The sequence below is a fragment of the Magnolia sinica genome, chromosome 6 (assembly GCF_029962835.1).
Source record: "Magnolia sinica isolate HGM2019 chromosome 6, MsV1, whole genome shotgun sequence".
Classification (NCBI taxonomy): Eukaryota; Viridiplantae; Streptophyta; class Magnoliopsida; order Magnoliales; family Magnoliaceae; genus Magnolia; species Magnolia sinica.
In genome coordinates this window covers 20023117-20095205 of record NC_080578.1, presented here as the reverse complement: position 1 = coordinate 20095205, position 72089 = coordinate 20023117, and the positions used below count along the sequence as shown (strand labels likewise).

Genomic DNA, 72089 nt, shown 5'->3' with positions numbered 1-72089 from the left:
AAATTAACCGTACATGTAAAATTTCAGCCATTAAATCTTTGTAGAAGTGGCCCAACAGACAGATCAGCCCATAAATCACTAATCTAGGGCCCACCTAATCTTTGGATATGCTTCAATTTTGGTCTTAACCCCTTGAATTAGATGAGGAAGCAGATGGTCAGAGTAGATTTCTCATGAACATCACGATGGGCCCCACCTTGGGGTGCGTACACACACAACGCATGTAATCGCGCAGTGCACTGGACTGGAAGACCAGTCAAAGGTCGGTTGACCCCACCCCATCTTCGCTTCCGGACGCTGTGACATGTAGTGGGCCATCACCATCGTCCTAATGGACGATCTGAATTGTCCATTCAATCCAGGGGGCGACGACCACTGCCATGAAGTCCAAATGCTCCCATGCACGTGTACACATGCAGATCACCGTCAAACACAGGATTAACGGAAGGAAGATTTGATCCCTTAGGCCACACCAAACTCGATCAAAACCAACCATTCCTGACTGAAATTTTGCCATAAATCCAATGGACGGGGTGAATTTCTCTGATAACAATGATCATGGGCCCCACTGACGCCGAAAAATCCAAATTTCACATTCCTTACGCATTACGACGTCTGGACGCTATCCCGTTTTGATGATCATTGTGTGACCCAGATCACAGTTTGAACTTCAATCTGGACCGTCCAAAACACTCCCGTGGGGCGACCAACCACCACTAAGAAGGTTGAATGGGTCAGATCCCAGCAACGAATCAGCTATCCGCGCCAAAAGCAAGCCAAACGCAAGACAATTTGCATTTTTCACTGCGTAACACTTACGCACGACCTTGCGCAACCGACTTCTCTCCAGGCCCGACCAACCTACTTTGTGTTATAAAAGAGAGAAAGAGAGGAAGCCGTGGGATATCTTTGGACGTGTGAAGTTGTGGAGGAAGAGAGAGAAAGAGAGAGAGAAGTGGATGGCCAGGAGTTCTCCCTATCCTTCCTCTTTAGTTTTTTCTTCTTTCCTTTATGTTTTTAAGAGCCTTTAGTGTCATCATGTCTATGATGAGCTAAACCTCTTAGCTAGGGCTAAGAGGTGAAGCTTGTAGCGTGATGGGGTGTTTTCCACGGCTTGATTCATGTTTACATTGAACTGACTTCAATTATAGTTTGATTATAAGGAATGTTTTTAGTTTTTAATGGTTTATTGTGACTTAAATTAAAATGGATCTGCGATAGCTCTAAGCATGTTCTTTTCATTATTAGGATTGTGAACTTGGGAATCCTGTTGTTCACCATCATCTCATGGATATGGTTAGATGATGGAACCCTTCCTAACGTTCATAATTCCCTTAAATTGGTTATGGATTGGTTAAATTCTATTGTTTGTTTTGTCTCATGGGCATGTTATTGTAATGGAATCAATTCTAATTCTCATACCTATCATTCTGTTGAAAACTAGATCAAAGGAAGTTCATTTGGAGTTTTAATGAAATATCTTCCAACTGGATAGAGATAGACTCTAATCTAGTTGAGTTCGTGAATCAAGCATAGATCTCTCTGATCTCTACAAGTGGATCCTTAGAAACCCTAGTTTCTCACCTTTGAATTTTACAAGTTTTAGTTAAAGTTATTCACCATTATTCTCTTAAATTTTCCTGGTTCAGTTTACATCTTCTTTTACTAGTTCTGGTTACTTTCATATTACATACAAGGTTCAGTCCCTGTGAATTCAACCTCGGTCTTACTGAAATTATTACTACATCGTAACCCTATACTTGGGGTGGTGAACAGATACTATTTTAGGGATGGAATTTCCATTCGCCTCCTTATCAATTGTAGCAAACATCCCTAGCCCATCAACCAATGCACATATTCATGATCATAATGTGTGAAATTCTCTAACTGTGACAAATTTTTCCTCATTTATAGTGGGGAGAGTTCACTGCTGATCCTAAACTGCAACAATATGTATGTAATCTTATATGCATTGAGCATGGTAATATACCACGAACAAACTAATAACTAATATTCCAACTTACCCACACATTCGCAAAGACTCTTGATATATACTGCTATATTTCACTTCCTTGTTTGTAGTCTAATTCAGAAATCATGGAATTCTAATAGAATTACTTTGTCTGGTGTCCCAAGCTTTCGGGCCCCATACGTCACAAAAAACCTCATATGCCCAAACTTGTTAAATGTGAAAAACAAGAATTGAAGAATAATAGTTTATGAAACCTTATAGTAAAACACACACACACACACACACACACACACACACACACACACACACACACACAGAGAGTAAATGAGCATCCATAGAAGTTGTACAAGTCTGGATAGTTCTTCTTAATTAAATATTGGCTTCATCCTTCAATATCCAATACCCCCTACACTCCCCCACTAGTAACTATTGAAATTATTTATATTATTTACTAAATCAATACATTAATAAGGCCAACTTCATGGCATCCATATGTTTGTTAGTCACTCGGAGTGAAAGAAATGCCTTCAGCAAATCACTCTTTAAAGCTAGAGGCTTATCCTTGAAATATCAATCTATAATAGTGCTTTCTCATGAAGACTTCACACCATTCTGCTTTGATACATTGAGTGGTGAAATCCATCTCCCTAAATCTGATGATAGTGCCCTAAAAGTCAAACCAGAGGTTATCAAGGTGTCTCTACATCAAGCAATGGAGCAATGATCCATGACTAATCCATTCTTCTTTATCAAAATCCAACAGATAGTTGAAGCAAGTTTTTCTAAAAATATCCCTCTTGACATGGCACTTCTTGAAACCATCCTTCTCATAAGTTAGAAATTAATATCACTAAGCACTTCAGGAACACTTCTACATTGCCATAATCCAAGCAAAGACTAGGTTCTCGAGATTCACAAAAGGAATATCTAGTGTATGAAAAACAAAAGGTGTTAGCTTAAGTTAAGGGAACAGAGAGAGCATAGGTGCAATCCAGAGCACCCATCTACGATTTCACTGTCCATTGACGATCCATAGATCCCATCAACGGTCCCAACGCCCATCGACGATCCACAGACACACACACACACACACACACACACACACATCATTGATCCACATACCCCCATCAATGATCCCAATGCCCATCAATGATCCACATAACCACCTTGAGTGATCCACAGTGTCGCATTAGTGATCCTAGCTAGTAATCATCAGCAAACCTCAAAGAGTAGGGGATCGCCAATCTTCATTTGCATGTGCAATCCACACTACCTTGGTGTGTTGCCTGGGCTAACATAAAAAAAAAAAAACCATTTCACATTAAAAATGAAATCAAGCTTCTATAGAGGGGTACCACCACACTCCCCTCACTTCCATAAACACCCACCGTTAATACCCAACCAAAAAATAAAATAAAAGGAAAAAAAAACAACCATAGAGGGGGACCACCACACTCTCCTCCCTTTCAAAAATTCTCACCATTGATACCTCACCAAAACAAAAAACAAAAACAAAAGTAAAAAAGTTTCGATCATCCTTAGGTAAACCTATCTCTGGCCTCCATAGCTTGTACGTCAAAGAGTCAAAATGTCGTTGAGGAGTTAAAACATGGACACAAATCTTCAAAAAACACTTGTTTTCCACCAAAGAGTGTGGTGAGTATGCTAGAGCATCGCCAAAGAGTCACTAGAGAGTGAGGTGGTCCCCCACACAAACCTTCCAATTGTCATGGAAGCTCTAGCGAGTGCATGGTCCCCTCCTAGAAAAGAACGAAGAGAAAAGAAGAAAAGAGGGAAAATGGTCCATCTTGCGGCAAGGCCCCACAATAAGGCCCTTTCGAATAGCTTAAGTGGGACCCACTAGCTTGTCATGAAGTAAATCCACCCCATCCAAACAGCCCAAGTTGCGAGGGTAAAAATTATCACAAATGGACCACATCTATAAAAGAAATATCTCCATTTTGTGGCAAGAATCAATCCTTCAACCTTTCTCACAACCAAGTATGCCTCTACCATGTGGCCCGGTAGTTAGTTTATTTATTTACTACAAAATTAAATATTTAAATTTGTTTAAGTATCTAAGTGGGGGATGCATGTGTGTGCTGTTTATGTAAAATTTTGAAGTTGTTACATCTAAGGCTCAAGTGGATCGACCACACAGTGGGGATTAAACACCCACCATTAAAACCTTCTTGGAAGTTGCGCAAGTTTTAGATTAAGCTTATATTTGTTTTTTAATTACATTCATTGTCACGCCCCAAACTTAGAAACTGGGCTCACAAAATTTTCGATCACCGAATCCGGCGCCGACAGCCTTAATGAGCATAACCGAAGGCATAACCCACAAACAACAACCAAAAACTTCATCACATTTTCACTATGATTAAAAATTTATAAGTACAATGTACATAAAGGGAAATACAATGATGATAGATAAAAGCTCCAAGATGATCTACCACGTGCTCAAGCCTTAGCGCTGCTGCAATCCAACGTCACCTGCACATAACGGTTGCACATAAGCTTATAGAAAGCTTAGAGGGTGGTGAGACTGTGTGCGTGAGGTAGTAATATAATTATGCAACATCAGAGTAATACAGAATATACTGGTGAATCCATGAATACTATCAGCTGTACCGAGGCTATGTAATATAAGGCATGAATGATGTCGGTCATACCAAGGCCGTGCGATGCGAGATGCAACTCAAGCACACTAATCCTCATTTGAGTCCACATATCAATACAGCTCAACTCTAGAATATCACCGGAGTCTAATACACTCCAAACCAGGTTGTCACCCCATCGTGTGCAACAAGGTGAGTGAAAGAGACCTCACTGTCCTCCTGCCAATATCGGGCCCGGCTCGTCGGTAGTGGACTCATTCCTCGAGTTGGTCAAACTCAGCCTAACTTTGTCCCCTCCTCTCAGGCAGGTAAGGTTGCACCCCTTTCCAACTGACCACGACACAGTGAAAAGCGCGGCCTCCTGGTATTCGATACTCAGCGCTCATGCATCCACTTGGTCTAGACGTTAGAGCAACCTCCTGGTACCATAAGGGTTTAGGAAATTTCACTCAGGGACATCTATAGCACCCCATGTAGAACAAGATTTTCGGTGTCCAATCCTGCCAACCACGATACGCCTATGAAGGCTACGACCCTGATGTTATTAGGGCGTACAGTAATCATGTCACATAATGCGAAATGTATTAATCACACTGTCCAGTCATGCAACAATCTTGCGCGTATCACGTGCTTATGTGAGCAACTCCCCCTATCAGGGAGTACCATAATAATCTGGCCAAAGGCATGTGCTATATATGATCAATCACTCCTCATATCAAGCATACATATGATGCATATGGGCATGGATCGTGGATCTATACTAAGCATATTATATGATGATGATGTACTCTCCCTTATATTTGGTTAGGCCTAAGTGGCCTACCCATAAACCTAGGGATCCGGAAAGGGTTCCTTCACCATACTATTGCATAGCCCGCTAAATGCCCTAGGGGGCCCAAATGAGTCCTGGACGGACCCTAAAAATAAAAAAAGTAATCCCACTAACAACCAATGAGGGCCCAACGTCTTGGAATAGCCTAATGAGAATAGATAGAGCATGTAAATGGGGCCCAATAATTAGGGTCAGCCACTAAGAGAATGATGCAAATGGACCTAACAAAGCCTAAGGGAAGGTCACGATGAGGACATCTAACCATCATTGCCCATCAATGTGGACATCTAACCAACATTGCTCCCAAGGAGTGGCCCACATAAGGGATTCATACACAATGTAACGGCCACACATACATCACATTGGCCTCACTCATGGGCCTCACATACATCGCATTGGGCTTCATACAAGGGCCTCGAATGTATCACAATGGGCCATGCCCACGGACCTTGAATACATCACAATGGGCCTCGCCCATGGGCCTTGAATACATCATATTGGGCCTCGCCCATGGGCCTCGGATACATCTCAATGGGCCACGCCCATGGGCCTCAGATACATCACAGTAGGCCTCGTCCCATGGGCCTCCAACTTATGCAATGGGCCTTATCAAATGGGCTGCAAATGCATCACCATGGGCCTCATACATGGGCTTCATATACAACAAGTGGGCCGCACCGCTTGGGCCTCATATGCATCAAATGGGCCACGTATCTGGGCCTCGAATACATCAAATGGGCCACGCGACATGGGCCTAACAATATAAACAGTTGGGCCCTCACACGAGCCAAAAATACATCATAATGGGCCTCATGGGTGTGGGCCGCACCAATGGCCCTCAAGTGGGCTTGGACCACACCAAAAATTATTTCAATAGTTATAGGTGTAACATGTATACCACTGTACACTATCATTCCATGGGGCACCTGGCCCACTAATGATGATTAGCACTATCCAAACATTGCCTATGCAAATCAACACCATCCAAACATTTCCTAAGTAAATCAGCACCATCCAAACATTGCCTAAGTAAATCAGCACCATCCAAACATTTCCTAAGTAAATCAGCACCATCCAAACATTTCCTAAGTAAATCAGCACCATCTAAACATTGCCTAAGTAAATCAGCATCATCCAAACATTGCCCAGCACGTCCAAACATTGGACAGCACCGTCCAAACATTGTCCAGCACCGTCCAGCATAATCTAGACGGTGTGGATGAAATAATACATCATGGTGGTGTCCACGTGGTGGCCCACCAGAGATTTGAATCTGCCTCAGTTTAGTCTCAAGCCTTAAAACGGGCTTGCCAAATGGATGGACGGTTTGGATGGAACACATCCACACATGGGACCTACAAAACTTGCTGACGTCAGTCAGCAGATAGGTCACACCATCTGGATGGCTTGGATATCACGTGGGACCCACAGAACTTGCTGACGTCAGACCACAACGAGGTGGGGTCCACTTGCTGACTGCAATGCAGCAGCAGCTGCTGCGTGAGGCACTCCAGCCGATTCACATCCACCGTCCATGGGTTGGACGGTGTGAATGGAACACATCAGGTCAAGGTGGGCCCCACACGCTACCATGGTGGGGTCCACATCCTAATGATGGACGGACGGGATAAAATACATACATCATGATGGGGTCCACGCAGTGGACGATGTAGATAAAACCCATACAGCATGGTGGGCTTCCACAGCCATGAAATGGACAGTGAGGATGGGACACCTTGGTGGGCCCTATAAGTGTTGGACGGTGTCCAGCAGCGTCCTAGGCTGCTGGCCTAACCAATGGATAGTCTAGATATATATATATATATATATGTATGTATGTATGTATGTATGTATGTATGTATGTATGTATGTATGTATGTATGTTGGGTCCCACCGTCCCATAGTGCTGGACAGTGTGGACACCACACAAAATCAAGGTGCATCCAGCACGTCTGGACGGCCCGGATAATATACATCAGGTGGGCCATCAAAGAATCAAGAAGAGGAGAGAGAGAGAGAGAGATCGGAGTAGCGGAGGGACCCCGCCACTATAGGCCCCTCACAATGCATACATCAATATGGGTCCCACCATGTGGGCCCTCAAATCATAATAAAAACAACGGTGAAAATCATGAAATCACCCACCAATTGCTAATCTTCTTGCTCCCTTAGCTTCCTTGCCTTCTTCTTTAATGAGATGATGAAGTCTTGATGGTTGAGATGGGAGATGAGAGGGTAGGAAGTGGGCCACACTAGAGCTTCTCCATGAGAGCTTGGGAGGTTCATACGTAGGAGCTTGGGTTGCTTGGAAGAAAAGGGAGAAATAAGAGAGAGGAGATGGAATGGAGTGATGGATGAGAGAGAGAGATGGGTTATGTAAGAGTTTTGTTGACTTTTGGGGTAGCTTGTGTAAGAGAGGTATGGGTTGTGATGGGGTGAGTGATGTGTTGAGTAATGGGTTGAGTGATGTGTGTACTTGACTTATACTTCACCCTTGATGGGATTGATGGGATTGATATTCTCTTGGGTTTTGCAACGCGCGGCATTTTCCTCGAACCGAACGCTGTCCCACATCTCCTAACCTGGGTATCACCTCGGTGCGCGAGATGCGGCATCGAAACCGCGGCGATGGCGCGGTAGCTAGGGTACAAGTTTCGAGTTGAGTCGACTTGGGTTGATAATGTGCAACTTAGGGTCAGCGCAAACGCCGGTTACAGGTCGCGGGTCACCAGTATTCGACAGGAATGATCGCGAAAATCTACGGAACGGCACGCACTACGATATAGGCCTTACATTCATCATGGTGTATATGACCTTATGAACGAGTTGGATGGAAATAAACATCACGATGGACTTTTAAAAGATTTCAACAACAGACATCATTATCACTGCTGCTTCCTGTGGTATAGTCCACTTGAGCCTAGAATCTGCCTCAGTCTTGAGATAGCCTAAAATGATACGGAAAATGCATGGACGGTGTGGATTAACTCATAGGTTGGGGTCCCTTGGAGCCCCAGCATGTTCCAAACTCAGGACAGGTAGTACCTAATCCCTATCCTGTTTCACATTTGACAGCGACACAACCTCATCAAATCTTTATCATGTGGGACCCTCATTTGAAATGAATCCAAATCCTCTGTTTGCCACAATCAGGAATTCCCTACTTCCCTGCTTTGTGTGAGCACTGTTGCATTAAATGCAGTGTGTTAATGTGGTCCAATTAGATTGCAACAAGCAGAATTTTTCTGCTTGTGGTAAGCAGAGGATCTACAATCATTGAAAATATGCTTTCTTTCTCAAAGAGTTGAATTTGCCTATGCCATAGTTGGGCTTGTTATTTGAAGCTGCAGCCTTACCATGGAATTGGATTGCCAAAATACCATGGACTTTCCAGACATGCAACATCAATGGAAGAAACTTATAGGTTCTATATATCATCTTTACCATTTCTCTTTTGTTTCGATTGTGTTATGTTTTATTTGGATGCTTGTACAAATATTGAGAATAAAAGTATCTCTTGGACTTGTATTTTAATTGATGGGACATAATTATGATGACCATTTGTTTAGTTTTCAAGGCAAATGATATTCTTTACATTACCTTATTTCATTAGTAGCTGAGCTAATTTTGGCTATTATTATATATTTAGTTCAGTTTCTTATTAAGGCCTACAGAGCATCCAAACACAAATTGATATTTAGTTTGGTTTCATATTTAGCCAAAATTTTTGAATTTTGTGAATGGGATTCTTATTAAACAATTGTGTAAATTATTTTTTGAAGGACTATTAGGTGTAAGATTCAATAAAAATAAAAATAAAACTAACATATTTTTTTATTTGCAGAAATTTTAGTCCGTCGCTAATTTGATTTGAGGTCCGTCACTTTCTTCATATTAGCGACGTACCGTATCCGTCGCCAATATTTTTAATGATGAAAATCGGGTGGATTTATTCGAATGTGACAAATTTTTAATTTTTGCGGTGGATAAGATCCGTCAGAAATCTACAACGGATCTTTGCAAAAAAATTACGACCAGCAAACAGCCACAGACGAAGCGACGGACGAAATCCGTCGTTTATTCAGTTTTGCGACGGATCTAGTCCGTCGCAAAGTCACGATTTTGGCATAGTGCCTCGCCCAAAAAAATCAAAATTTTAAATAGACCCAGCTTGACCAGCTCAAAAAATCAAGACTTGCGCCCAACCATTGCCAGGCCTAAATAGAGCCAACACACATATGCCACTCAAATTAGTGGACCATCTTGGCATGCGGGCCCTAGTGGGTGGAGAGTGGCACCAGAGGTCAAATGACATCTTCTTCTAGTAAAAGAGGGCTAGATGAAGAGGGTGCATAGCATACTCGTGTTTTAGGTTTTGACAAGTTACTCCCACAGTTATATATATAATCTTTCCATGGAAGAACTACCTCACAATTTCTTGGCAGGGACGCTATTAACTTTTAGACCAATGGCCAAAAGAAATAGCAATACACATACAACTAAAAGGAATTCAAAACTTCTATTGCCCTTAGAAGTTTTCAATGTTTGGTGGTGTGTTGATGTGGCAAAGCTCTATTGGTCCTACCATAATGTATGTGTTATATTCACATTGTCTGTCCATTCTTCTAGATCATTTTAGGACATATGGGTCCAAAAATGAAGTAAATCTAAAACTCAAGTGAACAACACCACAGGAAATAGTGAGGATTGAACACCTACCACTCATTATACCAAAATTGCAGATCTGGAACGTCCAGGATTTTGGTTTAGAAACAGCTCTAAGCCGTTTCTGATTCGAAATGGTTATGAACCGTATCACAGTTCGTTGCTGTTTTAGCGGCTACGTTGTTGTTTCCACTGTTTTGTTGATTGTTGATGTGTCCCAATTGAGTGATGGATCTTCTTGTTTTTCATTATTTGGATCTATTGTTTTATTGTAAAACATATGGACGAAATGGATTCGATTAGAACCTTCTTAGTGGACCCTACAAGCCCAAGTGTCACATTACTTTAGATCTGCCACAGTGATCGACTACCGAACCATTTTCACCCTTACATCATGCCAAAACCCTAGCCTCATTTCTCATTTGTCTTCCTCACCCTCTCTCAATCTCCTTCTCCCTCTCTGTCTCTCAATCTCCCTATCCCGATCTCAACCCTCTCTCTCGATCTCCCTCTCCCGATCTCAACCCTCTCACTCTCCCTCCTCTCTCGATTTCCATCTCCCTCGATCGGCCCCTCCACCCTTTGTCATTTCTTTCTCTCTCAGACCCCACTCTCGATTCCCTTCCCTCTCTCCGTGTGTCTGTGCTAGAAGCTGTCTTCCCCATTTCTCCTTCCTGTAATAAAGGTTTGCTCTGCTCTTCGATATTTCATTTTCTCATTTTCAGATTTTCTTCATGGATTTTCTTTTCCTGGAACACTCAGGGCGAGTTTTCTACTTTTCTTTGCTATCTGATGCTATAAGATCTAGTCTAGGGATATGATTTTGATCTTTCAGTGGGATATGCAGATGTAAGGGTTGCAACCCATGGCTTAGTGGTAGGCAGAGTGTGTTTCAACACTCTCGTCATGGGTTCAACTGCCCATATGGTGTGTTAAAAAAGGATCTGCTTATGTAAATGCTGGTTTCTCATGTTCTTTTATTCTTTAATTCGTTGATTTTTTATTTTTTATTTTTTTTTTTGCATTTCTGTAATTTTTGGGAAGATCCTGTTCTTACTTGAAATCTGAAAGTAATCTTTGCTATGGATTCGTTTTGTGTTTGTGATTTTTAGGAAGATCCTGCTTGAAATTTGAAAGTAATGTTTGCTATGGATTCGTTTTTCTGTGATTCTTTGGATTTTTTCTTCATCATTTCCAGTGTCTTTTGGAAACTCTCAATCCAAAAATTGGTCGAAAGAGAGATGGCGAACCAGCTAGAGAACCTAGTGCAATCTATAAAATCGAAGGTCAGATCTATAAAGAAATCGAAGAAGAAGCCGTGGTGAAAATGAACAAGAGCTTGAGTGTCAAGGTTTTGTATTGCAAAAACCCTATTTCCAAATTCCATTTCTCCGCCATTGGCCATCGTGATTTTTTTTAACATATTGATCTGCTGCTCTAGATCTGCCAGCCATCTAGAGCAGTAGATCAATATGTTAAAGCTGTGGCCCACATCTTCTGTTGTTGATCAAATCACACTGCTGTTGTTCCTGGTGGTCATTAACACTATATCAGATTTGTTTTTCATCTAACCCATTGTTGCTGATCGTGTGGGCCCTGTACATCGTTTTAATGAATTCACTGCTCATCGGTTTGCTACCCTTCGGAAAAGACGCAAAAGGCGCAGGTATGCGGGATCTCTTTCTGCAATTGAGATTTTTCAGCTTCTAGTTCGCATTCAGAAGGTCATGAATTTTTTTACAACTATACAATCATTTCCTAGGAAATCTGGATAATCAGTCAACAATTTTTTTCCCTGAAGTTGGGTGGGTCCACTGTAGCTTCCCTTGCACAGATTCAGGCCATCTGCTCATCAAATGTGCCATACATATATGTTAAACGCTGACTGTCCGTTTTGTTCATGTATGATTGGCTCACCTGATTTTCATCCAACCTGATTCTTAGATAATTTATATGCCTTGACATGCATGATGCCTGCATGCATGTCAATTAGCTTGGCCTTGTCAAATTTAGTTTCCCGGTCCACTGGGACTGTTCGAACTTCAAATACTCTAAAAGGATGTATATTTAATACTCAATTCTACAGTTAACTCCAATAGCTACACTGTCAATCCACTATTGCAGGTGGGGCTATCTTTGCTGCCATGTCTTTGGTTGGTTAACTGTTCATCTCATTCTTTATTTCACGTACGCATTTAATTTGTTCTTGTAACCTTTCTCTAGGTGGCACTAAGATTGAAGCAAAGTGGGTATTCAGCTTGCTGCTCTGCTAGTGATACGGTCCCTTGTATCATATGTTGTCAGCAGGTATTATCTGTCATTTGATGTTTACCTTGGTTACTAACTTATGCTACAAAAGTTGATCCAGTAGTATCTATTTCAATAATGTGCATTGCCCAATGGTCACAACTTAGCATGTTCATGTTGGAATCATTAGTAAATTGGTGGGCAGAAGCATGGGTACTGATTATCAACAAATTTTTTTAAAACTGTCTTTTATGTGACTATCACTCATGTCCATAATTGCTGAATATTTATACTGTTCTTTGAACCAACTTATGATCATTTGCTTCAAAAACTACTAAATTAAATGCTAATTGATTGTATATTATTGTTTTCAAAGAAAGGTGGATTAGGTGCCAACTCTTGAGAAGGTTTCAGATCTACATCTTCACACATTTTGTTTATATATTTCTCTATGTTCTTTGGTTATTTGGACCCTCGAGACATTTACGGCTGATGTTGTTGCTGTCAGGTCAAAGTTCTTTCAACTGTTGGAACTTACATCACATCGGCGATTCACAAAATCCATATGGGGAATGTGACTGTTCTCCAGCTCAAGCTAAAGTGAGGAAGACATTTTATACAAATGTTCCTGATGAATACATGCAAGCTGTCGAAGATCTGGTTGTCCCAAGGACTGAATTTGGTAATGCATCAGAGAAAGAGCATTACCATGTGAAGGTATTATTTTAGCCTCTATGGCTACTTTGTTACCAGTTTCCATTGAATAGATGAAGTTGTAATGCGCAAAAGTTTTTTTTTTTTTTTGTTATTTAATATAGGTGCTTGACAAACATGGAGTGACTCTTTCATGCAAATGTTCTGCAACAGAAGGTGGAAAACTGAGTACATGAATGAGAAAAGGCAGAGGATCATAGTCATGAGCCAGGCCCCAGATCATTAGACGGTCAGTAATTAGTCTCAACTGCTGTTTTTTCTTTCCATAAACATCTACACCATACGTTACGTGGACCTTTATGTGAAAACCTTATTTCTAATATGATGAGCTTGTCCAAATAAATATCAAACCAATGTATCGAACACAAAATATTAGAATTTGCTTGATAGATTAAGGCTGCATTTCAAAGTAACCCCAGATGACATTCTAAAGGACACACCCCAAAGGCAGTGTACAGTGGAAAATGTTTAAGGGTGTGTTTGGTTGCACGGAGTATCATGAAATTTTGTGATTAATCCGTCTAATTTGGTGCGGAAATTCATGATATTTCATGAAATTTTTGGTGCAGCCAAACACTCCTTGAAATATACGTTAGAATTTTGGAGACACTGCCCCTTAGGTAAAGGTTAGATGTGGCAAGACTAGATTAGGACTGTACAATCAGGGTCATTTAATGAATGCGGCCCATCCATGGCAGGGCCAGCCAAATGAGCAGCTTGTGACTTGCCACATGTACAGAGATATAATTAAGTGATTCAATTGATTTCTAAAATCTGAAATCTAGATGCGAGTCATCAAAATAAAATAAATAAACAATAGCTGATTGTAGGGTGTCCATTTATGACCTTTGTCAAGTTGATCATTCATATTCAATGGTTTGTTTTCACAACATGTGATATATCCTGTCCTTGCCTAGCTTTCAATGTAAGCATCTCCATCGTGTTTGTGTTTATTCAGCCACCTCCACCTGTTAACGATACCAATCTGTACAATGTATTCAGACCAAGGGAGAAAGCCCATCGGCTCCACACAAGAAGGGTAGGTATTGGAGGTTTGTTACATGTTGAAAGTAGAAACTACTTGAAACTAATATGAGCATTGTTTCTTTGAAAAACTTTGGCTGTTCTTCGTTTGTAGATGCAAAGGCAGGAGAACAATGTTCAGTCCTTTGAAAAGCTTCGCCAGGTCAACTCCTCTCTCCTTGTAGAGATGTAATGCTTGCCTTTTGCCTCTCAATAATTCAAAATCTTTGATGAAAACTGTTGCGAGTTGGGAAAAGTAGAAATTGCTTAATTTGGTTGTCCAGTGCCTGAGCTTGGTAGGGCCTTCTGACCTGTTAAAGCTCACAATTTCCTGGTGCTTGCCTTTGTATCTGTTTTCACGCAGCTAAGAGAAAAGCTAGGATCATCTTGCGAACCTCTGCTTGTTTAGTGCGTCTTATATGGAATTGTTTTTCACTTGTGGTTTGTCACATATGCTCACCTCCATGCACTTTCATACTTTGTGTGCCTATTTATGCACTTACATATTATCAGTCATTTTTGTAACTTCGCTTTTCTTGTGGCAGAAATTACTATGGAAAAAATGTTCCACTATTTTTTTCGTTTTATGCAAACAAGAGGCAGGCATTAGACAAAACTATAAGCAGAAATAAAGAAACAACTATTATTTATTTTTATTTTTTAATAAATAGCGAGTAACAACTATATAATATCTAGTGGTGTATAAAACCATTCATGTCTATTTATCTTTTCTTTTAATAAATAGCGAGTAACAACTATATAATATCTAATGGTGTATAAAACCATTCATGTCTATTTTTCTTTTCTTTTCTTTTTTCTTTATCTTTTTTTATTTTATTTTATGTGACAGCTATACAAATAAGGCCGAATGCCGAGACATGCAGGAGAACTTACTTCTTTAGGGAAACTAGGAAAATGCTGCTCTCAGAGCTGCCATTTACTACCCATTACTTGAGAGCAATATACTCTTCAAAGTTGAGTATTTAAAACTAAAGCAAGATCTGCTGATGATGCTATCTCAAGAAGATGGAGATACAAACAGTGGTGCATGGTTGGTGAAGATGACAAAAATAGTGTTTACTTCTTTCTTTTCTTTCCTTTTTTCTTTTTTTGGTAGATTGACAACAACAAGAGGAGGGAACTCTTTCCTATAATTAAATTGGAAAAGCTATGGGACAGATAATTGCATGTTAAGGATCAGTTATTTCTTACCATTACTGGAAACCTTCTGGTTCGTTTCCCCATCTTTGACTTAATTCTTGCCCAGAATCTAATGAAATAGAGGATGTGCTAGCAACTATGAGGATTTAGATACTAGTAGCAGAAATATTTAGTCAAAGGTGGCCCTTCATTTCTGAATCTTGCCCTGCACTCACTTTGGAGTCTTCTCTTAGTCTGTCTGCCCTCCACTAGTAAGACTATTCAATGCCTCAACTCTACCAATTTGTTCCATTAGCATCTGTTGGAAAATCTGTGTTTCTATAAACACAATCACTAAATATGTTTATTTTTATACATTATTAAATATCAATATAATTTCAAATGCTTTTATTACTAACTTATATAGGTACTCATAAGCGCTCTTGGTTTTTGACATTTTTTATATCTCATGTTTCCCCAATGACTCCCATGTCTCCTCCTGCATCCATTCCCACTTTGTTAAACTAAGGATTAAATGGCTTTTTTAGATGGTAGGCCCTATATACTTTGATTGCCAAGTTTTCTGTTCACTTCATTTGACCTTGGTACTACCTATGGGGGGAAAAAGACTAGTTTGAAAATGGAAATACTGTTCTTGTATTTTTCTCTTAGAAACTGGTTAGTCTTTCTAATATGTTTTCTTTCTTTCATTTTTTTCCTTTTACTATTATACATCATATTGCAGCACTTCTCTCTTGAATGTGATTTTATTGGTCGAAATTGCATTGATTTTGCTTCAGGTCAGGCGCAACTTGGACCAAGCCAAAACAATAGTAGAGATTTTATTTAAGGTATTTGTTTCTTATGATGCATTTAAAGTTCTCATGAATAAAATATATATATCTTATGTTCTTATCGCTAGGAAATGTGTTCCTGTATCTGATCACACAATTTTTTTAGAGGGAAGAGGAGGCGAGAAGTCATGGAGAGTGAAGTTAACCTTCAACGGATTCAGGTCAAGTTTAAGGTATGGATCTAATATCGTGATCTGCTGCTTTAACTTCATTGGTATATCCAATGTTTTAAATATCATCAATATCGGCCGATATATCCTACGATATATCCATGCAATGAATTGTTCCCTAGACCTAATGCAATCAATGTGATTCTTATAGCAGTAAATATAATCAAATTCAAGATCTTTTAGGTAAAAATAGCAACAAAAATAAAATGCAATCAATGTGATTCTTTTCCCAGTAGTCCAAGAAGCTGATAGAAGATCTGATTTTCACATCATCATCTCCACCATCCTTGTAGAACACATCCTTTTTTATTATTGACGACATTGGCTTAACGACATCTTAGAATATAAATATAATACGCACTTTGCGTAGGATAAGGGTTTCTCCTCGTTCATGTGTCCATCCATTTTTCCTCACAGGCCCAACAAGACAGCAGATAATGTGATATTAAGAGCTGAAAATGATAACCTGAAAAACGAGAATTTCGGCTTCAAGCAGCGATCTGTAACGTAGTCTGTCCCAACTGCGGTGGGCTGGTAATCCTCGGAGAGATCTCATTTGATGAGCAGCATCTTCAACTCAAAAATGCTCAGCTCAAGGATGAGGTAGTATTCATTTTCTTCTTTGCATTCATGCCATTTTCTCCATGTTGCACCACACGTGCACATGCATTCGATTTATGTTGATTTCTTCCATTATACTGAAGAATTTAAGTTTGGAGCTGATGAAATTGTGATGTTTTTGCAGCTGGACCGCCTTTCTTGTCTCATGGAGCATGAGAAGCCAATGGCACTGGATCTTATGTTTTCTCTAGGAGTGGAGCACATGAGAATTTTTTATTTATTTTTAATGTATTTGTGCAATTGTAAACTTATTGTTGTAAATAAATATAATTTTTATTATAAAGTTATACCTTGTGTTCAATATTAATTTTTAATTGTATATAATATTCTTTGGTTGTTAAATATAAAAAATGTACAGCTTCTATTGGCCATTCGTAAATAATGAAAACTACCATTCCTAAAATTTAAATCTGACCATTGGCAACATCAAGAAGGGTTTAAAATCATTTCTAAAATTTCGAACTGACCATTTGAAACCGTTCCTAAGAGTTGTTCTTAAAATTTGAAAGGGTATCTGATACGGTTTTGAACCGTTCCAGTTTTTTCGCCTCTTTTAGGAACGGTTTAAAACCGTTCCTAAATGACGTTTTTGGTCATCTTCCTAAGGGCCATAAAAGTTGTATCAAGCTTATATTTGTGCTTTCCCTTTGTCCATGTATGTGCGACCATATGAAAAGTTTGAATGGTAAACAAACATCATGATGAGCCCTACAAAGGTTTCAACGGTTGACACCATTGTCCGAGTGCATCTATGGTGTGGTCCACTTGAGCAGTCGATTGCCTCATTTTTTTTTGCTCATGCATTAAAATGATATGCAAAAATGGATCGGTTGTGTGTATACCTACATCATGGTGGAACCACATAGCTTTGCCATGTCACTTAGTACTTACCTAAGGATGCAGATGGCTTCTACTCTACTCCTCACCTCGCTATTGGCAAGAGCTCTGTTGGACCCACCATAATTTATGTTTCTCATCCATGGAATCGGATTGGCTGGTGTACCACACACCAGCTATCTAGTTGGTGTGTTGACGTCAGTAAGTTCTGTGGGTCCCATCATTAGGTATGTGTTATATCCAAACCGTCCATCCATTTTGCGAGCTTGTCATAAGGCTTCAGATGAAAAATAGGACGTATAACGATCAAGTGGACCACACTGCAAAAAGCAGTGGGGGATTGAACGTATACCATTGAAACCCTTTTGGGGTTCACGGAAGTTTTGGATCAATATGAAATTTATTTTTCCTCTTCATCAACGTCTTTATGACCTAATGAACAGATTGGATGGAAAATAAACATTATGGTGGGCCCTACGAATTTTTAACGGTGAAAATAATTATCTCTGCTGTTATTTGTGGTGTGGTCCATTTTATCTTTTGGATATGATTTATTTCTTGGATAGTACTCTCAAATGATCTCAAAAAATGGATGAACTGCGTGGATATAATAAATACATCATCGTGGGGCCATATAACTTTGATCTCCTTCGAACCGTCCGTACAACTCGGAGCTCGAGGAGCGTCAGCGCTCGTCTTCGCAATACACGTACCTACACCAGCTATATAGCTGGTGTGTGGTATGTAACAACCCATTTTTTTGTGAGAACTAAGCCCACCGTCCGCTTCCGTGTGGCCCACCTGAGTCTTGGATAAGCCTCATTTTTGGCCTTATATCATCTCTTGGCCAGGCCGAGATGATGGACGGAGTAGATTTATGTCATCGTTAGTAGGACCCACCACATCAAAAAATTAAAAATTTTAAAATATAAATAAAAATATCTTCCGCACGCCGACTAAACCACTTTCTCCATTCTTCCTTCCTTTTTGTACGGTAATGGGCGTCGAAACCATCCCATAATCCCCACTCTTCCATTCCATTACGCACCTCTTTATAAAAAATATTTTTAAAAAAAAAGAAAAGAAACAAAGGAAACAATCAAATCAAAAATAGAGAGAGGGAGAGAGAGAGAACTCTGTAGATCAAGAGAGAGATTAAAGCGGAGCCGGATCATCAGACTTTTAATGAAGGTGATCTTATCCTGAAATTTATCATTTTCAGTTATTTATTATGCTTATTTAATTCTAAATTTTGATAGGAATATTATTGTTAGTTGAATTTTTATGTAGAGAATCCTACTCATTTATGAATTTCTATTTTATATATTTCTAATATTTAATGCTGAAATAATTTATATATTTATATATAAATAAAATAAATAATTTATTTAAGTTTATATTTTAATTTATTAATTTTTAAATTTTTGTTAAGATTAAAAATTAAATATGAATTATTTATAAAAAATTTTAAATTAATTAATATGAAAGTAAATTATTAAAAATAGATTAAATTCAAGTTAATTTATGAATTTATTTAAATTAGTAAATTTAAACTAATTTTAAAATTTTTTAATTAATGAGTATGTTAGTTATTAAATTTAATCATTTAATTAATCCGAATTTCATATATATATATATATATATATATATATTATATAATTAAAGTTAAAAAGTAAACCAAAAATTTTAATTCCAATAATTTATAATACTTAGAATTAATTTTTTTAAAAATAAATTTAAATGTAAATAATAATAATAATAATAATAATATCCAAAGTCCAAATTAATAACTTCCTTAAACTTATTAAATTTAGATATAAAAATAAATAATAATAAAATCCTAAATTTAGATTTAAAATAATTAGATAAAAATTTTTAAGATAAATTAACTTAAATTATTAAATAATAATTTAATTACATTATTAATGTTATATTATAAAAATCAGTGCAATATTTTTTGTTTCTGTAAAGATTAAAATTCAAATTTTAATTCTAAAATTTTAAAGAGTTAATTAAATTAAATTTAAATGAACTTAAGTTTAAGAAAATTTTCAAAATTTTGTAATTGAAACTAAAATTTTTTGTACATTATTTCACAGAAATTCCTAAATTAAATAATAGTAAAATAATATTTTATTTAAGTATTTAAATTATTAAAGTTTCAACAAAATTTAAATCTAGAATTATTAATTAGAATTACATTGTTGATATTTGATTGTGAAATAACTATTCATCTTACATGTATGTCTACCATTCATTGAGCATCAATTTTAATATGTTGGATGTAACGTAAGCAAGTAGGGTAATCGTGTCCCTTGGGTGAGAGACCCTAAAGCCAGCAAGTAGGACAATTGTGTCCCTTGGGTGAGAGACCCTAAAGCCAGCAAGTAGGACAATTGTGTCCCTTGGGTGAAATACCCTAGAACCCACTAGATCCTTTGGAGTCTCCTTTATGTATGGCGTATGAGTACAATTGTGTGCACGGACATACGTCAGAGGTACAACTAGAGCAGTAGTCTGATCAGCTAACGTATAAATGGGTCCATCACCATGAGGAACCAGTGCGTGGGCGTTAATGCAACGTGATCATCCACTTGGGTTCGGTGTTGTAAGAAATAATATAAATGTTATGAGTATTCATGGAAATATAATATGCATCGCATTTTCACAATTCTATTTTTAAATTTCATTATCTGTATTCTATTTTTCTTTATTGTTATAAAATTGATATTATCTGAACATGTTAAATTTTGGGTAAGAAATGAGCCTACTGAGCTGTTATGCTCATCCTACTAAAAAAAATGCACAGGTGCAGAGTTAGAATACTACGAGCAAGTGGGCCTCTACTCTTAGCTTTATTTTCTAGAAAATTAGGTTTAGTTTTAATTCAATTCAATTTTATTTTTTTTGTTATTTAGGTTTAGTTTATATTCAAATTTCAATGTAGAAAAGGAAAACTATCTAAAGAGTTGAATTTAATAAATATTTTAGCTATATTTTCTTTTAGATGACGTTGAATATTGATTGAATTTGATTGAATCAACTGGATTGTAATAAATGTCATTATATTATAACGCACGAACCTTAGGATTCGGGTCCCAAAGACCTTATTCAGGTACTCGAATTTCGGGGCATGACAAGTTGGTATCAGAGCCAGGTTTAGATTAAAACTGTGGACATAGGGTTGACCCAAACATAAATCCCTTTACTTTTATGATGGAAAAAAAAATAGAAATATAAACTTAGGGATCATTACATTATATTGACATCAGATATGATCTTATTTAAGCTTGACATTGAACTAATAATCCAAATCTAGACCCTAAGGAATTTTTAAGAATTTTTAGCATACTACGTTAAATTGGACAGCAATAGTAAGCAGAAAACACTTAACTTACAAAAGTCATAACTAATTAATTAAAACTCTTTTTAAGTTGATTCAAAATCCCAATTGTAGATTAATAAGTATAGTTTCAGTAAAAAATAATTCAAAAATGTAAATATAGGTTTATCCTTTACCAATATTAAGTTATGTGTATATTAGTTAGAAATCGTTTGTTTCAGACAGACCTAATTATCCGAATTTTAGAATTTTCTGTAGACTTTGTATTAGGCTGAAATTTTACAGAATTATAGTAAACTCATATATATATCCTTGTAAAAATTCTTAGATCAATCTGACACTTATAAGTATGGAAAACATTAGCAGGAATAGTATCCTAAGAATCTGAATTTTCTGCACTACAACCTTGATACATGTCACTGCCTGAATTCTCTTAATCTTCATGTGTTAGTCTTTTAGATCATCAAATCTTTCTTACAATCCAATAAAATTTTCATGCTCCTATAAACCTTAAATAGTAAGCACTCCATTAATGATACTTAGAATTCAATTTAGTCACTACAACTTACCTTGGTTGTCACACACTAAGCTTACATGTTTAATTAATCGTAGATTATTGCGGATCAAAACATTGATATCGGGGCCACATCAAGAGCTCCTGGTCCCGATACCACTGAAAACAGATCACTTATGGGTGGAATTATTAGGGCCATAGGTGATCTTACGACTCTTGTGGGCTATCAGATAAGACAAACTCAAGCGCAAGGTCAAACCCAAAACTATTCACGTAACTGACGAAGGGATAGGAACTTTATTAGAAATGTTTAAAAGACAGAGGCCGCATGTATTTAAGGGTAGGCCTGACCTATCTAAAGCCGAGGTGTGGAAGAAACAGATTGATAAAATATTCACGGTTATAAAGTATGATGAATACCAGAAAGCAGAATTAGCTATTTACATGCTAGAAGGGGAGGCAGATCATTGGTGGGACTTAGTCGTTAGGATGAACCCGAGAGTTGAAGCTTGGACCTGGGCCTAGTTTTGTAAGAAGTTTGATAATAAATACTTTCCTTTGTATATGAAAAATCAAAAGGCGGGAGAATTCATGAAATTGGAGCGGGATGATATGACAGTGCGCCAGTATGATGCTAAGTTCACGGAGCTATCGCGATTTGCAACTTTTCTGGTGTCCGATGAAACCCGTAAGGCATAAAAATTTGAGGAAGGTCTGAGAGCCTCTATTCGTAGCCAATTAGCCTCTTTCGTACAGAAGACCTATGCCGAAGTGTTGGAGCATGCCTTAGCTGTAGAGAAAAACATCAACGAATATTAAAAGAATCGTGATCAGAGGAAGGACGTAAAGAGTGGTGCTAGAACTGCTGCACATATATCTCCAGCCCAGCATGATGAAGCTAAGAGACAAAAAACAACATCAACATCGATGGTCAGACCAATGACAACACTTTCTGCACCACGATTTTTAGGATTTTGCTATAATTGTGGACTCGAGGACCACACTTCTCATTTTTATTCCAAACCACGACGCACTCAATATCCACAAAGGTCAGGACGTTCGCATCAGTCTTTCAGGCCTCCCTAGCAAAATGTGCCGCCGTTTATGTCACAACGACCTCCACTACATCCTTCCGCCTCACAGCCATCCTCAAGACCACCTCAGCCATATCTACAAAGGTCACTACAGTCGTACCTGAGACAACCACAGTAAGGACCTTCATCGGTATATCAGAGACCACCTCAATAGCTGCCACCACAAGTTAGACCTTAGCAGTACCAGCAGTCGAGGCAGGGAGTTCAGGCACCACGACCACAAGCTTAAGGCCGAGTCTACGCCCTAGTACAGTCAGGAGACGACACAGTGTAGTCGTACGAGAACTTGGCGCAACAATACGAGGGCTCAATTCAAAGTTATGATGTTCCAGCACAGTCTGAGGATGGAGCGACCCAAACTTATGATGATGCCGCACCCTTATATGAGGATCCAGCACCGCCAACAGATGATATTATTTAGCCTGACATCGAGGCTAGCAGCGATGTAGTTAAAAGTACCATCGTCATTTATTCATCCTTAACTAGAGCATTATTTGACTCTGGAGCATCGCATTCATTTATTTCTTACTGTCTTTTATGCTCGCTTGGGTTATCTCCTACTCCCTTAGATAAAAAGTTAACGGTAGCAAACCCCCTTGGTAATTCAATGGACCTAAGTCATATTTGTAAATATTGTCCGATCATGATCGAGAACGTAAATTTACTAGCTAATCTTATAGTTATGCCGATGCGAGAATACGATATTATATTGGGGATGGATTGATTATCCTTATATCGGGCAAAAATCGATTGTTTTAGGAAGATGGTCATATTAAATATCGATGGGCGAGCACCGTTACAATTCTATGGGATGCGAAGGAAGGGAGCACCGGTTAGTTTGTCAGTCATCTCAGAAGTTGAACCTCAAGGAGTAGAACAAATTTTGATTGTTAATAAATTTCTAGAAGTATTTCAAGATATCCCTAGATTACCGCCAAAGAGATGTGGATTTCACAATCGATCTAGTACCTGAGACTGCACCAATCTCCAGAGCATCATACCATATGGCACCTGTCGAATTGAGAGAATTAAGGGAGCAACTTCAGCAGCTCCAAGACCAAGGCTTCATTAGGGTTAGTACGTCGCCGTGGGGTGCACCGGTATTATTTGTAAGAAAGAAGTATGGGTCTTCGAAGCTATGCATCGATTACCATCAACTTAATAAGGCGACTATCAAGAAAAAGTACCCATTGCCGAGGATAAATGATTTATTCAATCAATTGAAGGGAACTAAATATTTTTCAAAGATAGACCTACGGTCTGGATATCATCAGTTGAGGATTAAAGATGAAAATGTACCCAAGACTGCCTTTATGACTCGGTACGGCTGTTATGAATTTTTAGTGATGCCCTTCGGACTAACGAATGCTCTAGCAGTATTTATGGACCTCATAAACAGGGTCTTCAAACAGTATTTTGATCGATTCGTAATAGTGTTCATAAATGATATTTTAATTTACTCCAAGATGCAAGAGGATTATGCTGAACACCTTCGAATAGCTCTTCAAACTCTAAAGGACAATCAGTTGTATGCAAAAGCTTCAAAATGTGACTTTTGGAAGAATGAAGTAAAGTTTTTGGGGCACATGTGTAACATCCCGAATTTTCACGACTAGAGTATGTACTCGCCCGAGGAAACCAGGTGTTAATATTGTAAAGTGAGAATGTCCTAAGGACTTGTTCTGAGATTTTCTCCTATCGACATCACATTCAAATACACTTTAGATGGAAACCAGCCATAAGAATGATATTAACTGTCTTCCTTATCTCAAAAGAAAATAATCAAATTGTCAAAGGCTCTCAAAATAGGAGCACAACATAGATTCCATGAATGGCAAAATCTCAAGTAAAACTAAATTCCTATCCTCTACTTTATTCATCGTGTTCTTCCTCAAGTTGGTGATCCTTAGGTTCTTCCATCTGTTCGTCACCTGCATCATTTATACGGTTGGGAGAGGGTCAATGCCCTACTCATAGTAATGATCATCCTTCAAGATTAACAATAATTCAAGAGATTCATAAAAATAAAGTAATGATTCTAATACTCCACTAATAGATGAGATATTAGCATGCGCAATCTGCCTACAAGAGGTGCAATGTGTGCGGCTCATCATACATAGTGATCATCACGATGTGAAGTATAATTCATAGGACACCCGGCTCGACCCGCATCCCATAACTACGGATATTCGCCGGCATGGTCAACACTAACGTAGATTTATGTGAACATCTCAAGGCAACACAACACGCGGTTGGGGGATTTACGTAACACGATATGTTCATGGAGTGACTATTTGCGACATCCAATCCCAAAAAGTTGATGTAACACATATACCGATTTACATACATCGATTTGTGTACCACGCAAGCCAACCCACGGAATTACGTACCGACTAAGAGGGCCGCTACTCGTAATGCATTACGTCCATGATAAGATAATCGAATCACTAGTCATGATACTTTACATCACTTGAACTTATAAAAATATATCATAAAGAATATAAACTGAATCATGGAGGTTCTGGAATGACAAGACACATGCCCATGCCATTAATAATAGACAGCACAAGGCCAAATATAAGAAGAGAAGAGTGACAATGGTCAACTTGACATAAAGAGATGAGTGGCAGAGCCAACTCAAATATAAAGACGAGTGGCAGGGCCAACTCAATAATGGACGAGGCAGGGGCAAGGCTTGTACCCATGGCCTCACATAGATTCAAAGAACTTCTCTTATATGTGACATCATGTCATAATCCCGAAAGGGCCAATAAATCAATTGATAGGAAAATTCCCAGAGGACATGTAAACATGAAATACATGATAATTCATATCGTAGGAGGCACGAAAAGAACCCCATAATTGATGTGAAACATATAATAGTATGAAAGATTTAAAGTGGTATGTAAAGACCAGATAAGCTACATGTAAAGACAAATTCAAATTCATGAAAGCAGGAGAAAGGCAGAATTCGATCATCAACTTAAATTAGAGTAAGCCTAAAAGATGAAAACCCTCACCTTTGGGTTGTCTGATTGTTTAGTTCAAGATTAAATGTCTAGTTACACACCTTGAGACTTGATTGTGTCCTAGTTCACATGATTAAGAAAAAGTCAGATTCGATCGGTTTGCTAAGAGTGATTGGTTCCGGGAAGAGATCTCGGTTAAGGTTAGATGCGTCATGCGACATGAAAGCTAGAAGTTCCTTAAAGTCCCTGTCTAGGAACTTCCACTCGTTTCTCTTACTGAGTTGACTCGGTTCAAATGGGTGAGCCACTTCATGTCTAACTGTGGAAGGAAGAAAGAAGAAGGTCTAGGAAAAGGGGTTTTGTCCTTACCAAGCTGTGGTCCAAAAATCCTCAACCAGAATCTCAAGCTGAGGAATCGTGTGTGCTGCCTCCTTTCTTCCTCTTTCTTTTTCCTTCTCTTCTTTCTTTCCTTTCTTTCTTTCTTCTTCTCTTCTTTCTTCCCTGCTGGATGGCAGAAGGCCTGCCTGACCGAACTGTTGCTCGGCTGCACGTCTTCTCTCTCACTCTCTCTTTCACGTTTTCTCCTTCCTCCGCTGGACAGCACGCCCCCTGTTATAGGTTGGGTGCTCAGTTTCTAGCAGAGTCTCGTTCGGAGACAATTTCCAATCCTGCGCAGCGGGAGGCTCGGACGCACGTTCTTGTGCGTAAGGAAGACTGCGGTGGGGTCTGTGGGGCCCGTACTCCCTGGTGTTTACGAAATCCATGCCTTCCACCGGCTGCGTGATGGAATTCCGGTCTGGGATAGGCCACTTCGTCTTGCATTTGGCGCGGCCTCACGGAATTAAACGTGTTGCGGTAGATTGAACGCAGCAGAACAGGCTGTTGATGCAGGCACGTGTGCGTACATAGGCGCACTTGGTCAGCATGATTCTGACGGTTCCGAGCTCATCTACAAGATGGACGGTCTGGATTAACCAAGTGGCCTATGATGGTGGCCCACAGCACCTCCCAAAACGGACAGGGCCCGTTCGTTGCGTGTGGCGACGAAAAACAGGGCATCCGGGTTTTGCGCCGGAGTCGGGTCAGCGTACGCTGACCGACCTCCCTGATTCGGTGCACGGTGATAGCACCGCTGTGGTGCACACGCATAAGCTCTGCGAGCCCACTGTGCTGCTCGAGTGACAAATCCACACCGTCCATTTGTTTACCTATCGAATTTAGGGAGTTGAGTCCGAATTTAAGGTATATCAAAGATCAGGTGGCCCTAGATTTTATTGTTAAAGGTTGATCTGTCTATTGAGTAAGTTTTACGATGAATCAAGGGTTTTAATTTTTATGTGTACGGTTACATTATGGTATAAAGGCATGGTATGACATTTTCATATCCAACTAGTTGTGGGAACCAAGTGATCACGGGTCTATATCAACAGTGTTATTGTACTTATTGCTAGTTTAAGGGTTTTATGAACGGGCGTCACTTCCGATGGTTAGATTCATGTCCCGATGTAGGTGTAAGGAACGAATGGTGAGATTTGTATTGTACACATGCATAGATCGTGCTACTCTTCTTGGTAACGCTCGAGGACTTTTCGACGCTCGAGCATCGAAAAGTTTGGGGCGTTACAACATGGTATCGGAAAAAGGAGTGTCGGTAGATCCATCGAAAGTCAAAGCAGTGTTAAATTGGGAGCAGCCCAACAATGTAATAGAAGTGCACAATTTTCTCAGATTAGCTGGTTATTTTAGAAGGTTCATTAAGGGATTCTCTAAGATAGCAAGGCCGTTGATTAACTTAACCAAGAAGGGCACTTCTTTTAAATAGAATGAAAATTGCGAGCAGTCTTTCTCTGAATTGAAGAAGCGATTAACGGAAGCCTCAGTACTTTCTTTACCAGTAGAAGGGGAAAGATTTGTGGTATATACTGATGCATCTTATCAATGGTTGGGATGCGTGCTGATGCAAAGTGGTAAAGCAATAGCATTCGCGTCAAGGCAGTTGAAACCTCATGAGCAGAATTATCCCACTCACGACTTAGAACTTGCAGCTGTAATGTTTGCCTTAAAATTTTAGAGGCATTATCTTTATGGTGAGCAATTTGAACTGTACTCGGACCACAAGAGTTTAAAGTATCTTTTTTATCAAAATGACCTAAATATGCGGCAGAGGAGATGGATGAAATTCTTGACAGATTATCATTTCGACATCTGCTATCATCCAGGTAAGGCACATGTCGTAGCTGACGCGTTAAATAGGAAGATGTGTAAGCTAGTGGCGAGTTTAATTATTAAATAATAAGAGATACTTGATATAGTTAAAGATTTTGAAGTCAGAGTTCGTATCGATGAACCTTGAGCTTATATCGGTAATTTAATAGTGCAACCCACTCTGGTTAGTAATTTCTTAATTATTCATTTACATTAGCCCTTTAATTCTTATATTAGGATGTAGTTATTCAGGATTTTCTTTTCTAGGTGCGACGAATAATAGAAGTGCAGAAGAATGATGCATGACTACAAGAGAAAATAACAAAAGAAGCGAGAAAGAACAACTCGGAGTGGCGAGTAGGCTCTGATGGTGGGGTCAGATTTCAAGGGAGGTTATATGTCCCGGGCATATTTGAATTAAAGCAAGAAGTCTTAGATGAGGCGCACCGTACAAAATTCACCATCCACCTAGGAGGAACCAAGATATACCGTGATGTACGACGTCAATATTGGTGGAGGAATATGAAGAGGGAGATAACCAACTATGTTGCAAGGTGTCTTACTTGTCAGCAGGTTAAAGTGGAGCATCAGAAGCCGTCGGAACTTTTACAACCGTTACAGGTCACAGAGTGGAAGTAGGAACACATATCGATGGATTTTATTATCGGACTACCGAAAATAAGTCGTCATCATGATGCGGTGATCGTATATAGGCTAACAAAGTCAGCACACTTTCTTCCTATACGTATTTCTTCATCCCTAAATGACTTAAGCAATCAGTATATCAAGGAGATTATTAGGCTTCACGGCATTTCTATGTCCATTGTATCCGATCGAGACCCCAGGTTTACATTATGCTTTTAGAAGAGTCTTCAAAAGGCCTTGGAAACGACGCTAGATTACGTATTTCTTCATCCCTAGATGACTTAAGCAAGCAGTATATTAAGGAGATTGTTAGGCTTCACGGCATTCCTATGTCCATTGTATCCGATCGAGACCCCAGGTTTACATTACGCTTTTATAAGAGTCTTCAGAAGGCCTTGGGAACGACGCTAGATTACGTATTTCTTCATCCCTAGATGACTTAAGCAAGCAGTATATTAAGGAGATTGTTAGGCTTCACGGCATTCCTATGTCCATTGTATCCGATCGAGACCCCAGGTTTACATTACACTTTTAGAAGAGTCTTCAGAAGGCCTTGGGAACGACGCTAGATTACGTATTTCTTCATCCCTAGATGACTTAAGCAAGCAGTATATTAAGGAGATTGTTAGGCTTCACGGCATTCCTATGTCCATTGTATCCGATCGAGACCCCAGGTTTACATCACGCTTTTGGAAGAGTCTTCAAAAGGCCTTGGGAACAACGCGAGATTACAACATGGCTTTTTATCCGCAGACTGATGGACAAACAAAGCGGGTAAATCAAATCCTCGAAAACATGTTCGCAGCTGCATTCTTGACTTCAAGGGAAATTGGGATGACCACCTCTATTTAGTAGAATTCGCCTACAACAATAGTTTCCAGTTCAGTATTGGCATGGCGCCATTCGAAGCTTTATACGGAAGACCTTGCAAATCACCAAGTTGTTGGACCGAAGTGGGTGAAAGAACATTGTTGGGACCGGAACTAGTGCAAGAGACATCCGAGAAGATTGCTGTCATCAGAGAACGTCTACGTACCACTCAGAATCGCCAGAAGAGCTACGCCAACAATCGTCGAAAGAACTTGGAGTTCACCGTAGGAGACCATGTTTTCCTAAAGGTATCCCCGATGAAAGGAGTTATGCGATTTGGGAAGAAAGGAAAATTGGCACCACGCTACATTGGACCATTCGAGATCTTGCAGAGAGTAAGCCTCGTAGCCTACAGACTAGCCTTACCTCCTCAACTTTTTGGCATCCACGACGTATTTTATATATATATGCTTCGGAAGTACGAGAGAAACGCATCGCATATCATTGACTGGGAGCCACTGGAAATCTAGGAAGACGTTTCATATATAGAACAACCGATTTGCATCCTCGACAGGAAGGAGTAAGTACTTCGATCAAGATCAATACCACTTGTGAAGGTTCAGTGGGGGCATCATGGCGTGGACGAAGCTTCGTGGGAGCGAGATGATGAAATCCGAGAGAAGTACCCTCATCTCTTCATATGATAGGTATGTTAAATTTCAGGGACGAAATTTTTAGGGGTAGAATGTAATAACCCATTTTTTTGTGGGAACTAACCCTACCGTCCGCTTCCGTGTGGCCCACCTAAGTCTTAGATAAGCCTCATTTTTTGCCTTATATCTTCTCCTGGGCAGGCCGATATGATGGATGGAGTAGATTTATGTCATCGTTAGTAGGACCCACCACATCTAAAAATTAAAAATTTTAAAATATAAATAAAAATATCCTTCGCACGCCAACTAAACTACTTTCTCCATTCTTCATTCTTTTTCATATGGTAATGGGCACCGAAACTATCCCATAATCCCCACTCTTCCATTCCATTACGCACCCCTCTATAAAAAAGAAAAAAGAAACGAAAGAAACAATCAAATCAAAAATAGAGAGAGGGAGGGAGAGAGAGAGAGAGAGAGAGAGAGAAAGAGAGAGAGAGAAAGAGTGCTCTGTAGATCAAGAGAGAGAGATTAAAGCGAGGCCAGATCCTCAGACTTTTAAGGTAGGTGATCTTTTCCTAAAATTTATCATTTTCAGTTATTTATTATGCTTATTTAATTCAAAATTTTGATAGAAATATTATTGTTAGTTGAATTTTTATATAAGGAATCCTACTCATTTATGAATTTCTATTTTATATATTTCTAATATTTAATGCTGAAATAATTTATATATTTATATATAAATAAATTCACAGAATAAAATAAATAATTTATCTAAGTTTATATTTTAATTTATTAATTCTTAAGTTTTTGTTAAGATTAAAAATTAAATATGACTTATTTATAAAAAAAATTTAATTCAAATTAATTTATGAATTTATTTAAATTAGTAAATTTGAATTAATTTTTAAATATTTTTAATTAATGAGTATGTTAGTTATTAAATTTAATCGTTTGATTAATCCAAATTATATATATATATATATATATATATATATATATATATATATATATATATATATATATATATATATATATATATATATATATATATAATTCAAGTTAAAAAGTAAACCAAAATTTTTAATTCCAATAATTCATAATACTTATAATTAATTAAAAAATTTGAATGTAAAAAATAAAAATAATAATAATAATAATAACAACATCCAAAGTCCAAATTAATAACTTCCTTAAACATATTAAATTTAGATATAAAAATAAATAATAATAAAATCCTAAATTTAGATTTAAAATAATTAAATAAAAATTTTTAAGATATATTAACTTAAATTATTAAATAATAAATTAATTACATTATTAATGTTATATTATAGAAATCAGTGGAATATTTTTGTTTCTGTAAAGATTAAAATTCAAATTTTAATTCTAAAATTTTAAAGAATTAATTAAATTAAATTTAAACGAACTTAAGTTTAAGTTCAAGAAAATTTTCAAAATTTTGGAATTTAAACTAAAATTTATTGTACATTATTTCACAGAAATTCCTAAATTAAATAATAGTAAAATAATACTTTATTTAAGTATTTAAATTATTAAAGTTTCAACAAAATTTAAATCTAAAATTATTAATTAAAATTATATTGTTGATATTTGATTGTGAAATAATTATTCATCTTACATGTATGTCTACCATTCATCGAGCATAAATTTTAATATGTTGGATGTAACGTAAGCAAGTAGGGCAATTATGTCCCTTGGGTGAAATACCCTAAATTAGTAAGTAGGGCAATCGTGTCCCTTAGGTGAGAGACCCTAAAGCTAGCAAGTAGGGCAATCATGTCCCTTGGGTAAAAGACCCTAAAACTCACTGGATCATTTGGAGTCTCCTTTGTGTACGGCGTATAAGTACAATTGTGTGCGCAGACATACGTCAGAGGTACAACTAAAGTAGTAGTCTGACCAGCTAACGTATAAATGGGTCCATCACCATAAGGTACCAGTACGTAGGCGTTAATGCAACGTGACCATCCACTTGGGTATGGTGTTGTAAGAAATGATATAAATGTTGTGAATATTCATGGAAATATCATATGCATCGCATTTTCACAATTTTGTTGTTAAATTTAATTATATGTATTCTATTTTCCTTCATTATCATAAAATTGATATTATTTGAACATATTAAATTTTGGGTAAGAAATGATCCTATTGGACTGTTATGCTCATCCTACTAAAAAAAAATGCATAGATACAGAGGTAGAATATTACGAGCAGGCGGGCCTCCGCTATTAGCTTTATTTTCTAGAAAATTAGGTTTAGTTTTAATTCAATTAAGTTTTTTTTTTTTTTTTGATTATTTAGGTTTAGTTTATGTTCAAATTTCGATGTAGAAAGAGAAAACTATCAAAAAAATTGAATTTAATAAACATTTCAGCTGTATTTTCTTTTAGATGACATTAAATATTGATTGAATTTGATTGAATCAACTGAATTGTAATAAATGTCATTATATTATAACTCACGAATCTTGGAATTCGGGTCCTGAAGACCTTATTTTGGTACTCTAATTTTGGGGCATGACATGGTACACGGAAGCGGATTAGCTGGTGTCCCACACACTAGCTATATAGCTAGTGTATTGACATCAACAAGTTCTGTGGGTCCCATCATGAGGTATGTGTTATATCCAAACCGTCCATCCATTTGATGAGCTCATCTTAAAGCTTGGTAGGAAATATAAGATAGATCTAAAGATCAATTGGACCACACTGCGAAAAGTAGTAGGGATTGAATGTCTACCATTGAAACCCTTTCGGGGGTCACAAAAGTTTTGGATCAATATGATATTTGTTTTTAATTTTCATCCATATCTTTGTGACCTTATGAACAGATTTGATGGAAAATAAATGTTATGGTGGACCCTATGAATGTGTTAACGGTGAAAATCATTATCCCACTGCTATTTGTGATGTGGTCCCGTTTACCTTTGGATATGATTCAATTTTTGGATCATGAACTAAAATGATCTCAAAAACTGGATGAACGGTTGGATATAATAAGTACATCATTTTGTGGCACATGCAACTTTGATCTCCTTTGAACCGTTCGTACAACTCGGAGCTCGGGGAGTGTCTGCGTTCATCTTCGCACGACACGTACATACATCAGCTATATAGCTGATGTGTGATTCACCAGCCAATCCGCGTCCGTGGTACGCCAGTTAATTTTATCCAGATGCTCTATCCGCAATGAGGGCCCACTGTCTGGATGGTCTGGATAGCCACCATCATTCTTTTAAAACGGTACAAAACTAACGTAGGAGTCCTGCTCTACATTTGTTTGTTCAGTTACAAGAGCAGGAAGCTATATAATTCGCTTGTGTTCTCATATGCGAGCGTGCGAACCTAAAACCCTACTAAAACCCCATCGAACTCGATCCCTATTACAAAGGTAAAGCATAGGGAAGGAAGGGACAATGGCGTCTCTGCTACCAGAGACCGCTCCAAAGGTCTTCACGGCAGAAACCCTTCGATCTGCCGCGAAGCAGTCCCAGCGCATCCACCTCATTCCTCTCCGCCTTCGCCGCGCCATCAAGAGATTCCTTCGAGGTGGGTTCCACCAACCACATGAAGTCCCATCCCTCCATTTCTCTTCTCCCCTTCTTCTTCTACCGCCTTTCTAACTTTTGGATCCCCGCCTTCGAATTCCAGACCAGGAGAAGGCTCACATGAACAGGAAAGTCCTAAGCCTATCCGAATCATTCAGCGAGATCAAGGACGTCAACCTCCAGCTCTGCTCCTCTACTTCCAAAGAGATCGTTGAGGACCCATTGAAATCCATGGAGCGTTCCCAGCGCTGGAAGATCAAATCCTCCTACGGTGACATTGGTCTCAAGTATAGAGACGATGAGACCGTTGCTTATGTTGCCGCTCGGATGCCTGCTGTGTATTCCGCATGCCACCGTGTCCTCAGAGAGGTGGGTAGGATCTCCTCTCTTTCATTTAATCGATTAGTTTTTTCAGTTGCTCGAAGTGGGCTGTGTTGAATTCGATCATGTTGGCATTTGAGTGAATTCAATTTCTTTTTTTCAGGTGCGGCGGAGACTTCCGGAATTTTCTCCTACTAAGGTGTTGGATTTCGGCTCTGGTCCGGGTACGGCACTGTGGTGAGTTTCTGATTTGATTCTCTTTGTAAAATTCTTTTAATATGGAGATTTTCTTTATTTCAATAATTTCCCCTTTTTTCTTTGAGTATATCATCTTGATATTTTCTTGAAAAATTGTGCGAAGTAGTACATCTATCGTTGCTGCACGTATTAAAGATTGCCAGCAATTCATTATTATATAAAATGTGTTCTTGGTAATCTTTTGTTAGAGAGCTCAAGAATGAGGAGAACACGTGATATTTTCAATATGTTGAAGATGGGTTTTTGTTCTAAATTCACTTGGTGAATGCATCGTAATCACTTGAGCATACGTAATGTTTCCAGTAATGCTGTTTTTTCATTGATATCAAATTCATGGTATCAAACCAATTTTACCTACATCTCTACCTCCTTTGTGGTTTCCTGTTTGGATCACTCTACTTTGTAATTCTTTTAAAAAATAAAATAAAATCAAATGATACCAAATTGATGGTATCAAACCAATATCCACTATACTTTTTTAAAAAAAATATTACTTTGGTAACTCTAATTTAGATTTTCACACTCCGATTTATTTGGTAGAGGACACGTAATTTAATATCACAAATGCAGTGACTATAGCAAAATAAATCATCCTTTTGTGTGTAGATTATGCGTATAACCATTATGCATGTACTTGGTAGTTTGAACCGGAGCGACCTGAATGATCTTATTGTTAGTGTTTTGTGTACTAGAGGTAGTTGTATACAGAGTGTCCATTCTAGCACCGTGCGCTAGTGTGATCCATGTTCTAGGTAACCTTGTGTTGAACAAAATCGTGTCCTAGCTTGGCAATGGCTCACGTAATATTAATGTTATCATTCTAGAAAAGGTTGAATATTTTCCTTCCGTTGCTCCCCATTCAAAATCCGTTTATGAATAATTCGACTGATTTCAGTTGATAAACCTCATGTTTAACCATTAAAGGGCTTCTTTCTATCATCCTAATGTGTATTTACTAGTTTGGGCTGGGGAATATTGAAATGATGGTGAGGAATCTTTCCTACTATTGGATGTACTCCACAAAAATGAAGTTATCCATACTTCATTTTCAAGACTATTGGTCCTTTTTGTTACTCATGTTTTTGCAACTTCTGGTTTCACTCCATATAGTGGTTTCTTCTCAAAGATGACTTTTGTTTCCCAAGACATCCTCTTGCTGTCTAGCTTTATGTTGATTGGGTACAAACTGGCATATATCAAGTTGGTTCCTGTACTTTTTGGTCTTTGATCCCAGCAACTGTGAATTCTATTTTGCATCTAGAAGTGGGGGATGCAGTTTGTTCTTGGTTTCATTCCCTTCAACAACATTGCTTATATGTGGAATGTTTTTTTAGTACAAACAAAGCAAGGCATTGTTCCATCTTTCTTTTATATACCTGTGTATCTCATGGTGTTTTCTTTCATACAAATCAATCACAATAGTTTCCTACACAACTCTTGTTTGGAGCCTTGCAGGGCTTTACGTGAGATTTGGCCTCGTTCTTTGGAAAGAGCTAATTTAATAGAGCCATCTAAAGCAATGCAACGTACTGGTCAAAGCCTTTTGCAAGGTAGTTAATCACCATGAGTAGGATCTTCTTGTCTTTTCATTTCTTCTTCATGTGTTTTAATCTTTTAATCAAATAGTAGTTTGAGCACGAGAACTTGTTATTTACCTAGATTATTTATTTCAAGTACTCTCATAACCTTAAAGAGTCTATCAATCTTTTAGTATCTTCATAAGTTGTGGCATCTACAGACATTGAGCAACAAAGGAATCACTCACAAACAATATAATGCAAGGGCGTTTTCACACCGGGCTCGAGTGGGGTTGCCTGTGGGATGCAGGGGCACACTCGGGGTGGGCAGCCTGTGTGAAGCGGGTGGCTCGTGTGAGGTGGTACCCATGTGATTTGGGGCCCACAAGGGGGGTTCGGCCGAGATCCTAACTCATGAGATGTGGGGCCTGGGCTATGAGATAAAATGATTAATTCGCCATGCTCTATCAGTTTAAGCTTTTAGAGCAAGTGGTTAATTGTCCCGCATCAAATTGGTATCAGAGCGGGAGGCCTCGTGTTCGAGACTCCTCTCCGAGGGTAATTAATGCAGGAACATTTTCATACTGGGCTCGAGTGGGGTTGCCTATGGGATGTAGGGGCACACGCGGTGTGGGCGGCCTGTGTGAGGCAGTACCCATGTGATTTGGGGCCCACGAGGGGGGTTTGGCCGAGATCCTAACCCATGAGATGTAGGGCTTGGGCTATGAGATAAAGGGATTAATTCGCCATGCTCTATCAGTTCGAGCTTTTAGAGCAAGTGGTTAATTGTCCTGCATCACAATAGGTCATAATTCAGATGAACCTGGATGATGTTTTACCTGATGGTTGAAATTGCATTGTAATAGAGAGTTGTTTCTTGAACACTTGATTGAGAAATAAATGATTTCTTCTAAAGCTTTTGTTATTCTAGAGATAATATGATGGGCCCAATCAGGATATTTTTGACATTTTTATGACAATGTAGCTTTAGCTTGTAGCAAGTTGTGCCATTAATCTACACACACATGCACATACAGACACATATTGATGTGAAACTTGTGAATTGTTAAGTAGAATTCTAACATTGTTGTGTTGGGTCTTGAGGAAGATTTGAAGGACTTGCCACTCATTCAAAGCTATGGTAGCATTCAAGCATTGACTCAAAATCTTGAAAAGGGTGAGAGGGATCATGACCTTGTAATTGCTGTAAGTGTTTTGAACTATCCCTTTTTTGTTTCTTTAACTTTTATTTTTGTCAGTATGGTAACAATGATGCATTTAAGTTTGGTTTCTTCCATTGTGTCTGCAATTTTGTATCATGCATAGAATAGCTCCTATGCAATTTCTGAAATATATGACCTGGCTTAGTCTTCGTGTTTATTATTAATGTGGAGCACTAAAGATGGAATTGACCTAGAAGCTACCAACATAGTTTTAAAAGTCAGTGGGTCAACTCAAAACTTGGCCGAGTCGACTTGACTCGCCCAGATTTCGAGCCAGCCTGAGTTTCATGGAAACTTGGTGACTAGCTTGACTTGATTGAGTCTCAACAAGACTCATTGAGTTGGCTCGAAAACTCGGCTGACTTGACGTGAATTGACCAAGTCACTTGCTGTCCAGGGTATCAGTTTTAATACAAAAAAAAAAAGAAAAGAAATGTGTAAGGACTCGGATCCAAACCCTCAGCTTCAAGCAAGAGTATCATGCAACACCACCACTGAACTGACCATTGCAAGTTATTATTCTACCATTTTAAATATTTATATCTGTCTTAAATGCTTACTGTTATCTTAAATATCACTTGGTTGATTTTATTAAATATCGAGTTGATTCAAACAAAGGCTAGATCGAGTCTTCAGGTCTACCTGACCTAGCTGGGGTGTCATGTTTAATAAAAAATGAAATTTGTAAGGATTGAGATTCAAACCCTCAGATTCAAGCAAGAGTATCATGCGAAGCCACCACTGAACCAGCCATTGCAAGTTGTTATTATTCTACCATTTTAAATACTTATTTATGTCTTAAATGCTTGTTGTTATCTTAAATATCACTTTGTTGATTTTATTAAATATTGAGTCAATTCAAATAAGGACTCGGTGGTATCATCGAGTCTACCCAACCTGGCTTGATATCAAGTCAAACTTTTTGAGTTTTAAACTATGACTATGAGATCCAAATATGTTCCACTTTTGATAAGCAATTGCTTTTTCTTTTTCTTTTTTTTATAAAGATGACAATAAGATAATTAACAAATGCCAAGAAGTCCCAACTCCTCCCCCCCCCTAAAAAAATAAAAAAAAAGAAGAAGAAGAAGAAGAGAGAAAGAGAGAGGCCCATTCAATAAACATGCCTCTTGTTCTCAAGACAACCCACTCTGAAGAGTGACTCAAATTACTAAAGCATCTCACGTTTCTTTCTTCCCAAACTGCCCAGAGACCCACCAAGTGACAAAAGGTGCCATGTATCTTTCAACTCCTTTCTAATCTCCACCTCATGCTAGGACATGATGAATAAATCAATAGAACTTGGAGGAGCTGGTTTGCCAATACAAAGAGGCAACTCAAGGTACGTGGATGGGAACTCACCTGCCTCACAACCAAACACCGAAGCAAGCTCCAAAAGCTCCTCCTTGGGCAAACAGACCCCCAACATGACACTCTTTGCAATACTTACTTTTAATCCCGATAATCAATTCCATCTCTAGATGTTGTCTCCAATCAATCCAATAATTTACAAAAGATGAAGAAATTTAAAAAAGCAATTAAAAAAGCAATGGTAACCACACAATTGCTCCACAAAAGGCCCCAAGGAGTGACACCAAAGGGTTTCACAAGCATCTCTCCTAGGTTTTTGAATCCCCACATGGGAAACAAAGAAAATATAGCTTTATTTATTAAAAATTATCATCATAATCCCTCTCTTAAATCCTGGTGTATATAGTTTTCATATACGAATACTTATAAACAAAAACAAATAAAGGCTTGAACCCTGTTGGTCCAAGATTCCTTTCCTAATTGCACAAATTGGTGTTTAAAAGAAAATAACCTATAGAAGCTCTCCAACCAATACTCAACCTATTTAGGATTCCTAATATTGCTAAAATACCAAAACTAAATACTTACACAGTTACACATAACTATATGAACTATAGAGCTGTATGGTTTGTGTGAAAATCTATTTCTTCTTAAATGTTTGTATAAAATCGCTAAAGAGCTCACAGTTGAACTTGTGGTCCCATAGTCCATCTGGTTACTGTTTTTGGTGATCTGTTTGATTCAATGGGTCAGTAGTCAATCAGACGTTGATCTTGTCTAAAACACTCATCAAGATCATTGGTAAGGTTCTGATCTTTTATCAACACAATAGAGCCCTGATATTGTCCGGATCTTCAATCTAGGCAGATGAGTGGAGGGATGGTATAGATCTTCAATAGATGGTTGGATATTTCATCGTGACCCTTGGATGGGCCTGATCGTGGTCTCCCATTGATTGACCGGACAGTTCTGTGTCACTTACATTTCCTATTAAAGAGATAACTAGCTTGCTTTTCTCTTTTGCTTCTTTTTCACTGTTATCTTTGTTAGTAAAGACACTGCCCTTTTTTATCTTCTCAGGGTATTAATTTTTTACTTGAAAATCTCCATATTGTCTACTGCAATTAATTCCTGAGATTTCACTTTCTCATGTGATATTAGATAAAGAATAACAGTGGTAGAAACCTTAGTTCCATTGACAAGGAGTTTTGGTTCCCTTCACAAGGTTTAGAATACCCACTTCATGGTGTCTATATCATGGGAGGTATCTTGATTTCGTGGAGTAGCATGAAGCAGAGGACTGTTGGAACTTCTAGGATTGTAAGTGAATTCTAGTATTACAGGGGATTCTACTGCTGAAATTGCTTTGTTGCAGTGGATCTTGAAAAACGACATGTACTTTGACAACAGTGCTGTGTTTCGGTAATAAGTTCTTGCTTTTATTTTCTGTTGTATTGTGATAATCAATTTTCATTTCCCAATACCCACATCTGTCCCATGCCATGAAAATGACTTTTCCTGCATCTGTTCTATTTATCTTGTCCTGCATTTGTTTCTCAGTCTGGTAACTATTGTTAGGTTTGAGCTGCACATGGGTATGTTTCGTGGTGACTTCGGATGTCCTCTGTTCGTTCCCGTTTTATCCTATTTCAATGCATTCCCATCAGATAATTGCTCAAATATTGTTTCTCATCTAAAAATATGATTTCTGTGATTAGCATTCTTTTTCCTTCAGCTTGTGTGAGCATGATTTTTTTTTTCCCAGCTATTTCTGCCGGCACTAACCTAATATGTCTTGTTTGAAACCACCAAATGAAGTCGTATGTACTTGGGGAGATTCCATCACTGAGTGACCGAATTACTATAGCTCGCCAACTTTGGGATCTTACGAGAGACATCCTGGTACACTCTTTCGTCTCAGTGCAAAAATATACAAGTTAGACATTCTAATCTTGCTTTTGGTCGATTCAAGTTGATTTTGGACCTATGATGAGCTTGGCTAGATTTCGGAATATTCAGAAGCTAATCTAATGTTGATAAAGGTGGATGGTAAGCAAGAAGATTGAATGAAAATGACAGTAGAAAATAGTTTGAAATCCACTGGAGAGTGGAAAATAAAAGGGTGTTCAGTGTACAATGCTTATGAAATTTGAAAGAAAATGAATGTTGAAAAACTGTGGGAAAGACCGCAGAGCAGTAGTCTGGCATGGGTATTCAATTCTAAAATTAAGTTTCTTAAGCGGTTTTATCAATAAAACAAATTTATTTGCAATTTCTTTATATTTTAAAGGGAATTTTACAAAATAGTGCCTCATTAATATGGTATTTACATCCTGGTGCCTTTTCTAATTAGGTTTTCATTAAGCTACCTCATTAATTAAGTTATTGTCAAACAAGTATCTTCCGTTAAGTTTCTCTAACATCCGCCAGGTTAAAGTATGATTTTCCTAAAATGACGAAAATGCCCACATCACGGGGCCTTTGACGTGGGGACGGATTCATACGATGCATTGTGGGCCCCACCATGATGTACATGTTCAATCCACACCATCCATCCAATTTGCCAAGTCATTCTAGGGCTCAAGCCTAAAAATAAGGCAGATCCAAATCTCAGGTGGGCCACACTGTGGTAAACAGTGGTGATGAGCGCCCACCATTAAAAACTGGAAACAGTGGCGATGAACGCTCACCATTAAAAACTTCTCGTGGGCTACAGAAGTTTTAGATCCAGCTGATATTTGCATTTTGCTTTCACCCAGACCTATCCTTATCAATGGCTTGGATGGCAAACAAACATTATTGTGGGCATTGCTGTGGGCCTATGCTCACAAGGAAGTTTTTAATGGTGAGCGTTCAATCAGCACCGTTTCCTATGGTATAATCCATCTGAGTTTAGGATCTGCTTAATTTTTGAGTTTATGGGCTAAAAGGGGCTGGCAAAATGGATGGAAGGCATGGATATACAATAAATACATGAAGGCAGGCCCCGCGATCAGGGCGCACTGCGTTGGCTGAAGCCGAGGCCGCACTTAGTCCCGAAACCTTTAACCTGCACAGACACAGATTGACTGTGCTCCCGAGACTTCCTGTAGTCCAAGGCTGCGTGGGGCCCACAGACTTTTCATAACAAAACCACACTGTTCATCAGACAGATCCAAAACTCATGTGAGCCACACTACATGAAACGGCGGGGATTGGATGCCCACCAATGGAAATTGTGGGGGCACAAAAGTTTTGTATCAAGATATCATATTTGTGCCTACACTTTATCTGAGTGGTTTGGATAGCCTATAAACATCATGGTCGGCTCTTGGAAAGTTTCAACAGTGAATGTTTGCTTTCCCACAGTTTAATTTGGTGTGGTCCACATGATTTTTCGATCTGCCTGAATCCTGTCCTATTGTGGTCTTGAAAAACTGATGGATGGAGTGGCTTTGTGATAGGAATCTCTATTGGCCCACATCGTTTTTGATTATATGAACCAGTGTTCGAATTATCTCTGATATTATTGAAATATCTCCGATATTTTCTTTATCTCCAGCTCAACGATACCGATAACACAGGTAGCAATACCGATAACATCGGTGGTATCAAAAATTTCAGGTATTAGCAATGTATCGCTAAGTATCGCCAACGTATCAATATCGCTAATGTAATCGCCAATATTTTCGACTACGTAAATTCTAGGTGTCGCTTGTATTGCCAATGCATCAATATCGCCAATGTATCGCTAATATTTTCAACTATGTAAATTCTAGGTAATGCTTGTATTATAAGTGTATTGACGATATTTCAATAAGATCGCCAACATATTGATATCATCAAAATTTTGTTTATTACAAAAAATTTCAATTTGTTTTTCATGGGCACGTGGTTGTATGTAATGTTCAATTTATCATTGATAATATTGATAATATCTCGATATTATCGATATCGCAACATACGCAATATTGAGACCACAATCTTTCGTTTCCTTTCTAATTGTTAATGATTTCCTAATGAAATATCATGTGTTGTTGATATTTTGCAATATCGATGTATTTTTGGATGGTTAAATAGGCCGGATGGGATGATTGGACTAATTTCTTACAACAGCACATGCTTTTAAGGCCCCATTAAATGGAAACTTGTTATATATGCATTCTTTTTGCAATTTTTTTTTTTTTTTTAAATACGCAAATGTGTACATTTTAACATCTTTTGAAGTTTCGCTGAAAATTCCAATGTTTTTCCCATGTTTCCCCGCATTTTCGGTTATCAACGATATTATCGGCGATATCGATATTGTTTCCGTATCCCTGGCCAGCGAAACTTGTAGTGATACCAACACTTTGAACATTGGTATGAATTTCCTCCACTAGGGCTATAGGCAATCTGTGTCGGGTAGAGACACCAAGGTGGTGCATTTAACCTGGATTGCATACGGTGCTCTGTGGGCCCCACCATAATGTATGTGTTTAATTCACACCGTCTATCCATTTTGCCAGATTATTTTAGAGTATGAGCCCAAAAATGAGGCAGATCCAAGTCTAAGGTGGACTACACATCATGAAACCGTGGTGATAACACTCACCATTAAAAACTTCTCGTAGGCTTGAAATTTTTTGGATTAAGCTGATATTTGTTTTCTTTCCCTTCTGTTTGACCTAATCAACAGGTTGGATGGAAAATAAAATTTATGGTGGGCATTAAGATGGGTCCTAGGAAGTTTTTAATGGTGGTCGTTCAATCACCACTATTTCCTATGATGATGTCCTAAGAGATTTGGATCGTCCTCATTTTTGAGCTCGTGCCTTAAAATGATCTGGAAAAATAGACGGACTGTGTTGATACATTATGGTGGGTCCCACAAAATACCGACTAGTAACATGCCCCTATTGCTATGCATTCAGCCTGTTTAGATTTTATTTTTATTTTATTTTTTGTTTTCAGATATTTTTAATAAGAACAAATATTTACATCTAGGTACCTATTTAATTCCTTATTAAGCAACCTCATGAATTGGTGAGCATTTTCGTCATTTTAAGAAAAATCAATCTTTAAACTAACGGACGTTAGAGAAAACTAATGGAAGGTACCCGTTTGACAACAGCTTGATTAATGAGGTAGCTTAATGAAAACTTAACCAAAAAGGTACCGGAATGTAAATATCATATTAATGAGGTACTATTTTGTAAAATTCCCTATTTTTAATGGGGATGTGTTAACAGCAGAATTCTTTCAGTTTTGTAATAATTTTGTGGGGTGAACACTTTTTTGTTGTATTTTCTGAATCTGGGGTAGGTTTTGGTTGAGCCTGGAACTCCACATGGATTTAGCATTATTTCTCAAATGCGGTCTCATCTCTTATGGATGGCGAAAAGGGTAAGCTTATTGTATCCTTCAATTCAGTACTGTGCTTAACAAGATGCTCACATGAATTTGTGCATTTGAAGCTTCCTTGTCTTTTGGATCTGCTAATTTATGCTATTAAATTGATATGTTTTTGTCCTCTGAGTATCCATTTCTCCATTTATTGATTCTATGTTTATGACTGTCAAGAAATGCCGCAAAGCTGATGATGCAGTTAACGCTTCTAGGGACATGTCAGATACTGCCAACAATGTGGTGGCTCATAAAAGTGGTGCATTTGTGGTTGCTCCTGTGGGTTTCATAATTTTTGTTGTACATTCCTTGCCTGTTTTGATATGTTGTTTGCTGCGATGTCTGACTAAGTGTTCTCATTGTAGTGTGCTCATGATGGAGCTTGCCCATTGGAGAAATCAGAAAAATATTGTCATTTTGTTCAGCGCTTGGAGAGGACGTCATCACAACGTGCATATAAGGTGGTCCTCTTTAAATTTTGTCTACTGTTATGCTCACAAGGTGTTTGTTGACTGTAGTTCTTGCTAGACTTTTCATTATATGATGCTCAATAGAGAGCAACATTTTTTTATCCCCCCCTCTTTTGTAACCTAAGCCGTTGATCTGGTGGGCCCCATGTGTCAGCCCATTCCCTAACATCCACTCTATCAGATAATCCCAACCACCTGAATGAAAATGGACAAATTACACCAGTGGCTCACATTTAGTGGAGGCCAAATCAAATCTTGATTCTTGAGGATCATTTTCTGGAACAGAGACTAAAAATTGTGCTGGTTAGGAGTGAGTTGGTACTTGGTACAAGTTGAAGGCTCTAAAAGGGCAAGGGGAAGGCCCAAAAAGACATGGGTGGAGGTAATACGAAAAGACTTGATGACCTATGGTCTAACTGAAGTTATGGCCCTTGATAGAGTGGAATGGCAGAAAAGGATTTATGTAGCCCACCCCTATTAGTTGGGATAAGGCTTAGATGATTATAATGATGATGATGACGACGACAACCTTCCATCCACCATGGTCCACATGATGCGCGATTTTGATTACCAAAGGGTGGATACAACATGTAAATTTTTTTAGGCCGAACAAAAGCTCGATCAAGCATTTTATAGTTCCTCTTTCTTGATATTATACGTTGTTGCTGTTCATCATGAGGTTTCTCTTTCTTATGCAATCTGGCACCTGATTCTGGCAATTTCTTTTGTTGCATATTGAACTGTACTTGGTTCACTGTGGAACGTTGAATCCTAAGACCTGCACTTTGGAGTAGGGGAAAGGTTCTGAATATTGGTATCAGAGGGGACATTGGTCAGGCCTCAAAACAGTACTCTATATGGAGTGTATCTGACTGTACAATTCTTTCTTTGACCAAGAAAATGTGGAGAAGTATTAGGAAGAGGAAAAAAAAAACATGAGAAACAAAAGTATCTATCATTTGTATGTGTTTTTGCCGTGTATTCTACAATTCATCTTTCCCTTCTTTTGTAAGAATACTATCTGTCAGCCTGACCTGCTGAAAGCTCAGTTTTTGAGTCCTGTTACCTCTAAATTTAAAGCTTATAGAAATTAGAAATTCTTTGGTTGACCACCAGTTTTTACGGGTTCCATTACATATTTGACTGAACATTATGGTAACCACCACACATGCCTTTGGAATTAAAACATCTGTGATTATAATGACAAATCAAGTATTGTGCTTTCACTTGTTGGCTCAGGGTGGGGATATAGGGTGGCACGTAAACGTAATATATAAATTTGAAGTTTATTTGTTTATTATACACCATTTTGATTGATGTATTGTCATTATAAATGTGATTATTTTCATTATGAACAACACTTCTTTTGAACTCATATTCGCCAAATCATGCTCATCTTATGTTTTTGTCTCCAAACTATGGCTAAATCTTGATGAAAAGTAGTTCCTAGCCTTCCTCTACACCTGCAATGAAAAAATATAAGAAAAATGTTAGGAAAGTGAAAAATGACCTCATATAGGCATCTTAGTTGCAATGGGATACACATGGGCATGTGGGTATCAATTTTGAAGCGGGCCATATCATCCTTGTATCGAGAATTAAGTACTGGACGATATGACTACAATGCGCTCATATTGGCTGATGCTATATGGTTATTTGGACCATGAGTAGAGGTGCAACTCGAGTCAAGATGGGGCAAACTTGAACCTGACCTGAGTTTAAAACAGGTTAGGAAAATCCTCGCCATGCTCAACCCCAGCTTGATCCGTACCCAACTCAATCATGTGTATTTCCAGTTGGATCAGGTCAGGTAATGGCTCAACCTGAGTCCAGCCCAAATTTAAATTCAGTTAGTAAAATTCAATCTGAACCAACGCATGTCACAATTGGGTTGGCCCAATTGAGTTGTGTTAAGCCCAGTCCAAGTTGCTGCCCCACTTTAGAGCCATGTCTTGAGCAAAACTTTCTGTTGTCTGCAGGTCTCACAAAAGTTGCTGCAGATCTAATCTTATGATATGAGGCGGGTATTAATCAAGATGAAAAAACCCAAGATTTGATGATGAGGGTCCAGTTGAGTCGTACTTTGTCTTGTCAATTATGTTTTTCAACTTTCCTTTTCTTCTTAAAAAAAGTTCAAAGAAATCGAATACTAGAAGATTAGTGTCTTGAGTGCACTGGAAGTCGATGATAACAACAAAACAACTTCTATGCATTCTATGATTTTCTCAGTTTTTAAATATGTTAAGTATCTCAACCAAGTTGGACAGTTCATGGAGATTTACAAGTGCAGTTAGTTTGACTGAGCTGAAGGTGCTTCTTTTGATGAATAACGGAAAAGATTTGGAGTAGGTGGGCTTTACTTCTTGGGAGAGGCTTAAAAATAGGAAAGTAATAGGTAGTGTCAGTCTTCCTTGTAGCTTTGGTGTCCTTTTTTGAGGGGCCTTTATCTTGCTATCTTCTTTTTCAATCAAATTTGCGATTTGCCCATAAAAAAGGACATGGTTTGGTTGGTGAACATAGGTTAGGTATTTCAATTAGCTTGACATCTATGTTAGGCCTCTAGAATCAGTCCATTTTCACCCACCCATCTTGATCATGGTACAGGTCCTGTCTGACCTTGCTTGACCTAAACAAAGTAACGTATTCTTTTATAAAGGTTTTTTTTTTTGGTCTTGAATTCTCAGTTTATGGCCTGTAAGCACACCAGTAATAAGACATTGGTTTTTATGCACGTATCTGCCTTATGTGTGCATCTATGTTCAGGGAGCTGATCCACTGCCTCTGTGAGATTGCAATTTCATGCCTCCAGATCATGTATGATACATGATCCAAACAGGCATCCAACAGACACCGCCATTGATTGGTTGAATTTTCTATGATTGTACTATTGTAATGATCTAATAAATTGGCCTGTCCTCACTGAATGCGAGATATTGCTGACTACTATCTTTTAGTGTACATTTGTGCTTCACCAATTAAAGGATTACAGCTGTCGAAACATCGTGATTCTTGGACTGAGGCCCATTCTCTATTTGCATCTAGGCCATGTTTGCCACATTGGCAGCAAGGGCATGGAGGCAGACTATGTCCAGTGCTCTAGATCATGTCCCGTATGTCTACCACTAAGAAACAATGTGTAACCGTGGGATAGTAGATGGTGAGAGAGAATGGTGAGGAGGTCGTTTCAGCTGGTAGAATGGTTTGTCAGGTTGTTAATATGCCTTAGAGATGAATTGTCAATTATCTATTACCTATATCTTTAACTCCAAGTGTTGTGATGGAGTTTTGTCTAATTATATTGTAGCTTCTTGGTAGTTGATTTGATATTTATTTAGGGTTACAAGAGGTAGGGGACCTTTTTCCTTCTTGAAAGATGGCGATTTTATTAATTTTATCATTTTCACACTTGTTTATTAGTTTATGTATTTATCCATCTTTACTCATGTTCATGATATTTTGCAGCGGTCCAAGGGTGAACCTTTACGTGGTTTTGAGGATGAGAAATTTTGCTTTGTTGCTTTAAGACGAGGAGAGCGGCCGAGGTACATATAACCTTCATTGAAAAGGTTGTTTTATTTTTATTTTATATTATGTTGCACTAATATGTTATTGAAAAAAAAAAAAAAAGGAAAATACTTCTACACTAGTGAGTAGTGACCGTAGAAAACATCGATTTCACCTATTATAGAAGTAGATGATGATAACTGTTTCTTAGCATGTGGGTAAAGAGGTGTTTTCCTTTCTTCATGTCACGCCCCAAAATCCGGGTACAAAGTGTGCACCCTCAGACCCGAGTTTTAGTTCGTAACTCGTACACACAGTGTACTAACTTAATTCCTTAATCAGTTTAATTAGAGGTGATAATTAGATTCAGTCTAAGTTCCACCCCAATTCCAATCACACATACATAACACGTAGCACCAATCAATCAGGCATATATAAATCTTGACAATCATTAAATAATATAACCTTAAAAATCATTCATTTATTATATCATCATACTATAAATATGTTTATTCCAGACCAACATGGTTTCAATGAGATAAATCTAAACAGTTTCTTAAAATCTCACAATCAATACCAATATGCATTATAAGCTAATCAAAATTATTCTAGCAAATAAATCACATAATTAGAAATGGTCTAATGCCGCCACTTCATCTTCAGACAAGTATGATCACGTTTCACATGGGTCGTGTTCAGGTGCGGTGGATCCTTCCGGTTCCTGCACCACATCATCTGCTAATGGCTCATCTGTATAGTTTTTCCATCGATAAAATGGTAAGCTGGCCAAGCTTAGTGAAATAACTCAGCATGGTTCGTAATCATAGCAATTAAAATAATACAAAGTACTAAATGTAAAAATGTATGCGCAATGATATGGATACAAATGGTGTATGAATGCATCAGATGATCTTCCATCTGCTTGGGTTGGAGATCGTCAACCCGCATCTGGTAATGCTCTACCAGGATCGACATTTCTTCCAGGGAGGGCCCCTAGGATCGACCATGCATTATGTAAATGTAATGGAAGATGAATGATATATGAATGTATCATTTTTATAACTACCATAGATACTTGTCTTGGTAAGTAAATTCAACGTATAATTATAATTTCATGCAATTTGGCATAGATTAGCATATAATTTACCCCCCTTTATCAATCGTCGCAGGGTGCCCTTTTTTTAGAGGGATAAAAGGGGGGTTTATGGATATATATATATATAAGGGAGAGATAGGATAGAGATAAAATAGGGATAAGATAGAGATAAGATTTTTTTTAAAAATAAAATCTTTTATTTATTTTTTATTATTATCATTAAGTTTTCACGGGCGTTACATTCTACCCCCCTAAAAGAAAATTTCCGTCCTCGAAATTTACTTGAAATTACTCAAAGAGATGAGGATATTTCTTGCGAATTTCTCTTTCCTGCTCCCAAGATGCTCCGTTTACTTCATGATGACTCCATAAAACCTTGACTAAATGAAATGTCTTAGTGCGCAACACGTGCTCCTTACGATCCAATATTCGAACCAGTTTCTCCATGTAAGATGTGTCTTCCTGCAAATCGAGAACTTGCCAATCAATCACATGAGAATCATCCCTCTTATACTTAGCATCGATACATGAAAAACATTATGGACATTGGTCAAATGAGGAGGTAATGCAAGCTGATATGTCACTGCCCCAATTCGCTCTAATATTTCAAATGGTCCAATAAAACGTGGTGCGAGTTTTCCCTTGGGACCAAACCACATCAATTCTTCATGGGAGAAACCTTCAAAAACACGTGGTCTCCTACTGTGAACTCTAGATCTCATCTTTGATTGTCGGCGTGGCTCTTTTGACAACTTTGAGCGGCTTATAGTCGCTTTCAAATGATTTCAATTTTTTCAATAGCTTCTTGGACAACATCTGGCCCAATTAAACATTTCTCTCTTACTTCGGCCCAACAGTTAGGTGCTCGACAAGGACGTCCATATAAGACTTCGTACGGAGCCATACCAATACTTGCTTGGTAACCATTGTTGTAGGCGAATTCAACATAATGTACGTTGTCATCCCAGCTTCCCTTGAAATCTAGAGCGCATGCGCGTAACAGGTCTTCTAATATTTGATTCACACGTTCTGTTTGCCTGTTAGACTATGGATGATATGTTGTGCTGTAGTCCATAGTCATACCCATAGCTTCCTGTAGACTTATCCAGAATCGCAAAGTAAAACGTGGGCCTCAATCTAATACAATAGAACCAGGGACACCACGAAGTATCATTATTTCTTTGATGTATAGTTTGGCGAGTTCCTCCATTGAATAATTGATATGGATAGGAATAAAGTGCGCTAGCTTAGTCAGTCGATCGATAATTACCCAAATCGAATCATGCTTCTTCTGCATCTTAGAAAGACCAACTATAAAGTTCATAGAGATGCAATACCACTTCCACTCAGGTACAAGGTCTTCAGTATCGATATTGGTGGGCATAACGGTGTCCACCGTTATCGATACGGATACGCCCCGTATCTGCCGATACAAGGGCGTAACGGCCTGTAACGGTGTAATTTTTATTTTTGTTTTTGCCAAAAAAATATGGATTAAATCTGGAATATTCTAAATATTCCAAATATACATTCATTTATAATTTGGAAGATGATTATGATGGTGTAACAGTCCACTCTTTGATGAGAAGTTGTATTGGACAGTCTGATGAATTTATGCACCAAACAACCTGGATTTGATTGCAAAACTCGTGTATTTAATTTTCTAACTATCTACTATCAATGATAAATATATTAGAATGAATGTAATATCTTACGTGTGTAAGTGTTTGCAATTATTTTTCATAATTTATTCTATATTTAAGTTATTAACAATTTAACATACCCGAGGAGGAGTGAGGTCTCTACTCTAGAGTCTAGACTAGAGTAAGTTCAGATTTGCATAAATTACAATGTTCATTCTATTTTAAAGTCTTCATTCTTCAACATGTCAGAGACTTGTCCTCTTATCCTGTTCCTGTGGTTATGATTCCTGTCCTGTCCTATGACCTGACAGTCATCCTTAAGTCAAGAATATAAATAAATAAAAAATTAGTAGTGTCTGATATACTCTCCTGCAACTTGATTAAGGATTACTTGATTGGTTGTCAGGGGAATTATTTTAAATACAAGTTAGGCAATGTGTGTGCTTGCAATAGTACTGCTGCAAATACTTACTTTAATACAAATATATACTCACAATTAACCATAATAAAATTCACAAGTCACCACCAAAATGAAATTTTGCTTTTTTGTGGTTGCTCGACCTCCACATCATTGTCATCATCATCATCAGGCTGAGGCTGTCCAATAGGTGGAGGTGTTGCATATCCATAATATCCAGTGCCAGAAGGAAATACTAGGTCAATGAAACCAAAGGATGATTGATCCTGACTAGGCAATGACCTTGACTCCGAATAAGGATATCCACCAGTGCCCGTCGAATAGCCATACTAATGCTCGTACTTAGGTTGTTGAGAATCTTGAGATTGAGAGTGTGTTTGTGATGTGTAACTTGGATTTGGATTTGCATATCTATAATCATATGGATATGGATCAGGAGGACTACTCCAACATGGATGTAATAAAATAGGCTCAGTATAACCATAATCCAATTGGCCACAAGAATATCCATCATAATGCCCTGGACCATGGGCTTGCTGATGTTTCGGACCTCCCAGACCCGGTGCACCATTAGACCTACCCTCCTCCTGCTGGTTGTATCGTGACTCAGTACACTCATAAATCCGACCTCGTGTACTACCTCGTCGATGTTCATCGGCCTCGCGATCTGTAGACTGTTGTATGGTGTGTGAGCAACACCGGAAGTGTCAGCACCAGGGGCAAGAGCATCATCATCACCATCATCCGACACGGTCACGCTACCGCTGCTCATACTCTTCTGTTGATCTTGAGCCGTACTTGGCATAAAAGCCGCCCCTCTTTCTGGGTCTAACACAGCTGCACGACTCTCTTGTTGCGGTATGCGTATTAGTGGGTCATCAATTTTCAATTCTTCATTATCCTCTTCAATTTGCTTTTCCCATGTTTCCAACCAAGGTAGAAGCGAGTCGTCCTCATCATAAATATTGTCCAAGTTTATTAGACAGTAGTCTGTGCCTTTGGCGGCTGTAATGCTCCTATGATGTCGTCGCATTCTTAACTTCATGTTGTAATGCATGAAAACAAGTTTATCTAACGTCCTAGTTTGCAATTTTTTCCTATTCTTTGAATGAATAAATGCAAAACAACTCCAATTCCTTTCGCGGCTAGAAGAATATGTTGTCTGGCTCAAGACTTTTATTGTAATTTTTTGGAGAGCCTTCATACTCTCTTCGAAATTCATCCACCATTCAACCGGTTGCAACCTAGATACTGCATGTTGTGCAAGAGCATCTCTAAAGCTATCCAGGCGATTTCCAAATATATCTATTTCATTCAACGCCTTTATTTGCATATCTAAGTCAAGCTCTAATCTCTTTATCATATTCTCTAGCCCGACACAAACTTTATTATCCGCAACAAATGATTGGGCATATCTATACTTGAGATTTAGGTAGTAACCTGCTGCATGAAGATCGTGATAGAGTTGTTTTGTCCATCTCTTGTCGATCATCCTCCAATAAGACTCCCAGCTTCTACAATCACATTGAATTGCCAACTTTGATTTATCCATGGCATCGTATAGGAAGCTCATGGTAGGTGCGTCGGTTTCAACAAGATGGAGTACCCTCATTAGTGGCTCCATCAGCTTTAAGATCGACTTGACCCTCTTCTAATATTTATTGTCTCGTATGGTGTTCGCAATTTCAACCGGTGTTCCTAATGTCTTTTGCCCATGTTTTGTGTTGAGCCAATCTCGGGAAGCGAATATCTCACTCAACTCTCCCCTATGCTGGTATAAACTCTCTAATGCTATAAAGTTTGTTGCAAATCTAGTCACCGCAGGCCTCGGCAACTCTCATCCTTTTGTGAACTTCCTCATTATTACGACTACTTGATTATGGCTGTAAATAAACGTTATCACTTCTCTTGCCCTTTTGACCATTTCCTTAACATTCTTCTTCTTCTTAATATCTTCCAATATAAGATCAATACAATGGGCAACACATGGTGACCAAAAAATATGTGGTCTCTTTCTCATTAAATTATGTCCTGCAAGCTTATATAATGCTTCATTATCCGTCACAATCTCTACCACATTCTCTTCTCAAATTTCATCCATTAGTCCATTAATATAATTAGAATTTTTTATTACGGCTGAGGCATCAATTGACTTGTAGTATATAGTTCCCAAGCAACAGTACACCATGAAGTTGATCATGCTGCGTCTGGGTGGGCCAGTCCAACCTTGCACATGATCGTGCATCCTCTGACCTGTCATACAGATTTAAAGGTAGCCACATATGCTTTCACATCCGCATACTCTACATCTGTCAATTTCCTCCTAATATCCCTAGCTGTAGGAGCTTTAATTCCTTCACCTGCTTCTGTTGTTGCATTAATTACCACCTGTCAATTTGGAGAATTGGCCGCGTTAAGAGGTACGTTGGTATATATAAATAACTTTGTTGCTGTCCTACCTAGCTTCTCAATGGAAGTTCTACTCCACATTTGTTTCATCTTCTTTTGTTTAGTTAATTCTTTCCTAAACAGGATTGGATCAATAGAGGGTCTCTTACGCTCATTTACTTCTTCATCCAAATGTATATGGGCATCATGTGAAGAAGCCTCTCGTCGGCTCCCAAACTTATGTCGTAACCCACCAAACCTACCCCACCCCCACCTGCAAAAGCAGTCGCACTCGCACTACCCCCCCCCCCCCCCCCCCCCCAATGTATCACGTAGTGACCCACTCACACTAAACATGCGACGACATTCTTCCTCTTCACGAGCAAAACGCAAACTCTCTCTCCTAGTTATAGTTAATTCCTGATCTGAATCTTCGTCAGAATCAATAATATCTTCATCACGAACATTCATATGTTAAGGAGCAAACACCTCATGTCGAGCTGCATGCAAAATCTCATCTTTCTTCGTCCAACAGCATGTTTACCCTTCGACTCATTCAGACTGGCTTGCATTAAAATCATTATCTCTTTTGATACTCGAGTACATCCCGCAATTTGACCCTTTCGATGTGTCAAATGTTGTTTGAGACGCGTAATTCCACCAGTTACTAGTCTATCCCATTAGTTGCACTTCATTTGGTGCCTAGTACCACCAACCCTCTGACAATGTTGTCATCCAATATCCTCACTTGTTGGCCAGACCTAGACATTTCCTTAGGTAGATTAGATATGAGTTTATGAACTATATGTCTATGTGAGATTGTGAGTCTACTTGCTATTCTAAATTTATATACGGTATTTACTTTTTCTGGGAGAATTAACGAATTAATTAATTTAAATCTCGAAAACCTAATGTAAATAGATTAATAACAGAAAGTTCAATCTAATCAATAAATATGATTTTATGTTCTAAACTCTAAGAAGCTCCAAAATCTGTCCAAAATAAGAAAATATAAATATAAAGTCACTAATTTGAACATAGAAAAAAATATATATATAAAAATATAAAATCATAACAATAATCTGTTAAATGGACATTAATATGTTCTACTATGATTAACACATCATATTCTACCATCAAAACAACAACACATTGAATAAAAATTAATTTTTCGAATTTTAAAAAAAAAGGGCCGAAAATAGTGTGTAAATAGAAAAAATATATAAACTTATATAAAATTACAACAATAATCTGTTAAATGAACATTGATATGTTCTACTATGATTAACATATTACATTCTACCATTAAAACAGCAAAACATTGAATAAAAATTGATTTTTTGAATTTTAAAAAAAATGGTCGAAAATAGTGCGTAAATAGAAAAAAATATAAAATCAGAATAATAATCTGTTAAATGGACATTAATATGATCTACTATGATTAACACATCATATTCTACCATTAAAACAACAACACATTGAATAAAAATTGATTTTTTGAATTTTTTTAAAAATGGCAGAAAATAGTGCGAAAATAGAAAAAAAGTATTTTAAAAAATATAAAATCACAACAATAATCTGTTAAATGGACATTAATATGTTCTACTATGATAAACACATTATATTCTACCATCAAAACAGCAAAACATTGAATAAAAATTGATTTTTCAATTTTTTTTTAAAAGGGCCGAAAATAGTGTGCAAATAGAAAAAAATATAAAATCACAACAATAATATATTAAATGGACATTAATATGTTCTACTATGATTAACACATCATATTCTACCATTAAAATATCAAAACATTGAATAAAAATTGATTTTTCAATTTTTTAAAAAAATAATCGAAAATAGTGCGTAAATAGAAAAAAATATATATATATAAAATCACAACTATAATCTGTTAAATGGACATTAATATGTTCTACTATGATTAACACATCATATTCTACCATTAAAACAACAACACATTGAATAAAAATTGATTTTTCGAATTTTTAAAAAAATGGCTGAAAGTAGTGCGTAAATAGAAAAAAATATATAAAAAAATATAAAATCACAACGATAATCTGTTAAATGGACATTAATATATTTTATTATGGTTAACACATCATATTCTACCATTAAAACAACAAAATATTGAATAAAAATTGATTTTTCGAATTTTTAAAGAAAGGGCCGAAAATAGTGCGTAAATAGAAAAAAATATAAAAATATATAAAATCAGAACTATAATCTATTAAATGGACATTAATATGTTCTATTATGATTAACACATCATATTCTAGCATTAAAACAACAATACATTGAATAAAAAGTATAAATACCTATTTTTGAGGAATTTCTGGAAAATGGCCTACGGAGCTTCGAATCAAGAAAATCCTTAATATAACTTGTTTTGATCCTTAAATTCAAGCTAAGGGTGGTCAAAAATTGCAATAGAATGATTTATGAAGAATTTAGAAGTAAAAAGTATCAAAAAAAGTGAAAAATCGAACCTTAAAGAGAGAAAAAAAACTAGTCATTTTCTGACCGTTATTGGGCAGTAACGGCCGTTACGGGACCATTACAGTCACAAAATCGGGGAGTGGGCCGTTACGACCCCGTAACGCGTAACAAGGTCGGCTGTTATCGTTATATATCGGCCAATATGGCCGATACGTAACCGATATTGAACACCTTGCTCAGGTACTTTCAGAGGCTGCAATAATCCTGATGGGTTCTGATGATCCGCCTTCACCTGCTGACAAAGAAAACATCTCGACACATAATCGACGATTTCTCTCTTCATATTCATCCACCAAAATGATCATTTTACATTGTGGTACATCTTTGTGCTTCCCGGGTGAATTGTAAACTTAGTTCGGTGCGCATCATTTAAAATCTCATCTTTTAGATCTACAATATTAGGCACATAGAGTCGACCTTGATACTGAATTCCTTTATTGTCCCCTATACTCCAATCTGAAGTCTTATCATTCTGATACTTGGCTATCATTTTTAAAAACTACTCATCATTCATTTGAGCTTCAATTATTTGCTTCTTAAGGATTCATTTTACTATAATATTACATATACAAATCTTCTTCTCTTGAAAATCTAATCGAATATCAAACTCTAATGAAATTCAACATTTCCCATTCATGCACCATTAAGTTGGCTACACTCTTTTGTTTATATTCTTTTCTACTCAAAGCATTAGCAACCAGATTAGCTTTAGCTGGATGATAGGACAATGAGAAATCATAATCCTTAAGAAATTTCATCCATCTTCTCTGCCTCATGTTAATGTCCTTCTGAGAGAATAGGTACCTCAAACTCTTGTGAATTGTATAAAACTCGAACTATTCGCCATATAAGTAATGTCACCAAATCTTCAACGCAAATACAATAGCACCCAACTCTAGATCATGGGTTGGATAATTACGCTCATGGAGCTTAAGCTGCCTTGATGCATATGCGATTACCCTACCCCTTTGCATTAATATGCAACCTAGACCTTTAGTCGATGCATCGGTGTAAACTTCGAATACCAACCCATCTTTCGGGAGGGTTCGGATGGGAGTTGAGGTTAGGAGTTACTTCAGTTCAAAAAAAGCTTCTTCGCACTTTTCAGCTCACTTGAAGGGCACTCCTTTTCGAGTTAAACTTGTTAGCGGTCCGACAATCTTCGAAAAATCATTAATAAACCTTCTATAATATCCAGCGAGCCCGAGAAAGCTTCTGACACACTTGTGGGCTGTTTCCACTTCACCACAGCTTTAATCTTCATAGAATCAACCGCAATGCCTTTTTTTGAAACAATATGCCCAAGAAATTTAACTCTCCTTCTAGAACTCACACTTAGAAAACTTAGTATTCAATTTGTTATCTTTTAGAGTCTGCAACGCCGTCCTTAGATGCAGCTCATGCTCTTCACTGGTCTTCGAGCAAATCAGAATGTCATCAATGAACACGATAATAAAGTTATCCAGATACGGCTGGAACACCCTATTCATCAGGTCCATAAACACTGCAGGTGCATTGGTCAACTCGAACGGCATGACTAAGAATTCATAATGACCATAAAGCGTTCTAAAAGCAGTTTTGTAGATATCCTCTCCTTTAATAGGCAGCTGGTGGTTACCTGATCTCAAATCGATCTTAGAAAAATATTGAGCTCCTTTCAACTGATCAAACAAATCATCTATACAGGGTAATGGGTACTTATTTTTAATCGTCATCTGATTTAATTGGCGATAATCAATACACACATTGAGTGCTATCCTTCTTCTTTACAAAAAGTACTAGCGCACCCCAAGGAGAGGTACTTGGTCGAATAAATCCTCGGGACCTCAATTCTTCCATCTACTCCTTTAGCTCCTTCAGTTCTACAGGTGCCATTCGATATGGAGACAGATATTAGTGCCGATCCTGGCAGGAGATCGATACCAAAATCCACTTCTCACCGAGGTAGTAATCCTAGTATATCTTAAAAAACTTCAGGATATTCTTGCACAACCAGAATCAAATCCATTATTGTTTCTTGCTTCTCACCACTAATCAACGTCATGATACGCTCAATCTTCTCATTCTTCTTTCCTTGAATCGTATGTGGTTCTCTTCCTGGCACCGCGAAGGTAAACTGTCTTCGCATAACAATCCAACATTGCATGATTTCGAGTAAGCCAATCCATTTCGAGAATAACATCGTACCCCGCCATACTCATTTCTACTAAATTAGCTAATATAGGAATATCGCCTATCATAAGTGGAATAAATTTACATGATTTGTCCAAAATAACTGACTTGCCTGTGGGGGATTCTACCAAAACTTGCTTATCGAGGATTTCTGACTTCAATCTTAACCGAGACACTAACAATGATGCAATAAAAGATAATGTAGCCCCAGAATCAAATCACACAAAAATCGGAGTACTATGCGTTTCGATCATACCTTCAACAACGTTATTATTTTCTTCTAGATTCTCCTTAAATGAGATGGAATAAACACGTGCATGCAATAGCTGTTGCCTGTTGGGATGACTCCCTTGGCCTTGAGGAACTGATGGAGATAGTCGATTTTGCTGATTTTGGTGCGGTCGGGGCAGTAGGGTACGTGACGCTTGCGATGTCTGACCCATTTGTTGAGATGATGCTAGAAGTTGCAGTCGTGGTGGTATCTGCTGAAGCCTGAAGAGGTATTATACCCATATCTCTCATCTTAGTTCTGCACACCTGAGCCATGTGACCATACTTACCACAATACACACAATTTCCTGAAAAATATCGTTCTTGGGTTCTCGGTGTTGATGACTGAATTTCTATTCTGGGTTTCTTCTTTAGTGTTGGTGTTGGGTAGGGGTCGGCCTATTTCTCCGTCCCGTTTCTTTTAACTGTACATGAGATTTGAGAAACCGCTCTATATCTTGTTATGCTCGTAAGGCTTTATCGACTACTTCTGAATATTTCTTTACATCCTCACAACAAAATTTCATTCTGATATTATGTCTTAACCCTTCTTGAAATTTTGTGATCTTATAATCCTCATCTTCCATTACCTTTGGCACATAACTTGCTAATTCAGCAAATTTTGTTTCATATTGGCCTACCTTCATAAAACCTTGTTCTAGCTTTGAAAATTCTGCTATCTTTTGGATGCGGTACGCTTTAGAACAATGTTTCTCACGGAACTTTTCCTGAAATTCATTTCGGGTCCACACATGATCGGCTGGAACCATTCTCTTTGCAGCTCTCCACCATACATCGGCTTCGCCCTGAAGAATAAAGGACGTCAATCCAACCTTCTGATCATCAGAGCAGTTCATTGCTTCTAGCACTTTCTCAATCTGCTTCAACCAATCTTCTGCTATTAATAGGTTAGATGCACCCTTGAATACCGGCGGTCACAACTTTGTAAACCTTTTAAGTAAATCTACCTCACGAGGCTGATCAAATCTTAGTGGAGATGTGTTTCGGTGATGTTGGGATGTCTGGTTCAAGGTGGCTAACATGTCTCACCGAACGGCGAACTATTTCTGCTGTTGTTTTAGCATTCCCGCTATCTGCGCCACCAACCCAAAGGCAACGTCCCACAGCTAAACATTTGGTCCTGCGAGGTTAACTCGAATGGTGGTTGGGGATAATGGGAGTTGCGTGTTAGGTCCAGCATCTGCCAAGTTAACTGGAGGAGGAGGTGGTGGAGGAGGAGCTTGCCCTGCTTCATTGACTTCATTCTCGTCTTGCTCATTAGGAGTTGTTTCAGATTCTTCGAGAATAAGAGATTGGTAAAGGAGTATCTGAGAGAGGTGCACTTGCTGAGGGTATTAAATCACGAATGCTACGTGTCTTCTTAAGGGCCATGACTCCTATAAGATGGATTATTAATAATTCAGTGGACTTTATAGGTTCTCTAACTCATATTCAATATTATTGAAGTACCTTATCGCTAATAACAAAGAAATTCTATAAGTCATTAAGTTGGTAGTACTACATTATGGACAAACCAGCTCACTATCAGTGACTACTGTTCCAATCATTGGTTTACATGCTTAAAACTTCCAAATGTAACTCAAAGTTTTTCTGGAGGTTTCTAAATGAGTATACAATACTTTCATAAAATTTCAGCTCAATCAGGTACCCACAGAATTTTCAGAAATTCATGCAATCAAACCTGTTTAGATCTGGACGATTTCTAACCAGCTTGCACTAATTCCCAAAATCAGTACAGTATCTGTCAGATTCGAATTATCTAATTATTTTTTTATTTAATCTAGACTTCTATAGCTACGATTAGGCATTTGAATCACCTTAATCGGAGTTATATTTCTTTAGTTACATTTTTTAAAGGTAAGTGATTTCTGCTATCCATTACTGTCTAGCAGTACATCACAACTTAAATTACTTTAAAATTTGTTCAAAGGTCCATATTCACGTCTCCAAGGAATGTAATTATATGAATAAGTTTAGTTTTCACTCCAGATAATAATAAATGAATTACAAATTATATTTTTTAAGTTTCTTATTATATAAAAGCATCATACAGGGAAGTCGTAAGTGTAGGTTTCTAGTTCCAGGGACCTACACATTATGCATGTATGGGTTTTATAACCTACAGATCACGGTATTAATTTAACTCTCTGATACCAAACTATCACACCCCAAAATCCGGGTACAGAGTGTGCACCCTCAGACTCGAGTTTCAGTTCATAACTCGTACACAAAGTGTACTAACTTAATTCCTTAATCAGTTTAATCAAATGTGATAATTAGATTCAGTCTAAGTTCCACCCCATTTCCAATCACACATACATAACACTTAGCACCAATCAATCAGGCATATATAAATCTTGACAACCATTAAAATAATAAACCTTAAAAATCATTCATTTATTATATCATCACACTATAAATAAGTTTATTCCAGACTAACATTGTTTCAATGAGATAAATCTAAACAATTTCTTAAAATCTCACAATCAATACTAATATGCATTTTACGCTAATAAAATTATTCTAGCAAATAAATCACATAATCATAAGTGGTCTAATGTCGCCACTTCGTCTTCAGACAAGTATGGCCACATTTCACATGGGTCGTGTTCAGGTGCGGTGGATCCTTTCGGTTCCTATGCCACATCATCTGCTAATGACTAATCTGTATGATTTTTCCATCAATAAAATGGTAAGCTGGTCAGGCTTAGTGAAATAATCGAGCATGGTTCATAATCATAACAATTAAAATAATACAAAGTACTAAATGTAAAAATGTATGCACAATGATATGGATGCAAATGGTATATGAATGCATCGGATGGGATGATCGTCCATTTGCTTGGGTTGGAGATCGTCAACTCGCATCCACCCGTTGGGTAAGCTTGGGCATAGCTCACATCTGGTAACGCTCTACCAGGATCGACATTTCTTCTACGGAAAGCCCCTAGGATCGACCATGTATTATGTAAATGTAATGAAAGATGGATGATATATGAATGTATCATTTTCAATGTTGTCATGTGCGATCGCACATTCGCAATTTCGCATATGTGCACTAATCGCATATGCGACTGTGGCATATGCGATCACTGCACATGTGCAATCGCATATGCCACATGTGCCATAATATGCGATGTATGTGATCGCATAGTTGCCAACGGTTAGAAATCTGACTATTTTCTGACCGTTGGAAATTATTGTTTTTTTTTATAAAAAAAATCTGATTTTTTCTCTATAAAAAGGGATTTTAAGCACTCCTACATGCACTCAAAACTCAAACTCTCTCTATCTCTATTTTGCTCTCTTACACAATTCCAAGCCTCGACCTTCACTCTTCCATCCTTATTTCTTTCAAGAATCAAGATTGAGATTGAAGTTTCAATCAAGGGATAAGTACATACACCCACAAGGATTCAAGAATCAAGATTCAAGAGACATTACAAGACAACCAAGCTCTCCATCCATTGAATTGAACTCTCTTTCTAGCTTCTAATTTTTTCAAGTTATAAATATTCACACAACACACCCACCACTCTATCTTTCTAGTTTCTAATCTATTATCTATCTCTCTTTCTATCTCATTCTCTTATAAAGTTTCATAATATCCAAGTTCTAAGTTTTTTAACAACTTCTAAGTTCTAATATTTTTTTTTAGTTTGTTTGTTACAAGTTACAAGTTAGTGTTGTGTTAGTGACTTAGTGTTACAACTTACAACTTACAATAACACAACTTTACAAGTCTACATTCTACATAATTCTAGAATCAAGATCAAGACTCAAGTCAAGGGTCAAGGACTCAAGACAAAGGTGAAGATAAGACAACTTAGACAAGAAGTGAAGATTGAAGAATTGGGAACCTCTTTTTAAATTTGTAATTGTAATTTTGTTTGTGTAAATCTCTCTCTCCCCTCTCTTTTCTACAAGTCTGCAAGTGTAACTCAACTCTCTCTCTCTTTCTGCTTTTCTTTTTCCTCTTCTTCTTCCTTTCTTTTCCCTCTTCTTCTCCCTTTCTACAAGTGTAACTCAACTCTCTCTCCGTCTCTCCCTCTCCCAAGTGCCATCTTTTTAGTCTCTTTACTTTTAGTCTCTTACTTTACTTTAGTATTTACTTTTTAATTTACTTTCTAGTTACTTTTTAGTACTAGGCTACTAGCAATCAATACACACACCACCAACATAATGTCTTCTTCCTAATCTTCCTCTTTGAAACCCAAGTCGAATGACCCGGGTTGGAAGTATGGGCACTACTGTAGTGTTACGGAAAAGACTCACATAGTATATGAGTTATGTAGGTATGTGAGTTTCGGTGGCATTGCAAGGCGCAAGCAACACCTTGCACATTTACCGGGGTCAAATACAATAGCATGTGACAAAATTATTCTAGAAATTCGAAGGGAGATCATGAAATATATGAAAAAACAGTCAAGAAAGAGATGCGATAGTGCCCTACGTCAGGAGGAATATTTGGAACAAGATGCATATGAATATATAAACGTAATTAATGTAGATGAAGTTAGTCCCACTCCCCTTACTTTGACAGGCTGGTCTAGACCACAAGTACAACCAACGGTCTCGAAAAGAGCCCGAGGGCAGAGACTCATGGATAGATGGTGTAGACGATACCCCGAGTATGTGATCGACCAAAGGGGTAGAGGGAAAGGGCCGGCTCAAACAACTTTAGAGAATCGGTATAAACAAAAAGATAGGAAAACCACTATTCAATATATTACTAAGTGGATTTACCAAACCGACATTGCTTTCAACACCGTTTCATTGGTTGAGGCTATAGGTCAATTTGGACATGAGCTTAAACCTCTTTCATATCATGAAATGAGGGAGACATGCTTGAAAACTGAAGTTGAATATACACGATCCTTCATAACTGAATATAAGGAATCGTGGAAAACATATGGGTGTTCACTAATGGCTGATGGATGGACCGATCGGTCTCTCATTAACTTTTTGGTAAATTGTCCAGCTGGGACAAAGTTCTTGAAGTCCGTGGATGCATCAGGTCATTCACACACAGGAGAATATTTGTTTAGCTTAGTAGATAATGTAGTTGAAGAAATAGGTGAGGAATATGTTATACAAGTAATTACAAACAACAGAGCCTCGTATGTAATGGCCAGTCGTTTTCTTATGGAGAAGAGGCGACGTTTATTTTGGACCCCCTGTGCGGCCCATTGTGTTGATCTTATGTTAGAAGATATAGGTAGATTATTTATAAATGTGATTGCAAGGGGCTAGAAGAATCATGGTCTTTATGTACGAACACGCCCTTCTTCTCAGTCGAATGAGAAAACACATTGGGGGTAACTTGCTACGTCCAGCAATCACCCGTTTCGCTACAGCCTTTTTAACACTACAAATATTACATGCAAAGAAATCAGAACTTGGAAGCCAAGTGGGCCTTGGTCAAAGAAGGCTGAAGGAAAACAGGTTTAACAAATAATCATTTCTCAAAGTTTTTAGACACAAGTGGTAAAGGCGTTAAAAGCATCTGAGCCCTTAGTCACTGTGTCGCAATTGGTGGACAGGGATGAGAAGCCTGCAATGGGCTACATATATGATGCGATGGAGAGGGCGAAATATAAGATCATGGACCATTTTAACTATAGAGACCGTGATTACAAGTCAATTTTAGATATTATAGATAGAAGATGGGGCAGCCAAATATCATCTTCATTATATTCGGCTGCTTACATCCTTAACCCAGCCTGTCATTGAACAATGAAATTACCCAGTAACTACTATTATGAATGTCAGTCTTAATGTCTTACAAATAGTTTTTCTACAAAGTGTCTCTAACATACTTAAACTATTTTTCTCAGCTGACTTGTGGGCTGCTTATGGAGTGGACCCGAACAGGAAGGATCTGCTCTAAAGAAGTTTGCTATGAGGATTCTTGGACTCACGTGTTTTGTCAGTGGTTGTGAGCGCAATTAGAGCACGTTCAAGGCGATGAGTTTAGACTGTTTAGTAATTGTAAACTTCAAGTTTTTAGTTTAAGGCGGCTTAAGCTAAATTTATTGAATAAATAGCTAATGTCAAATGCGCTTTCTTTCTTGCAGATTCATACCAAGAAAAGAAATCGCCTTGAGCAAAAAAAAGCTCAATGACTTGGTTTTCGTTTAATACAATCAAAAATTGCGAGAACGATTCCAAAATAGGAAAGAAAAGCCCGGTTTCTTTGACCCTATCTGCTTAAATGAGTTGGACGCAAATAATGAGTGGCTCGTAGAGACGAAGGACCCGGTATTTGCTGAAGAGGACCTGACATGGGTACAAGTTGAAGATGCCGCATATGGATCTACACCTAGTGAAGGTAGTACCACTCGAAGGCGAAGGATGGACGGAGCTGGGGGGCTGAGTAGTAGCCGTCAACCCGTTGAAGAGATTGAGGAGATGGCGATAATGATGATCAAGCTAAAGATCATCCACTATTGGCTGTTGAAGTATCGGTATTTCAAATAGCGCCCGTAGCGTAGCATGGCCGTAGCACTACGTAGCGTCCCAAATAGCATAAATCTCCTGTAACGTACGCTACAGGGGTCGTAGCATACACTACATCTACATAACGCGTAGCATTCGTAGCATAAGCTACATTGTAATTTTTTACTATTTTACTTTTTATTATTTTTTTGACGTTTTCTTTGTTTATAATGTTGAGGAATGTGACACTTGTATTGTACTTGATACTTTTAACCTATGGGATTTTTATTTCTTTTCATAATTGTGACTTATGGTTTCAATTAGACATTATTAATTAAAGTGGTTTGCTTAGAAAGTTGTTGATGTGATAATTATTTGATTTGGCTTATATGTGGATTGGCTTTTGATAAATGATAACTAATAACTTTTTTTAACATGCTTATAATTGATAAAATGAATCATCTTTTAGTCATTTTTATTTTTATTTTTTCCTCTTTTTTTTTTCACTATTTATTATATTTGTCCTATTGTTAAATTAAAAAATATAAGTATCGTGTAGCTTACGCTACACGCTATAGAGGGCTGAGCGCTACGCATCACACTACCGCTATTTAAAATACTGGTACGTACAGATGATGAAGAAACGGAAGAAGAAGTGTATGTGGAAGAAGGAGATGACTCGAATGATGATGATGATAGCGGTGGTGGACCTAGTGGTGATATGCCACAATGACAACTAGATCAATGTATATAGTATATGATTAGATGAATAATAAATAAATAACTTCTTCATTTTGTTTACTAAGTGTGTTGATGTTGATTGTTGATGTATATGTAGTGTTGAACGTTGATATTTCATATTTGTTAAATGTTAAGTTAATTATATTGTAGAATGTAGAATTATTGATGAATGATGACTTAATATTTAATTCATTATGTAATTGGTTTTATTTTACTTAAATTAAATGTATTTTAAGGGCCAATGACATATAATAATTTATTCATTTTTTCATTAATTTATCCCTGTTTTTTTGATTTTTTTTTTTTAAATTTTTTGAAAAATGTTTTGTTTTTTAAAAAACAAAGTGTGCAACCACATATGCGATTGTGCAATCGCATATGTGCATAGGCATATGCAATCGCACACGATCGCATGTGTTATTTAACAGCATTGTTCATTTTCATAATTACCATAGATAGTTGTTTTGATAAATAAATTCAACGTACAATTATAATTTCATGCAATTTGGCACAAATTAGCATGTAATTTACCGCATCATACAATATTACAACAAAACACTCAAATCAGTACATCAATTAATCATCACAAATAATTTATTTTAATTCCAATGAATCATGAGACACGTTAGGTTACTCACCTGAGTCCTGTAGTATAAACTCCACAAGGTAATTAGGTTGGTTTGAATTCCGAGATCCTATCAATTATATCAACAATATTATTATTCATCTAGTTTTATTACATAGTGGGGCCCACTTTTGATTAACATCCTAAGTGGCCAACCCTAAATGATCAAATAATTAAAATTTCAATTTAGATTTTTATCTTTTATTTTCTTTTTAAGATTATAAAATTAAATTAAATTTGCTTGATCGGGGTGGCCCATTAGATGATTAGATCATTTAGATTCTTGAGGTCTTATCATGTTTTGCCTGTACACATTAGATGAATGGTGTGGATCCAACCACACATACACTGATGGCCCATCTTGACCTTCTTCGCCAAGTGACACTAACACTTGTGCAGAAATCTAAGCTTTCCTTATTAACCATTTCTAGATCTGACTAATGTGGCCCATCGAATAGTCAAATTGATCTGGAAATTAGGGCGCTTGTATATTTTGGCCTTAGGGATCATATGATCCGTATAGATCTAATCTAATTCGATTAGGTGCACACCAATCACAATTAGAAATTTTGCACAAAATTTTAGACTTCCATCACCTTTACATCATATCTACCCATAATCAAATACAATGAACGTGTGACCGATCCACACCGTTTATTGCATAGATCGAGTCAAATTAAATGCATAAAAATACTAAAAGAAAGACGATAGACATACATGATCTAAGCTATCCAAAATACTATCTTCCTTTCACAATTCTCGCAAGGTATCCTTTTTTTTTTTTTTAGGGATACAGGGAGGTTTATGGATATATATAAGTGAGAGATAAGATAGGGATAAGATTAAAAAAAATCTTTTATTTATTTATTTATTATTATTATTATCATTAAATTTTCATGGGCGTTACACTTCATCTATTCCTCTTTTTTGACCTGATCATTCACATATTCGTTAAGAAGAGATGGATGCAATTGGTCTTCGATTGGAAGAATTAGAACCTCCAACATGTTATGAGGAATGATTGTCAGACATGTCTGATTGGGAAAACAAAATAGTCACGGCCCAAGGTATTCCGGGCGCAGATTAGATACTAACAAGGTCAGTAGCCAAATCGCTACTAAAGCGACTTCACCAAACTCTGTGGACCCCACCATGATGCATGTGTTGTATCCATACTATCCATCCACTTCGAGAGATCATTTTATGGCATGAGAAAAAGAATGAGATAGATCTAAAGTTCAAGTGGACCCTACCATAGAAAATAGTGGGAACAGTGACATCCACCGTTCAAAACTTCTTAGGGCCACAGAAGTTTCCGATCAAGCTTATATTTTTGTTTTCATTTCATATATTTCTATTTTAACTTATGAATAGGTTGGATCCAACAAATACATCATGGTGGGCCTTATAAATGTTTCAACGGTGGGTCCACTTGAACTTTAGATCTATGTCATTCTTTTTCTCGTGCCATGAAATGATCTCTACAAATGGTTGGACGGTATGGATATTGTTGAAGTGATAAAGTCCCTTGATATACATTGATACACCACACTCTGACAGCTTAAGCTTTTGGAGTAAATGGTTGTTTGACATGATATCAAAGCGGAAGGTCCTATGTTCGAATCTTGAGAGCAACAAATATGCCTCGCTAATATATTATTCTCCCACGGGGGGTCAGGAAAATCAGGTCCGGCCCAGGGACCGGGAAATTAAGCCCGGCCTATTTATGGTGTGAGTGTCCCTCCACCTTCGTCAATATGTTCCCGTGCAGAGTTCCCACCTCGCACGTGCGGGGGGGTGTTGAAGTGATAAAGTCCCTTAATATACATTGATACACCACACTCTGACAGCTTAAGCTTTTGGAGTAAATGGTTGTTTGACAGATATAACACGCATCATGGTGGGGTCCACAGAGCTTGGTGACGTCACTTCAGTAGCAATTTGGCTACTGACCTTGTCAGTATCTAATTCGCGTCCAGGTATTCCGTATTGGTAACGGTGGCCGTAATAGTCACCATCGTTACCGATACGGTTGTTGATCGTAAGGATTGATACAGGGGACATAACTACTGTTACAATTGCCGTAACGATTCAAAAAAAAATTTGCTCGAAAAATTCTAAAAAATCTATAATAATGTAAATATTCCAAATATGTATTCATTTTTCGTTTTAAGCATATTTATGGTAGCGTAATAGTCCACTCCTTGGTGAGTGTTGTATTGGGTTGTATGGTGAATTTATGAACATAGTTATGCGTCTCTAATCTTTATACATCACAATCAAGCTTTAGAAATAGAAATTGGGAAAAAAAAATAAATCCATGTATACCACTTTATTTTTTATTTTTTTGAAAAAATGGCCCTCGGAGGCAGGAGCTTCTATTCACCCAAATCGCTTCAATAGACTATTTTAATATTAAAAACTATAGTATGAGTGATCAAAATTTATTGTAGAATGATGTAAGAAAATTTTTGGAATGAGAAAAGTGGGAAAATGAGAAAAAAAATGGATTTATATAGAAAAAAGAAGTGGCCATTATGCACCGTAATGGCTGTTACGGCCTCTATAACAGTCAACACGATCCAAAAAAAAAAAAAAACCAATTATCCCATTTCACCCCATATCACGTAATAATCATGGCTGTTACATATACGTATTGGTTTTTATGGCCGTATCGTAACAGATACGGAACACCTCAGGCCTGCCGTTGCCTATCTACATGATTCAGCTTTTCAGTTGCATGCATAAGCGCTCTCTCGATGGGCTAAAAAACTAGCTCCTATTTTCTCCATTGTTCACAGCACCATTGCTAGACCGTGAGATGGGGTATGGGGCATGCCACAAGACGGATGCCAGAAAAGTCTGATTTAACAACATTCTTCATTATAGTTACCTGGATGCAGGAAGATTAGAATATGACAAGTTGTGAGGGCAAATGAATTCCCTAGTAACTTCGTTCGACACTGGCCAGATTATACATGCGAATTATCATACAATATCTTACTTTTACAATGGTTATGTGATACATTGCCACAAACTGGTTAGGAGACTGCATTGAGCATCTCTATTGAGAGTCCCTTAGAGCTGTATATTATATTTGGGTATAATGGTAAATGCATCTTCCCTTTGAAAATTTTCTTTGAAATTCAATTTCATAGCTGATGGTCTTGTTGCTTTAAATAGGGAAGCTTGGCCTCTCGACGGCATGAAATTCGAAACTCTGAAGGAACAGCATGCCAAACGGAATCCTGAAGATCTTGAGATTGATTTTGGTAGTTTCCTGTTTCTTTTCACCTGTGCTGCTTAATCTTGAGTTATTATTGAAATCTGAACTGCTTGTGTGAATGCATGCGATGTATCTGCTTAAATGCACTTGGACTCAACTGATGAACTGCTTCCGGATAACCCATTAAGCTGACATGCTATTATTGTGATTTTAAAATTTTTAAGTTCGGGTCCCTTAAATATGGTAGAATCCTGCAGATGCTCATCACGATATTTGATTTTACTTATGTAATAGAGGATCAGTTCATATCTGAAGCCGAGGATATTCCATACGAAGAGGATCGAATGGCCTACGCCTCTGACATTACAGAAGCGGACACTCCGAACGAGCATGAAGAAATTGAAGAAGAGGAAGAAACAGCCCATGCTGGTCTTGGAAGTGGTTGGGGCCGCATTATCTTCACGCCTGTACGGAGGGGTAAGCAGGTAGCGATGGATGTATGTCATTCAACCAATCGGGACGGGTCGGAAGGCTCATTTGAGCGTGTTGTCATCACACAGAGTAAGAATCCTACATTGCACCATCAGGCTCGTAGGTCCCTCTGGGGTGACTTGTGGCCTTTCTAGAGTACATTGTCTGGTTAGGTAGTTCAAATGTCTACATTAGATATAAGAAAAGTAAATTATGAGAAATTCCTTTGTCAATCAACGGCATAAAAGAACTGATTCTCTTGGCAGTTAATGTACAGGGGAGTCTGATGCTTGATACACATGCGCTCCAGAGTTGTACACGTGGCTTATGCTAATTCAGCGTAAACCTGCCAAATTGTGGCATCTATTGTTGGTAGTTCTAAGTCACAAAATCTAGTTGCTTGAAAAGTCAATATCTTCTTATTGGTATATATTTAGTTAATCAGGACTAGGGCTGCCTGCAAATGGGTTGGCAGACCCGACGGTGTACCGTTTGTTAATGGTACAGGTCTGGGTCCAACAACAGACCCAGTTGGTAAATGGATCCGGATCTAGTTTCCTTTACATTAGGCCTGACCCGACCTGAACCCATTTAGTAAATGGGCGGGCGGGTCTGATCCGTCCAGACCCGGTTTTAAGCCCGTTAGGATGTCTTCTTCTTTTTTCTTTTTGGTCATTTTAGATTATACTTCTTGTGGGCAAATGACCCTTGATTACAGCGCACGTATGATGTGGCCTGCTCCTTTTGAAGGCAGACGCGAGGCCTGCAGTTAAAACTTGAAAAGTAAAGATTTTCTTGCTTGAAGCCAAGCTGCGCCCGTTTTACTGTAGCTCGCATCTGGTGCACGAGGACGCCGAATTCCTATGAAAGAAGCTAGGTGGGGTCCACCATGATGCTTGTGAAATCCACTCCGTCCATATGTTTTTTTCGGATCATATTAGGACAAGCTCAGAAATGATGACCGCACAACCGGAGAAGCGGGTATGGAGATGCTCTTTGGGGCCACCGTGATGTTTATATTTCATGGATATGGTTCATAAGGTCATTTCTACTGGGATGAACTGAACACAAAAATATTAACCTGATCAAGACGTCTGTGGCCCTATGAAAGTTTAAACGGTGAACGTTCAATCCTCACTATTTGCTATCATGCGGCCGACTTCAGAAGGATCTGTCTCATTTTTTGACCACCCATGGCCTAATATGATCTGAAAAAATGGATGAATGGGATGGACTTCTCCCGAGCATCAGTGTGGCACCACCTAACTTTCTGTCCTAGGAAGTTCATGCGAAAGGCTTTTGCAGGAAATCCGCGTTCATGAAGTGCCGGGCTCACAACTTTGGACGGTCTTGATTGGGTATGAAAGGTCACCCTCTTCGTGTGGTCTACCGTTTTCATTGTACTGAATGCACCACAATTTATTCTACCATTGAATGTATGTGGTCAGTTCTCAAAAAGTTTTTAACGGTGAGCTTTCAATTACCAATGTTTCTTATGGTACAGTCCACTTTAGATTTGCTTAATTTTTGGGACCATGCCTTAGAATGATTTGGAAAATAGATGGGCGGCTTGAATATACAGCATGTACATTGAGGTGGAATGAAATTTGGTGGGGTTAAAATAGACTTGATGAATTACCAAAAATATTATAAAAATAATCTAGTAATTAAAAGTGCTAAAAACATTACAAGTAATTGACATATTAAAATTGAAAATTTCTGCAACCGTACATTATTGATGAACCGCACATATTTTTCATCTTAGAATTTTTGTACTTTGTGTCTTCTTAGAAATTGCTTATAATCATATTAGGAATTATCGTATATGATTAAATTATAATTTTTTATTTTTAATATATTTTACTAATTCAAATAGTTTTATAATTGAATTAAGGTTCTTGATTAGGGTGATCAGATCCGAATCATCATTTCCACTAATTACAAATAAGTCGTACCATGAACTTAGCCAATTCAAACTCTAGTTGTTGTACATAAGAAATCTCATTGCCCGGTTCATTTCAAAAATGCCCTAATTAACCAAACTAACTCTAGGTTGCTTGTTAGTAGGCCGTTGAACTCGAAACTATAAAAAGATGTTTGTCTTGTTAGGCTTAACTCCATCGTGGATGTTGAGCCAAGGTAGCACCTGAAATTGCTCAATTTGGAGCCAAAAAACAACACGTGTGTTGTGTGAGGCTAGGCTGAAATCAGCATGAACTTAAGTTAATTGTCCACCTTCAATCTTTTCTGAAGTTGTGATTTTCGTGCTATTAGATCACAACAAAACTTAGGACGCTAATATAGAGTAATATCCTACACACATCTGTATAATCGCGACCCCGATCGATAATTAATAACTGTCGAACTGACTTTTGATCATAACAGTTGATCAGTATGTCCGATATGTGAGTCAATCGAAGCCTTGCATAGATTGTCAATTAGAGAAATTATAATATGTCGTAGATTGACTTGTACATCTCTTAGTGGGCCCCAAATGCTAGAAACAACCTCTCATATGGTTATAAAGTACCTATACATAGGGCCATTTACACCACATCTGACATTATAAATACCCATTTATTTCACTCCCCCTCTCCCCAT

The 72089-nt window shown here is 37.8% G+C and overlaps 1 protein-coding gene and 1 long non-coding RNA gene across 9 annotated transcripts; both read left to right on the top strand.

Annotated features, from left to right (window-relative positions):
- Positions 1-10552: 10552 nt before the first annotated feature.
- Positions 10553-17144, top strand: LOC131248474 (uncharacterized). 5 transcript variants are annotated; one of them, XR_009172253.1, is made up of 11 exons: positions 10553-10775; positions 11289-11756; positions 12314-12397; positions 12846-13054; positions 13156-13280; positions 14010-14090; positions 14190-14237; positions 16015-16065; positions 16175-16229; positions 16656-16841; positions 16984-17144. It is a non-coding gene; the product is annotated as an uncharacterized LOC131248474 (long non-coding RNA). The 5 variants fall into 5 exon arrangements; XR_009172252.1 differs by having other exon boundaries at positions 16175-16241; XR_009172255.1 differs by having other exon boundaries at positions 15960-16065; positions 16175-16241.
- A 16126-nt stretch (positions 17145-33270) lies between these two features.
- On the top strand, positions 33271-69916 carry LOC131248473 (uncharacterized). Of its 4 annotated transcripts, none has more exons than XM_058248753.1 (12): positions 33272-33504; positions 33607-33872; positions 33988-34061; positions 35505-35632; positions 36708-36805; positions 39952-40035; positions 43417-43497; positions 43675-43776; positions 43863-43958; positions 47430-47509; positions 68975-69063; positions 69312-69916. In XM_058248753.1, the coding sequence occupies exons 1-12, from the start codon at positions 33372-33374 to the stop codon at positions 69641-69643; spliced, it is 1563 nt and encodes a 520-aa protein (XP_058104736.1). In that variant the 5' UTR covers positions 33272-33371; the 3' UTR covers positions 69644-69916. The 4 variants fall into 4 exon arrangements, with proteins under 4 accessions (XP_058104738.1, XP_058104736.1, XP_058104737.1 ...); XM_058248754.1 differs by having other exon boundaries at positions 33273-33504; positions 35538-35632; XM_058248755.1 differs by lacking the exon at positions 39952-40035 and having other exon boundaries at positions 33271-33504.
- Positions 69917-72089: the final 2173 nt, after the last annotated feature.

Bases quoted from the DNA above. Each gene is read 5' to 3' on its own strand.
- LOC131248473 (XM_058248753.1), top strand. From the start codon at position 33,372: ATGGCGTCTCTGCTACCAGAGACCGCTCCAAAGGTCTTCACGGCAGAA. The intron at 43,959-47,429 runs GTGGTCCTCTTT...GATATTTTGCAG, and splicing joins CATCACAACGTGCATATAAG to CGGTCCAAGGGTGAACCTTT. The intron at 47,510-68,974 runs GTACATATAACC...TGCTTTAAATAG, and splicing joins AGACGAGGAGAGCGGCCGAG to GGAAGCTTGGCCTCTCGACG.